The 71721-nt window shown below is 38.0% G+C and overlaps 6 protein-coding genes across 7 annotated transcripts; 2 read left to right on the forward strand and 4 right to left on the reverse strand.

Moving 5' to 3' along the window:
* Positions 1-2918: 2918 nt before the first annotated feature.
* Positions 2919-5148, reverse strand: LOC121327302 (transcription cofactor HES-6-like). Its single transcript, XM_041271247.1, has 4 exons — positions 5041-5148; positions 4779-4874; positions 4583-4661; positions 2919-3655 (listed from the first exon to the last, which is right to left on the reverse strand). The coding sequence occupies exons 1-4, from the start codon at positions 5104-5106 to the stop codon at positions 3234-3236; spliced, it is 663 nt and encodes a 220-aa protein (XP_041127181.1). The 5' UTR covers positions 5107-5148; the 3' UTR covers positions 2919-3233.
* Positions 5149-12312: 7164 nt separating this feature from the next.
* LOC121327164 (calcium-binding protein 39) lies at positions 12313-27194 on the forward strand. Its single transcript, XM_041271013.1, has 9 exons — positions 12313-12417; positions 16131-16291; positions 19181-19345; positions 20125-20243; positions 22043-22211; positions 22419-22478; positions 24372-24437; positions 24802-24945; positions 25342-27194. Exons 2-9 carry the CDS (start codon positions 16178-16180, stop codon positions 25528-25530), a joined length of 1026 nt encoding a protein of 341 aa, XP_041126947.1. The 5' UTR covers positions 12313-12417; positions 16131-16177; the 3' UTR covers positions 25531-27194.
* A 2071-nt stretch (positions 27195-29265) lies between these two features.
* LOC121327034 (integral membrane protein 2C-like) lies at positions 29266-35387 on the forward strand. The gene is made up of 6 exons (XM_041270808.1): positions 29266-29515; positions 30963-31100; positions 31535-31723; positions 32664-32774; positions 33337-33487; positions 34065-35387. Exons 1-6 carry the CDS (start codon positions 29414-29416, stop codon positions 34154-34156), a joined length of 783 nt encoding a protein of 260 aa, XP_041126742.1. The 5' UTR covers positions 29266-29413; the 3' UTR covers positions 34157-35387.
* A 1099-nt stretch (positions 35388-36486) lies between these two features.
* LOC121326490 (lysophosphatidic acid receptor 4-like) lies at positions 36487-38857 on the reverse strand. Its single transcript, XM_041269773.1, has one exon. The coding sequence runs from the start codon at positions 38653-38655 to the stop codon at positions 37735-37737; it is 921 nt and encodes a 306-aa protein (XP_041125707.1). The 5' UTR covers positions 38656-38857; the 3' UTR covers positions 36487-37734.
* A 140-nt stretch (positions 38858-38997) lies between these two features.
* LOC121326491 (lysophosphatidic acid receptor 6-like) lies at positions 38998-42088 on the reverse strand. Of its 2 annotated transcripts, none has more exons than XM_041269775.1 (3): positions 41890-42088; positions 41302-41430; positions 38998-40907 (listed from the first exon to the last, which is right to left on the reverse strand). In XM_041269775.1, the coding sequence occupies exons 2-3, from the start codon at positions 41335-41337 to the stop codon at positions 40074-40076; spliced, it is 870 nt and encodes a 289-aa protein (XP_041125709.1). In that variant the 5' UTR covers positions 41338-41430; positions 41890-42088; the 3' UTR covers positions 38998-40073. The 2 variants fall into 2 exon arrangements, with proteins under 2 accessions (XP_041125709.1, XP_041125708.1); XM_041269774.1 differs by having other exon boundaries at positions 41769-42088.
* A 7894-nt stretch (positions 42089-49982) lies between these two features.
* On the reverse strand, positions 49983-55698 carry LOC121326632 (G-protein coupled receptor 55-like). The gene is made up of 2 exons (XM_041269969.1): positions 54472-55698; positions 49983-51711 (listed from the first exon to the last, which is right to left on the reverse strand). The coding sequence occupies exons 1-2, from the start codon at positions 54564-54566 to the stop codon at positions 50778-50780; spliced, it is 1029 nt and encodes a 342-aa protein (XP_041125903.1). The 5' UTR covers positions 54567-55698; the 3' UTR covers positions 49983-50777.
* Between the last annotated feature and the right edge of the window lie 16023 nt (positions 55699-71721).

Here is a 71721-nt window from a genome sequence, read left to right on the forward strand (position 1 = left end):
AAGTGTTTTTACAAGCAGGTTTTATCAGAAACATCAAAGGCGGTTTTGTTCAGTACAGGAAAGGCAGCTGGTAAGAAGAACACCTATGAGTGAGAAATTCCTCATTCAAACTTTACGGGACCCTGAAAGATAATGCGTGTGAGTTCACAGCCAGGAGGATTTCCTTACCCAGATATTTCAAGTAGACTGCCCTCACCATCACATCACCATAGCGCAGGACGGAATGAAACGCTCTCTTGCATGGTGACCTCATATGGGGACATATAGAGACGCAAATGCATGAAGACTTCATGTGATGATGAAATATGTTATAAGCAATGGAACAAAATAAAAATAAAATCAAGGACAAATATATTTAGATATTTATTTTAAATATTTCATGCACGAAAGGGTTAATTCACCCTTTTTTCACAATAGGAAATATGCGGCTCTTACTCGCTCATAAGCTTTCTTTATACGGCCTGCGGAAATATTGAATCAACTCAGACAGATGGGAACAAACTGGCAACAACGGGCAGCTGCTGCAAAGCCCCAGGCCTGACTGAAATAAATGACATTTAGCGCAGCTTGAGGTTTTGCAGTACTGGAGTGCCATTATATACACCCAGACACAACACCATGGCGCAGCCACGCTGGGTTTGTGATTTTAACCAGTCTTCATCCTTGTTGCCCACTTGCTGACTTCAACAATAATGCGCATTTTAAAAAGTGCTTAGAAACATGTTTATTATTTAATTTTCTGAAATTGTTTTATCAATTGAAGATATACATGTTCGTGTTAAAAACAGTATAACAGTACGCCGGCAGAACACGCAATTTAGCATTCTGATCAACAATTAGGCTTAATGTCATCGGATCAGTAAGGTCCTACACAGGCTCAGCACAGTTGTCATGGAGACTTATAAGACAGGGCCATTTGCGTCCTCAGGTAGCTGGTACCATTGTTATGCCTGCCGTTTCTGTAAAATTGGCCGATTCGCTTTGCATTTCAAACAGACTCCTGGTTCTTTTGTTTCAGAAAGAAAGCGTGAAATCAGCAGTCTTTTCGTTTCATGTGGAACATAGTGCAACGAAAATACGCTTAGCAATTGTCTTAATTTGCCACGTATTATGCTGCCACTCTTGTTTGTAACTCGATCTCTTACCTGTTTGTTTGTTTGTTTGTTTGTTTTTAATGTACCTGCAGGTGGCCAGGCAGTTTGGGTTACCTAAAAAAATACTTAAACTTCCCGGCATTTTGCAGGAAGGTACAGAATGTGACGTGTACACGCATACCACGCGCACTCAAGTTTAGCCTAAAATCTTTTGCCTTTTTTTTTTTTGTATTTATTGGTTTGTCAGACAATAATTACATTTTAAAAGAACTGTACTGAAATTGATTTTTTTGCCTTTAGAATTTATGACTTAAGAATGAATGATTATTTGCACCTGATACGTGAATGTTTTTTTTTTCATGTCATTTGTACTAAACACAGACTGTACTCTGTAAGAGTTGAAGAACGTTTACCTCACCAATAAAAGTATAGGTCTTAGGAGAAATACATGCTGGTACTGTATTTGTAATCACCAAACTAGTGGGATAGTATTTCTCTATCCCGTTCACACATAATTATTAAAAAGCATTATAGACAAAGAGAAGATGACATGCATTTTATTGGACTAACTAAACAATAGTTAAAATACATTTTGCATTGTTGTTACCTCCTTTTAAACGTTCACCATGGTAAATAAGCACGATCCTTTTGCAGTTTTACATTTATTTACTTATAGACACTGTCCACGTTGGTGGCCCTGTGCTTTGAAATGCCTTGATTGTATAATGACGGTTTCTTGTGGTAGACCTATACGCATACTTATTCGATGACAGATGTAATTCTGTCGTGACAGCGTGGTGCAGATGTAATTCTGTCGTGACAGCTTGGTGATGCTTCTAGCACCGCCGTGTTACTGATTCTAAAGCCGTTAGATTACAGGCGGACATGGCTGGAGAGGTGCGATTGAACACAACTTCAAACGCGAGGGGATTTCCATAATGTGCCACAATAGCTCCGATGCGGGTTAATGACATGGTGTGATGTTTATTTTAGGATGTTTTGAATGACAATAAAAAATAAACTTTTCACCCCTTTCACTGTCACCAGATGTGTGTTTCTGAACCGAGTGGTGTACCCTGAGTCTAGCCAGCTAGACACACATTCGAAGGAATTCAGTATTCACATGGTTCAAATTCTATTGAAAGGTTGTAGCGCCAACAGTGCATCTATTTGTAATACAGATATTGTTTGAGTGATTATACTGTTTGATTAAGTGTTGAAGTTTGCTTGTTTTTAAACAATTTCACCATATATATATATATATATATATATATATATATATATATATATATATATATATATATATATATATATATATATATATAATTAATTCACAGACTAATAATGGACGAACATGGACAACCACAGGTGCAGCAAATCTTATGATAAATATTCTTATTAAATAGGGCTCACAATTTAAATAAACGTTTATATAGTTCTCAAAAACGGAAAGAGGCTTAGATAATCAGCAAAAACTCCCACCAGCTGCTCAGGGGGAGCGGAACTGGGCATGCAGTGAGTTCATTCTGAGCGGCTCTGAGCGGATCGCTCTTGAAATGAACAGTCTGTTCTGACACAGTCATGACATCACCCACAGACAAGTTTACTGCGCTGTATTGATTTTTCTTTCTACACAGCTGAAGGGCTTTTGTCCGAAAAACCCTAAAATAAATCACTGTTCATATTTAAACCTTTGTGTAGATCCCGGAAATAATATATAATTTGTACACTGCAGTTATAGCTCCTTAAACACACAGAGATCTACCTAAATGAAAACTATACACGAACATACAAGCATAAATATAATATTTTATTAATGTTGGGTTAATGTATTTAAATTGCAAACAAGAGAGAAAAGAAAGCATGTACAAGTTAACTATACATTAATCATTTTAACACCTAAGAAAAGCCAGAGAGAGTGTCTCTATTTAATAACTTAGTTATTTCAATAAATAAACAAATAATAGCCTTCTACAATGCAGGCTAAACGTGGTGGTTTACTTGAGCATAAAGTAACCAGGGTCTTAATGCGCCTACTGGAACAATACAGCCCCACAAGAGTCCCGGGAAGCATATCTATAAGATACATAAAGTAAGACGAGTCTAGAACGTGCAGAACAAGAAAAGTTCGCATTTCTGTTACCATGGCCTCCACATATCCAGCGAGCCTGGGGTGTTAAACAGGCGGCGCGCCTGCATGGGTCCCAATGGGTAGTCGGGAGCGAGCTCCGTGTTCTCTAACGCCACGTCTCTCGCAAAGCTGACGTCACAGCCACCAAAGTGTTGGTCTGGAACCGGAGTCGCCGCTCCGCAGGACACGGGGGAACCCTGGAGGTGGTGAGGGGGGCAGCAGGGAGTGACTGGGGTAGGAGGTCGCAGGGCTGACGTGCACGTCTCCTGTTTGGATCGTGGCAGAGATTTAAGGAGGTGGTTAAGCAGACGGGCCCCCAGTGTCTTGTCCATCCACTCGCACGTTAGAAGCAGGTTGTGGAGTTCGTGCACGCACTGGATATAGCCCGTGCTGTACCTCTGCTGCGCTTCCAGACCCACAGTCGAATCAGCTGTGAAAGCAGAATTGCAAATCGGTCAGTGCAGCAATTGAAGCTTGGCTTGACTCTGTTGTAGCTGAGGCCGCCTAGTGGTGAAAAGAGGTATTACACTCGTGATCCTCGAGTGTAGCAAGCCAAGTATTTTACAAGGGTAATGGGCCTTGGAACAGCCATGGTTCCCAGAACCGTTCTGTTTAACCCGTAATATCTATGCAGCGGTGTATTGGTCACTTTGAATTGTTTTGGACATCCATATCATTTCATTTTTGGATATCTATATCATTTTGCGATTAAAAAAAAAAACATTAAACACAGTTTGTGTTGTATCTTGTATATAACACAAGTTTTAAATAACAGAAAAACAACAAAGTAACTGAGAAAAAATAAACACCGCAGCAATCGGGCGCCCTCTAGTGTTAATAACGAAATCAAAAAACACTTTTCTGTTCTTTCGAGCAGGCAGAATAACACATATCCAATCTGATTGGTTTATTATGGAAAGGAGGCGGGGTTTTGTTCCAATGGCGTTTTCCAATTGATTGGTTTAAATTTGGAGGCGGGGTTATTTATTTTACTTTGTGTTGAAAGAAGCCGCTGATTTGGAGGGAGTTGTTTATTAACTTGCAAACTTTCGATATAGAAAGCTTTGTAAGAGCTGCTAAGCAACACTTTCCAACATGTAGTCCCAATTCTATTATTAAGGAAGGTATCGTTAAATGTTTTGCCTAATTTAGTCTAGGAATGGAATATTCATATTTTGAGTATTATCCACAGAGCTATGTTTGCAAGAGTTTCACAGAAGCGGTCATTCATAAAAACATTAAAACGATACCTTATATATATATATATATATATATATATATATATAATATAATCTCGATATATATCTATACTTATATTTTCGATATATAAAGCTATATAACACATCACTGTACTTACTCGTGATTTTATTGTTTTGAATATTCTGCAGGTGCTTCACGGTCATTTCAAGGATATCAGCCTTTTCCAACTTTGACTGCTGTTAGAAAAAGACAAGGACACAGGAGGGCGTTTTAAAACCAGGATCACAAACCGGAGAGAGAGAGAGAGAGAGAGAGAGAGAGAGAGAGAGAGGAGGGGGAGGGGGGTTACTTACATCAAGACGAAAGGCGCCAACTACAGCTTCTTTCAGCTGGTCCAAGCAAGTGTTGATTCTTTCGCGTCTTTTTCTTTCAATCAGCGGCTTTCTCAGCTAGAAACAGAAAATAAACGCAATTGCTTTGAAATAAATATGTTTTAATGGATTACTATTATTTGTTTGTGTGTTTGTTTGTTTGTTTGCTGTTTTCTCTTGTTAAAATGATTACATTTGATTCCCGGTCTCAAAGTAAAACTGTTTTCTGGTCGACAGCCCTTACCTTTCTCTGTTCTTTTGAACTAGAAACGCTCTCCACGTTGCTGTGTCCCATCGTGGTGGCGGTCATTTCCTTCAGTATGCTTTGCAGTTATCAAAGCCGAATGGCTTGTTTTTATCAGTTAGAGCAGCCTTGCTATTTATACTCATGCATTAGCATGTGAATAAGAGCCCTCTCTGGCTGAGTTATTTTCCCACACACGGGGTCGATCCCACAGGCTCTCGCCCATCCATCAGTGCTGACAGGTCACTGCTCTCTTTCAATAGCCAACTTGCCCGCCCAAAGAGGCGACAGATGTCCAGCCTAGAACCCTTTACCATGGTGAAACCCTCTACCCTCCACCATAAAAAAAAAAAAAATTCTGAAGTTCCCAGGGAGTAACACGAGTCTGTAATTACTTCGATTACACCTGGGATTTGATTCTAATGAACTGATGACATTGTACCTGCAATACACGAACTCTATACACCCGCAGGCACGGAATGGAATCCACGTTGCCATTGTTTAGCACCCTTCCTATTGGTTTTTAAGTCACTTCACCAGTTCTTTAGAGCTGCATTGTTGTCACGGACAGTATGACGTCTCCCGCCTTACAGGGGTGACAGTAAGCGCTTCCAGCCCGTGCTCTTTCCTCCTGTGAACCCACAGCTTTATACCCACTACAAATATAACATTAAAATGCTTCTTCCTGGTATGCAGTCACTTCCTGTGTGGTTGGTCATATGGCCAGATTGCTGTGTCGTCATTGGAGTGAATCTGCCCTACAGCACAGGAAGTAGGTACCAGGAAGCAGCTGCGTTTACTTCTATAGCGTTGTGTTTGAAATACCTGTATATCCTATAAGCATGGAGTGCAAGATTAATGGGTGGCGCTTTACAATAAGTGTCTCTAATTACTGTGTTTTTACATAGGAGTTACTTAGTAAGTATATGGGTACTGACACAATTACCATGTTGTTATGCACAGTTACAATTTAACGTGTACATCATTTTGACGATATGTGTAAGTACACAATCTTAGGGTTAAGGTTATATGAGCGTGTCTGTGTGCGCCAGGCGTTAATCTGACAAACGGGATCTCTTCGATGTTTAACCCATTCACGTGAATGAGGCCTCTTCAGAAACTAGCCATCCTTATCAGGTCCTTCCTCAAACTCAATACCGTAGCTCCAAATCCTCGAGTGTTATTCCCAGCACCCGACGATGAAAACACACATTTTACACATCCATCCGTAAATAATGGATGCATACACGATGCACACAGTTAAATATGCTAATGCAGTCTCAAGCATTTGTATAACCATCTGACTTTTGTAAAAGGACCACCTTAAACATCTGTTATGAACTATTAGAAAGAAAGAAAGAAAGAAAGAAAGAAAGAAAGAAAGAAAGAAAGAAAGAAAGAAAGAAAGAAAGAAAGAAAGGGAAACAAGTTGAAGAAAGTGCGGCAGATGTCGATGAATTCTCGTGGGCAGATGTCCTTCTCTCCAATAGTTTCTTTAGGAATTCACGGGCACAGCTCTGTTTGACTGAAGACACGCGACTGCCAGGCGAATGCTGGAACGTGGGAAACTGCACGAAACAATGGACTTTATTGAGACAGATCTAATAACCGTGAAGTGTAATAACCGCGCCGACAAATGAACAGCGACCCTGCTAGAAGCACCCCGCGTTTAACCCCCAAGTGGCCCTGGCTAAAGGGAAGGGAGGGGGCGGTATATCCAGGCAGGTGCAGGCGACCAAAGCTAATCTGTACAAGGAATATAACCCCGATACACAATGATATTTTCATGCTACACGGCTATTTCCAATGACCATGCCATTTCAATTGGCATTTAACCATACATGCTGAATTGTACACATGGCAGAGTATATGGAGTATGCAAAGCTATACTAATATGCTGTCTATATGATACCCCGTTATATGCCTTTACTTCAGTTCTTACAACAACAACGACGACATTATTATAATGCAATTTATAATATTATCGTTATTTGTATTATTCTTACAATTGATATGTTACTTTTATTAAAACAAATAATCGTACAGCGTGAAAGAAATAACCAATCCTTATGTAAACTTTTCTATTGCTGGTGGGGTAAATCGAGTATTCATTTGACTAAAACCGTTACGAAGAAAACATAACAACGCTATCCCATGAATGTTCTGTCTCCGGCGCCGGAGCGCGGGCTGTCTTTATTTACCCAAGCCCCTTTGTAATTTTTTTTCCCCCGCATTAGGGTAGATAATAGGGCCACTATTACTAAACAGCATATGGAGGGCAGAGCGCTGCTTTGCAAGTGAATGAGATCCACGGGACACGTGTCCATTGTTGGGGATGTACTGTGGAAGTGTAGGGTCCTAAGAACGACGTGCGGTATTCTGTGGTGACCGTTACATGCTTAACAAGCGTTAAAACACACCGTGCACTTTTTTTTTTTTTATGTGTCAGCAAAATAATTCAAAGTTGTTATGTTGTTTATTTAAAACAACACGTTGTATTCATCTGGTCGTAACACACACGTCATTTTCAAACCCCCGATTAACGGCGAATAGCGCACATGTTGTCAGTGACCATATTGTTAACCGAATAAACACTGAATTCTTCTTGCTTTCTTTTTTAAATTCATTGTTATTATTATTTTTTAACATACCACATAACAATAACAAAAAAAAAAATACTTAAAAAAAAGAAATATCCCAACAATGCAACTAAAAAAAATACAATATGCAAGTTCGTTAAGTTCATTGGTTATACATAGAAACACATACGGGACGGCTGGCCCCAAATTGGGAATTTATCCACAGAAGGCCGGATAAATTGCGGGTCTTTGTATAGGAAATCTGTCATGAGTGCTAAATATCTGTAAATCAGGATTTGCGAAAGAGAAAGGGCAACTCTTTTGGAGCCCCCTATGGTGATGTATTTGCTCCTGATTGAAAGGGTCGTATTTGCAGCATTGAAGGCTTTGGTGAATGTGGATCGCTGGGGATGTCAGCGATAGGGAGAACAACAACAACAACAACAACAACAACAATAATAATATAATAATAATAATAATAATAATAATAATAATAATAATAATAATAATAATAATAATAATGGATTTTATTTATATAGCGCCTTTCATTGCACGAATCACAAAGCGCTTAACAACAGAGGAAGAAAAAAATAGAAAAAAATACATGTAAAATGATAAGCACAATTACAAAAAATACCAATTGATATAAAAATATCTCTTGACTCCAGATTTAAAAGCCTCAATAGTCTTCCAGTCCTTCAAGTGTCCAGACAGATTGTTCCAAAGGCAGGGCGCCATTGAGCAAAAAACCCGTCAGCCCATGTTGTGCAGCTCTGTCTTCGGCATTATAGTTTTTTAGATTATAGTCATTAGCGGACCGCAGGTTCCGCTGCGGCAAATAAAGGTTCGCTTAGAAATGAAAATGCTTTCTTTGTTATCTGACTACTTTATGCAAAATGTCAAATCGTTTTACCCACATAGTCTTTCAGTTACCGAACAATGCACTGAAAGCGTGTTTCATTTTGGGGCTGTTATACTGTATAACGGTAGGGGTATGGAATGCGCATAAATACGTTTGGCTGCAAAAGGCTGGTTCATTGGAGATCTAGCATGTAGACACTATTATTTGAAGAGACTGAGTGTTGACTGTGAGTGGATACATGAGTGTATATTACTTAAAGTTTTTGCTATTTAAACAGGACTGGAACACTAAAGAAATCGATTTTAGGCACAATACTGGGTTTATCTCGTTAACATGTTACATTACATTTGCAGCATTACATCATTACCCATCCACAAGACAATTACATTAGACAGTCTGCAGTTTAGTCGGAAAACAGTAGGCTTTAATCTAGCTGAAACAATTGCATGCATCATTTGCATTGGCTTTCACCAGGGATTTAAACAAAGGAAAGCTGGAGGTGTTTTTTTTTTTTTTTTTTAATTTGTTTTTTTGTTTTTTTAATGTAATTGGGAGGTCATTCCAAGCTAAGGCTGTTCTATGCTTACCCAGCCTGGTTATTCAAATCTACCTTGTGCTTTAAATATATGATAATATTATGCATGCCTTCAGACAGTGTCAAAAAGCCAAGACGGTCTGATGTGAAGCTTGGGCATTCCAAACCAGAATGGTTAATGCAACCGCCCCTTGCTTCAAAACCAGCCCTTTAAATTAGTTATGAATCAAATGACATTTTCATTTCAAATGTCCAATCAATCCAGCTGCTCTTATTACCATTATCCAAATAGTGTGTTTAATTAATGTAATATGCACCCTGTCTAAAGGTACTTAAACAGTCATTGAGAGGCTGCTGTCCCGCTCCGAGTGTCCGAATCAGTTATATTTTCTAATCTTTTCCTCCAGTTTTTAATAGGAGTTCATTAAAGACTGGACTAAACCCTTTGTATTTTAACATAGACATGTGTCACACATGATAAATCAGAAAAGTGTCTGTATAGCTGCAAGAAATCAGGTGAACAGGTACTCTGTACAGGGATATGTGATTCATGAGATGGTGCTGGAATCTGGTAACAACAGCTCTACACAGTACCTTAGCACATGGTCTGCTGAATTGAATTGAGCACAATATACAGGGAATTACAATGAAAACCCTTAGGAAAATATATATATATATATATATATATCTTTATTAAATAGTTTATATCTTCTGACTTATTTTTGTAAAAACTGTTTAGGAATTTTAGCAGTGCAGAGATGCCAGATGTTAGATGAAATAATTATCGTTCCCAAGATGTTTTTTTTTCTTCTTGTGGATGAGTTGTATTGCAGTGGGAGTTCAAGGGACGAACTCCTGGAAGTTTCTAAACACAATCAGAAACCCTTTTATTAATGGCTGCACAAGGGGGCTGGGAAGAAAGAACAGTATGGTAATGTTGAGAAGCCATCTGGCTAATCAGGGAGTCTCACAAGCACTACACATAACTTCCAACTGGTCCTAAAAAGAGAAACGCAGCGTTGCACTGTCTTAATCTGTCAGATAACAAAATGTGTTGCTGCAGTGCTTTTTAATATATTCCAACAGTCACACTCATACACCCTTTTACAAATATTGAAAACACATTTATATAGAGGAATATTTCTATAAAACTGAGACCACGGCAGTCTTTTCATAGTGCAATTGTTTTTTTCTTTAAAGTTGGGACGAAGATTTTTAAATTCTTCCCACTTCTTTAGTACCATCTGGCCACGCGCCTCTGTGCATTAGAATTAGCGTGGGAATGGCCATGCAACAAAGAGCCTTTCACCATCCATTTCTTTCACTTCTACAGCCTGACAAGATTTAGGTTTCTAATTGGGATGAATATGATTGCCACGCTGGGCTGCTTTTCTCCTGAGCAGACAGCAAGCCTGGGCTAAGTTAATTACTGGCTGACGTGGTAAACACTGCTCTAGACTTTGAAGGTGAACTAGTTGTGTAGCGAAAAAACAACTTTAGACTCTATGGTTTTACTATTTCCTTCCATCTGCTGATGAATGCGCCCTTATAAAAGTTGACCACAATACATTTCCAGTCTTTTTGTAGTTTTCCCGAGCTTTTCAAATGGTTATACTATGCACAGCTTAGCATGGTTTGCGCTATTTTTTAGAAATGAGCTTTTTTATGCCCTACAACAAAAAGCAAGGCTGCTTGGTATTGAAAAGCACTCTCTGATCAGAGCAGTGGTTGCCCTGTGAGAACCTGCTCAATTGAGAGATTCGACACCTGCATGTTCTTCACTAGGGTCCAGGATCCCTGCAGGTCTGCAGTAAATTCTGGAAACTTCGATTTTCTAAAATAAAGCCTGGCGATTCTTCCAGGCAATGGGAATAGAACATCCGCTTTCACTGCAGGACAGTGTGTTCTTAGTGTTTGTGAATGGACTTTTCCATGGTTTTCCAGTCAGGGTCCCTTAAACCCCTTTTATTATTTAAAAAAAAAGACACAAAGTACACTATCCTTACAGAATGGAAACACCCAATACAAAGACTGTACCGCAGTGTATTTAAATGAGCTGCTTCCCAAAGCAAACCCTAAAAGGTTTGAGGTTATATGCAGATTGTGCTGTTCTTCCCTAAACTGTACCTAGCGATATCTGTAAACCAGTAGATGTCTTTTCTCCTCACGTGAGGCTTAAAGAACCCAGTTGCTGTTGATTCTTTCCCAGTATAACACTGATTGTGCTTGATCTGTCAAATCTGTAAAATATATATATAAATTAATCATCAATTTGTATGCCAACAATTGGCAGATTTATTTATTTTCAAATACGTGTGTAAATACGTGTTTAATTAATCAAACTAGGCCCCTAAAAACGATTTTCAAATAATGTTTTTTTGTTTTTGTTTTGTTTGCTTTGTTTGTTTTTTTTTTTCTATGCCAGTTCACTTCACGTCCCCTGTAGTGAGTAGAATAAGAGTGTCACGGGCTAGTTAAAGGAATCCACCTGCCTTTACAAGCGGATGAAGGTTCAATGAAAACGGCCTAATGCACTAGCTGCACTCATCTCAACTCACCACAGCACAGTTCAGCACAGCAGCGTGCCATTGGGTTCATTTTGACTCCCTTCCATGTAGCGACATCTAGCGGTAGTTACAATGTATAACACATTTTTGTAGGCTTTTTTCGGCATATACGTTTAGGTCGTGTTTTTCATGGTACGGAATGTATTAAAACGATTTGCATTTAATACAGGTTCTTATTTTTGAAGCTTATTATCACAGTTTATTCTGATTGCTGATTGACTGAATGATGTTCTGCTGATTGCCGATTGGCTAAGTGAAAACGAAACAACACACACAGCAATTGAGAAAATAGAGGAAATTACACCTGCTCCCCCTTGCGTAAGCAAACAAGAACTACAATATACAGTTCAGTACATCGATTGATCGTTTGAAAAAAGGCTAGTTGAGTGAATGATACTAGAATATTAATTAAAATCATGTAAGGCTATTTAAAAAATACATCTTTAGTGATTTACACAGTCTTGTGTGTCATGTAGGCATGCAATTCCAAATGCTAGAAGCCTGATGTCTGCATGCGAGCCAGCCTTTTACAGTCGTTTTAAATTCCAGGGGGTTAGGGTTAGGGTCAAAGATAACTCATAAATGCCAACTTGACTCTGATAAACACATATTCTGCACAAAAAATGGCCTGTGCTGTCGAATCCAGCTGTGTGCAATGTTGTTGCTATGACAGCGTGGGACTCTAAGTGGCAGTAGAGGGCAGACAAAGGTGCCTGCTTGAGCCACACAGCGGAAATCGACGCACTCCCGCATTGGCAATCCGGACACATTCAGAGCAAGGGAGGTAGAACAAAATACACACATACTACACGCACCCAGGACATTTCTACTCAGGTGGGTTTGCAACACGATTTTACCATTCTACAGTATCCAGTAAAAAATAACAGGGCCGGTAGAGTTTTTAAGGGCTAGTTTTTTTAGACTTCTTAGATATTTACTGTCTCACGAACACAAAGAGCGAAGTTTTGTTTGTTTTCTTCTGCAGCAGGTTCACAGTCCTGATATGGCTGCTTTCACCTCAGGAAAGATCAAATTGTACTGTGTGTGTGTGTGTGTGTGCGTGTGTGTGTATATATTATATGGGTATATATAATAATATATATATATATATATATGATATATAATATATATATATATATTGCCTCCAAAAGTTAACATACAGACCGAACATAATGCTTTAATAAAAACCGAATGCCATTTTATAACGCGGAACTAAAGTGCAAAGGGTCCTGAAATTTTGGTTCCGTTAAGAGGAGATTCAAATAACCCGATGCAGTGGGATTTTTTTCCCCCAGATATTTTAATTTAGGGCCCGGTTCCGCGAGGCCTACTGTTCATCAGTGTTGAACAAAAGGATAACATCTACAAATGCAGAGATTTCAGTGCTTTGTGCGCAGTATATTAAACGATATCTGCTGTCGTAAATTGAGATTGATTTATTTATTTAATAACCAGGTTATTTTCAGCAGTACTAGACACCCACGCTGACTCTACTGAATGTAATCACATTGATGGCTCCGCCTTTTATACGATGGACGAGTGCCCGGTATTTATGTTCTGTTTCAATATCAAAATAGCTGCTATTTAAGAAAAAAAAAAAAAACACGTCATTGCTTGTAATTGTGCACCAGTACACTACGCTATTCCTTTAATATAGATGTACTGAAATTCAATACACATGTAGTGATAAAATGGAATGGAGAAACATTGTAGTAACCAGTTTTATCTGTTTAAAAAGTTATATAGTATATATATATATATATATATATATATATATATATATATATATATGCATGCATGCTACATTTGTATCACAACTGTGTAGAGGCCATATGCAACTCGTACTAGTAACTGAGATGACGTAGAAACCAGTAGTTTATGGTTTTCTAATATTTTTACCTAGACGCCTATATTGCGCGTAAGTTATGTTATAAAAGTTTATGGGATGAAAATGTTCACCTGATAAATATGTTCCTATTGTCTGGGCCAATGTGTTTTTAAACTGAAGACTGTATGTTCGTACACAGTATGTGATAAATGCCTTATCAGTTGGAAATTATTTACTGTTAGAAGCATTGTTTTACCTTTATTGCTGTTTCAAAAGTTGCTGCTATTTTTTGGTAGCAGGCTCTTTGCAGTAAATATAATTGATTGGCTTGGTTATTAGTTTATATGTTCTCTAGAATGAAAAAAGTAAGTGCTTTTTTAATCCTTAAGATTTTTTTTAAACTGCTTTGATAGGTTTGTTTTATGCACAGGGCATGCATGCATCATTTCATTAGTAGCAAGTTTCTTTGATATGCTGAAGATGTGGTGTTAAGTGGAAGAGCTGGGTAGGCAAAAGTTGGCATGGCTGGCTAATATTATAGGGACAGTATGTGTTTCAAAGTCAAACTCCATCATTATGGACTGAGTGAACAAAGTAAAACTTTAAGCCAGCAAAAGGCTAATGTGTGACTAAGGTTGGTGAAGCGTGGCTTAACGAACTCCATGTGCTTCGTGTCCCAGAATAGAATAGTGGTGTTGACCATGGATAGAACAGAAACTGGTTACAAGGAAGTGGTGGATAAACTAAATGAGATAGTATTAAATAAAATAATAAGAGAACAGCAAATAACATCTCTACTGATAAGCCAACGTTACGTTACAAAGAGCAGGAGAAACAAGGATAGATCCTGGAAGAATTCAGCATGTTTGAAGACTCATGTATAAAGTTAGAGCTGACGCCCTGTACGGTTGATGGTCATTTTTGTTTTAAATATACCAGAAAATGCCCTTGGATCTTCCAGGTGCACTGCACATGCATTTATATGTACTAAGGTCTAGCGGTTATTTATTTGATTTTAAATAACTTGGGTCATATCTTCCTCATGCACAGAACACTGTATTGATATTTTGGTTTTGCGGTGTGTCCTTGTTACTTTCAAAAATGCCAACAACACTGCTTGCACCCTCTTAGTGCTGTAGGGCTCACACTGACAATGTGTGCCTGCAGAATACTGGCTACAGCTATAAATTGTGCCTATGCATGCTCTAATGTGCTTTGGCATCTTGCAGGTATGCCAGGATTTGTTTATTCATATCTACATTTATCTCAGACAATAAAAGAACGGGTTTTAGGTGAAAGGTATTAATGAAAAATGCTGTATGGCAAAAAGCTTTTAAAAAGAGTTGAATTGTTCTGCGTTTTTTGCGAATTAATGGGAACTCACAATGGAGGAGAAAGCTGTAGCAGGGACAAAGGGGTGTGTGAACGAGTTCAAAGGTTAGCAACAACGGTAGTCTATCTTCCTGCTAGTGTCAGTAATGAAATGCTTAAGGAATTGTCAACAGTAGAGAGCCTCAAACATGTGAATTGGCTGGGGAGAGAGGGTTATGAATGAAAGAAGATATGTGAGCAGAGTAACATGCTAATTAAAAGGCATGAATGGGTTTTTCAGACCAGTTTGAAAGGATTGGTTAGTGTGGTCTTTTTTTTTCTTTCTGAAAATGAAATGTTTCTTCTGCTGGACAGATGGCTGCAAACAGTTCAGTTTGCTATTTAAAGATAGATCGGCAAATTTAAAATAGAAGTTCAAAGTTTGACAGTTTTAAAAAGGTCTTTGATATAGAATGTGCTGTACAATTAAAGGAAGGCATACCAAGATCAGTGGCTTTCGACTTCAGCGTAAATTTCACAGAAGTTGGTGTTTTTAAAATTATTTGAAAGAAAGGTTGGAAGTTAGAAGCATCATGATGCTTTACTTTCTGGTATAACCAAATGCAGGCAATAGTGAGGTTGTGCCTTATTGAATAAGGCTCCAATATTAGCTGTTTCTGTAGAACGCCCTTTTATTCTAAATGGTGTGCCTGGAGTGAAATGTTTCCCATCTGCTACACCAGGCAGGATGTGTTCTCACACGTATTGAATGCAGGGGCACCGCAAACACCTGTCGAACATTTTGGAATTTGCACAGCAAGTCAGTGCTTGCCTTTAAACCCCTGCCTGCAGCTGTTCTGCACCTTTCAACAGAGCAGTGTGCATTTTGTATTTGTTAGCTGAGATCGGTAGATTTATCTGATAGTACATTTTTGTTATGAAACACACTTGCTGTACTACTGCTATGAAAAAGCAACACATTGCATTTTGACATTAAAAAGCATCTGTTATCATACTGTGCTTCTGTGACCATGCTAATGACTCCTCTTGGTAGACCTTTCTTTGTCGTGTCTTCTGGGTGTACTTCAATAGTACACACAAGCACAGAGAAGATAATAAATGTGAACAAAGACATACTCTCATCAAAGATGAGCACAAGCTGAAAACGGATTATGAGCATAGTAAAGCTTTATACAAAGCCAGGGCACAGATATGTACAGAGGGGAACATGTTGTACCCATTACAAAATCTGCTGTAGCTGTCCTCATTTCTTAGTTATGTTGTTCATGCCGGTGTGCGTGGGCTTTTGAGTTTAAGCACAAAAATGCATTCCAGTTACTGTAAACCAATCGACCTTTTCACTGCTTCTACTGGGTAATTGTAACCCTTGGTTTGTCATCTTTTTCAGGTGGACAGAGTGCTATTCAATAGAGAGGCCCAACTGAAGCACCAGCCATGCCATTCCCCTTTGGCAAGTCCCACAAGTCTCCTGCAGACATTGTGAAAAACCTGAAGGACAGCATGGCAGTACTAGAAAAACAAGACATCTCGGATAAAAAGGCAGAAAAGGTACCATTAACTTATGAGGTTATATATATATATATATATATATATATATATATATATATATATATATATATATATATATATAAAAACTTGTTTTCTGAGTGAACCAAGAAGTGTGTTTTGAATGGGTTTTTAGTGTTCATACACTACAGTGCACAAGGGAACTTGACTGACTGTACTGCATGTTTGGCCACACATGAGACATTGCAGTGTATAATAATGTACGTAACTGCACTCTGTGCCAGATCCACGTTCATCTTGCTTGTCACGCTCAGAGATGCTGGGTTAATCGGCTGTGCCTGTCTCAATGGCTATGTACTGTTCTTAAAAGGTGGCAATTCTGAAGTAAAGTCTACTATATGGTATAACTAGATGTGGCTTTTTTCCAGTGCACACAAAGGACCTGATTACTTCTTTCATTGTTATAGTAACCACTTTTTTTTTCGGTTCTTAGCTGTATTAATGCAGGATTACGTTCCAGGGAATCCACATGACTTCAGTGCAATTACTGGAACACTAATGCTTTGTGAACCAGCCCTCAGTGTTTATAAAGATGGGTCATGTGATTTTGTAAATGTATTTATTTGCACCACTCAGATCAAGTGTACAGTTATGTCTAGAAACGTGTACTTGGTTTAAATCTGGTGTTTCTCTGTTTATAGCAGAATTGTAACTGAAAACAGCATGTTTGTGTTTTGGTTGCACGTACTGTAGCTTTTTAAAAGTTTAACTTTAGAGCCTTTCTGCTTGACTTTAAGATCACTAGAACATTGTCCGTTCTTCTAGAAATTGGAATTGCCTTTGCATGACTTATTTTTAAATTTCGTTAAATCAGACAAAAAGATCGTTGTCAGTGATTGTGTGGATAGGGGAATATTTAGCTTTCAAATTCAGTTCTTTCAAAAACAAAATCCTCTGAAGTGCTTCTGTCCTGGTCAGAGGTCAAACTTTAGTTTCAGTCACACTGCTGTAAAATCCTGGATCAAGAGCCTTTTATTAAGAGTGACACTTTGGGAACATACAATAGGCAATGTACTGAACAGCAGGAGAATTGGCTTTTAGCTGCCGCATTGAAGTCTCCTCAATTAAAGCTGTTTTGTAGTAATTGCTTTGGCCTGACTATTTAACTTAAGTGAACATTTAAGTAAGTTATTTTGAGCCAGCAGTTTCGTGTAATGTGGCTATGACCTTATTCTTTCAGCTATACGTTTTTTAGCAGTGTAAGGCATGTAGAGGTTTTTCGTCGTGGGTGCATTGCAAGACATAGTTACAAGACTGGGACTCAAACTGTGGAACCTGAAAAGGTAAAGCATTTGTGTATTGTTGTAATGTTCGGTTACAGATACTGTAAGCTGAGTATGCAGACGTTGACCATTGCCTCATGAGAGTCATTTAAGGCTGATGGGTAATTGGCTAGCCTTTTGTCTTACAGTTTTGTTGTGGTTTGTTAATTACTTTCTTTATTTTTCAAACAGGCAGTTATATTACACACAACATACAATACCATGTAGTTTTTGCTCTGTGTGCAGTGGCAGCAGCTGAAAGGATGGCAGTAATCCTTGTTGTGCCATCGTTGCATTGTTGAAAGGATTGGAACTAACCTCTTTCTTGCCTTACTCTTTTACCGTGTTTTCCTTGCAGTGCATTGAAGGTTTGCATTGTTCTCAAGCCCCTCGTGCTTTGCAAAATGGTGCCCCCTCCCGCCTTGCCACAAGGCGCAATTCCTCTCCGCGCTGTGCGGAGGAATTGCAGCGCGAGGACAAAATGAACGTTGCTATGAGGTTGCCATGGGCCAAGAGACTCTCCTTAACTGGGAGAGAGAAGATGGATAAAACAGCACTTCTATCAGTTAATGTTTGTTTTGTTTCTCATCGCCCCCCACACAGGATGTGATTTACACTTACCTGGTGGTGGAAAGGACACCTGGGGGTGGAGTTGTTAACCTGAAAAGACTTTGCACTGAGCAATCAAACCAATCAATAGGGTTCACATTGGTAATAGTTTGATTTGATTAAAAGCAATCTCAAAGGAAGGGTTCTAATGCTGTGAAAGAAGAGGTCAATGCGGTGCATCTCAGTTGAAAAGTGCACTATCCTAAGGTTTCAGAGACTCCATTTAACCCTAATCTTAACTTAATGTCATATTTTGGTAAGGTAGTCCCAGATTAGTGTTAGCCAGGTTCCGTGAGTCTACCCCTATATACAGTACACCCTCGCTATAACGGCCTTCATAATAACGAACCTTCGTCTATAGCAGTTTGGGATTCCTGCGTGTTGGATTAAGATTTGGTGCACTTTGAAATGATTCATGTTAGATTCATATTGAGTTCAGCTTCAGTTCGGGATTGTTGCTTTTTGTCCTGCATTTTAATTCTTTAACAAATTGGATAAAGCAAAGGCAGAATACTGCATACATGAGACAAACAGGTACATGTAATTCTACTTGTATTCACAATCTTGTCTCATTCACTTACTCCAACAGTTTATTGTTCCTTTTGCTTTAACGAACCCCCGATTTTATAACGAACAAAAGGCTTGGACCACAGCATGTTTGTTATAACGAGGGTGTACTGTGTTCTCTGTCTGTTTGTTTCACAGACCCTGATTATCACTAGTCTATGGCAGTGGTACTCAGTCCTGGCCCTTGAGATCCAGTCCAGTCCAGGTTTCTCCTCCAAGCTGTTGGTCTAGGGTAACATTAGGTCATCGTAGGTTGCTTTGGATTGAAAATCTGTGCTGTATCAAGTCGATCAACAATGTATGACCTTTAAAGTGCACTTTTGGAAAAGAAGAAAAGTTGCAATCGTGGATGCAAGTTTAAATTGAACAGAATCTTAAGAAAATTCTGTTTCAGTTTAACTATTTTAGTTTTAATGTTTGTATCTTTCGTTAGGCAACAGAAGAAGTCTCAAAGAACTTGGTGGCCATGAAGGAGATCTTGTATGGCACGAATGAGAAGGAGCCTCAGACAGAAGCAGTGGCTCAGTTGGCCCAGGAGCTCTACAACAGCGGTCTCCTTAGCACACTAATAGCAGACTTGCAACTCATTGACTTTGAGGTGAGGTGAAACCCAGCAGATGAGTGGTTGGTCACAGCATGTTTAACTGTAATAACCTGCCCGTTCTGCACTTGGTTGATATTAATGTCATTGAAAGAGATTTTAGGTTGAGGTACGGTTTGAAGTAATCTGTTTTAAACTTCACTGGATAGACAGACACTTAAACTCTACCTTTATTGTAATTCATTATTAACCTCAGAAATAGTTTTTTTTTAGTTTTTTTTTTTACTTCTACTAAAGTAATGTCAGATGTACTTATGGGAAGTCCTCCATCTGTGTATTGAGGTTTCCTCTTGTTCGAAACACTCCAGATGCAATTTCAGTATTCTTAAAGATGTGTAAATGTTCTAAGGGTATTGTGCAAAATGTATTCCGAAAATATACAGATTACAGAGAAATTGCTGGCCGTCTTCCGTCTATTTCAGTGTTACATTTAATCTATTGTGGGCCATGTAGTAAAAAAAATAATGTAAATGCTATATGACCACAATGCACATATAGCCTATCTAGCATACCGTTTATCCAGTTATGATGAAACTTTCTAAAGATGTTGTGTAGCACAATTTTATTTAGTGTTTCAGAATCTGGGGATACATGGAGGCAAAGTTTCTTTTGCATTTTGACATGTGTGCATACACAGACTGTAGTTCATGGTGTTTATATGACAGCTGTTCCTGATGTGCCTGTGGCAATTGTTGGAATGGCTTAGGAATACTAAATGTCTAAGAACAATAGTGATAACAATATGCATTATAACTTTCTTTTCTTCTTTGCCACAGGGTAAAAAAGATGTTGCTCAGATTTTCAACAACATTCTCAGAAGACAGATTGGCACAAGGACCCCTACGGTAGAATACATCTGCACCCAACAGAACATACTTTTCATGTTGTTAAAAGGGTGTGTACAAATGTCTTTGAAACTTTTTTTTTTTTTCAGGAAGTTGTGTGTTTTTGGTTTTTTTGTTTTTTTTTTATTCTTGTGAGGCCCATGACAAGTATTTTTTTTTTATAACTGAAATTAGTAAAATAGTGTGCTACTGTATTTTACAGTTAAAGGGACATATTTAAATGTGTAGACCTTTTCAGTTTAGTTTATTCAAATAATTGTTAAATGTTTTGAAGACGTCATTTCATTCGCATAAAGGCATTTTCAGAACGTTGCTATTGATGTACTGTTTATTTTCTTGTTTTCTAAATTTTATTTCCACTTTGATTCAGTTGAAAACATAATGTCCTACCACAAGGTCTGAATGTTTTATCCTGTGTTACAGACCTTTAAAAACAACATCTTCACAGTCCAGCATTTCTTAACCCTAATTCTATCAATTTTACCTTGTTGTTGAAAAGCCTGTTCTGCAACAAGTAACCGTTTACTTCAATAAATGTAAAATGAACAGAAGCCTTTTATTTTTGTTTTAACGATCTGGTTTTATTTGTGTCATGGAGGGGGATGGCAGAAAAAAAAATTCCAAGGTATACCTCAAAAATAATTATGAATTGGGGGGGGGGGGGGGGGGGAATCTTGTCTTAATTTATAAAAGCAAGTTGTTTCAGAATTATAGAAGTCTCGAAAGAAATCTAGGTAATAGGAAACCCGCATGGTCGTGGAGGGATACGTAACAAGCTTGTCCAGTGTGTTCATCCCCACTGGCGGATATATATTATATCTTTTAAGTGGTTTACGTTATACACGGAGAACCACTTATCCAATTGTGAGGAAACTTGTTAAGACATTTCTTAGTCCAGGTCGGTGTCAAAATCTCCCGGAACATGAAAATGACAGGATTTCACAATCTTTGTCCAAAGAGACAGTGTTTTGTTGAACCTTGTCAGGACATTATTTGGCACAAGTTATCTAGTGTATTGTAATCTAGGGGTATGTGGAGGTAATAATGTGTAACGCCCCTTCATGTTTAAACCATACTCTTGGAGATGCCATCCTCCTTATGAAAGCAGCATGGGATGCTTTTGTTTTTGTTTAACAAAAACTTTATTTCTTCTTTTTTTTTTTTTTTTTTTTTAAATAAAGTTTGTGAAAACTATGATCTTTGATCTTTGCACACAGACTGAACAATGAAGTTGGGGATTTTTAACAGACAAAACTTACTAACTTTTTGGAACACAGCAATGTTGCATACAACTTTCTATTCTTTATAGATGCAATATTATGAATAATATTGCTTTGTATGGGATCTCAGTGTTTTTTGTTTTGGTCACAATAGATGTTAAGATCCATTTCTTCCAAGTGTAGTAATATATTAAAACATTAGCAGTCTTTATGGAATTCCAACTAGATAAAAAACATCACTGTAGCTATTTAATTAGTCATACAGCTATCCTGTCAATCTTAAAATGGTGTTGATTGACAAAATTTGGCTCCTCAGCAAAAGCACTTTTTTTTTTTTTTTTTAAATCCCATTGCCTAATTTCAGTATGACTGTTTTAGTATCATGCCAACCCGCCTTCTTCATGACCCATTTAACTTATCTAGAACTAGCTTGATGGCACATAGGTCAAGTAGATATGCATTAATATGCATCTTTTTATACATTTCATGTTTGTTGTCAGACAGTTCACATTGCAAATCTGGGTTTCCATAAATACCTGTATTTAAAGTACAATATAAAAAAACTTATTTCCTTTTCTTTACTCAAGCGATCTCATGGTTTTTATATTTATTGATCTTTATTTCCACAGATACGAATCTCCTGAAATTGCTTTGAATTGTGGTATAATGCTGAGGGAATGCATCAGACACGAACCACTGGCTAAAGTCATCCTGTGCTCTGAGCAGTTCTACGATTTCTTCAGATATGTGGAATTGTCAACATTCGATATTGCGTCTGATGCGTTTGCCACGTTTAAAGTAAGTTAGGGTATAAAAATACACACTCAGCTTTGTTTGGTGCAGACAGTGTGTGTGTGTTTTAAGCCTTTTCTACGTGGTTACATATTGCAGTGTTCAGTATTGCTGAAAACATGTACATCCCCCACCACCTTAAATAACTTGTGCTAAAAAAATTATGAACGGAGTAATTTAAATACTGATATGCAATTATACATTTTTTTAAAGGATTTACTTACAAGACACAAGCTACTAAGTGCAGAATTCTTGGAACAACATTATGACAGAGTAAGTAGTGGAAACCAATGGAGGATCTGACTGCTTGTGTACTTTTTTTTTTACATATATATAATATGTGTGTGTGTGTGTGTATATATATATATATATATATATATATATATATATATATATATATATATATATATATATATATATATATATATATATATATATAATAAATAAATAAAAACAGGCACCTCCAAAATTATTGGCACCCTTGATAACGATAAGCAAAAAAGGCTGTATAAAATAAACACAGGTAATGAGCTATATTGTAATTTTATATAACAACTATATTGTAACATGTGGAATATATTGTACTTTTTTAATGATTCAAGGGAATCAACCAAACTTACACATTTCTCAAATTATAAATTTATTTCCAAAAAAATTGTGTTTTATTATTGGCACCCTTGTTTTCAGTACTTTGTGCGCCCTCCCCTTGCAAGGATAACGGCACTGAGCCTTTTTCTATAATTTTTCATGAAGTTCGAGAACACATTGGAAGGGATCTTAGACCATTCCTCCATACAGAATCTTTCCATATCCTTCGGTCTGTGCTTATGAACTGCCGTCTTCAATTCAAACCACAGGTTTTCAATGGGATTCAAGTCCGGAGACTGGCGGTGGCCATTGCAAAATGTTGATTTTGTGGTCAATTAACCATTTCTTTGTGGATTTTGATGTGTGCTTGGGGTCACTGTTTTGCTGGAAGATCTACTTGCGGCCAAGTTTCAGCCTCCTGGCAGAGGCAACCAGGTTTTTGGCTAAAATGAGTTCATGATGCCGTTGATCTTAACAAGGGCCCCAGGACCAGTGGAAGCAAAACAGCCCCATAACATCAAAGATCCACCACCATATTTTACAGCAGGTATGAGGTTCTTTTCTGCATACGCATCCTTCTTTCGACGCCAAACCCACTGCTGGTGTGCGTGGCCAGAGCTCTATTTTCGTCTCATCTGACCACAGCACCTGGTTCCAATCAAAGTGTCAATGACGTTTAGCAAACTCCAGGCACTCACATTTGTTGGTTGCTCTCAATACAGGCTTTTTTCTGGCAACCTTTCCAGTAGCATATTGGCATGGAGGTGGCATCTAATTGTAGATTTGGTGACTCCAAGATGCAACCAAGTTCTGTAATTCTGCAACTGTGTCCCTTGGATTCTTCTTTTACCTCCTGAACCATCTTCCTCGCTGTGCGTGGGGGTGAGATGCACATGCGTCCTCTACCAGGCAGATTTAGCACTGTTCCACTGGTTTTGAACTTCTTAATTATTGCCCTAATAGTGGCAAGTGGTATATTTAGGTTTTTAGCAATTTTTTGTACCTATTGCCTGATTTATGAAGGTCAACAACCGTTTATCTCTTTTCATTTGTGAGTTCTTTGCCTTTCCCCATGGTGATGGATGACAATTGCATGTTAGCTCATTTTTACACCCCAGTGAAACAGGAAGCCATGGAAGGCCACAATAGAGTTCCCTAATACTAAGATGTACTTAAAAAAAAAAAAAAAAAAAAAGGAGAATGTTAATGCAGATTTAATTTTGTTTGATTTATATTTATAAGAATCTTTAGGGGTGCCAATAATTTTTTTGAGAAAAAAAAAAAAAATTTAAGTAATATTTTTCTGAGCAATTGCATTAGTATAAAAGAATATAGTTTTCCCATATTTTTGAGCATAAAATATAGCTCATTACCTGTGTTGTTTATTTTATATAGCCTTTTTTGCTCATCTTTATCAAGGGTGCCAATAATTTTGGAGGTGCCTGTATATTATAAAGCCAAAATATAAAAGTGACAGATTAGTTTTCTCATTGTTGAATGTGTACTATAGTATCTGTATGTGCAATGATGTTAAATGTATTCCTCCTTTTTGTCTTCTGTTTTTCTTTCTCATAACAGTTCTTTAGTGAATATGAGAAACTACTCCATTCAGAAAACTACGTGACAAAAAGGCAGTCTCTGAAGGTACTGTAATCCTGTTCTTTTTCTCAAGTCCTCTGTATGGTTGTGTGGCACTTGCCTAAGGACACACCATTAGGCAGTGGGTGGGCTGAGGTTTGAACTCTAGGATCCAGCCTGCTTCCTTCTATCCAGTAGACCACTCTGGTGTAAGATTACGTTCAAAGCACACGTCAGGCTGTGGCATCTCTGTGTGGAGCGTTAGTCTTTCTCTGCGGGTGAGAAAAGAATACATGTTAGCCAGCACAAAAAGCGTATTTAGGTTTGTAGCGAGGAAAGATTTGACCTGTGTGATGCTTTTTAATGAATTCAGTGAATGAATAAACAAACTGGTTTGGTTGTTAAAGTTCCCATTCTTCTTGTTTTTCAGTTGCTTGGTGAGCTCCTTTTAGATCGACACAATTTCACAATTATGACCAAGTACATCAGCAAGCCAGAGAATCTGAAATTAATGATGAACCTTCTAAGAGACAAGAGTCGCAATATCCAGTTTGAGGCCTTCCACGTCTTCAAGGTACCAATCAGCATCTTTCAGGGAATACAAATGGGAGCAATTAAAGTAGTCAGTTCATGTGTGTGCTTGTGTTATATATATGCAACTTGCAAACTTTTTGGATGGGTTACATTTCAAATTGAATACATTAAAATGTGTTTCCAGTAGTCATTTTCACCTGAGCAGAATTCTGCCACAAGTTTGTTGTTAGATGTTTCCAGCAGTTTTTATTATTTTTATTTATTTTTGGCACAAGAGGGCACCAGAGCCTCAAAGTCCTCTGTTTGACTCGTAATGACATTGTTTTAACCATGATGGCATAACCATTTATTCATCCAATTGGTTTTCATCTTACCAAAATTCATATGGCTTTTTATGTGGATCATTTAGTTTCACTTTCCCGTGTTGTTTTTACAGGTGTTTGTAGCCAATCCCAACAAGACCCAGCCCATCTTAGATATTTTGCTGAAGAATCAGACAAAACTTATTGAGTTTCTTAGCAAGTTCCAGAACGACAGGACCGAAGATGAACAATTCAATGATGAAAAGACCTACTTGGTGAAACAAATCAGGGATTTGAAGAGACCAGCACCACAGGAAGCATAAACCTTCATTTATTAACCGAAACTACAACTGTAAAATCAGCAACTACTGTTAGGTTTTGAACATTAAGCACCCTTCAATTCATGAGGAGTATTCCTGCTAGTCTGCTGTTCAATGAACATTTTTTTTTCTTATGTTTTTTTGGGTTCAAGATAAAACTACTGCTTTCTTGCACATTAGAACACAGTGTGGACTTATTACTGAAGTATTTTCTCATTCAAACAATGCAACTTGCAAACTTTTTTTTTTAAGTGTTTTCTAGTACCTTCATTAAAGCACACAAACAGATTATAGCGTGGGTTTGTAAAGGAAGGATTCCGGCAGTTGAATTTGAAAGGTTGCATGCCTTTAAAATCTGATGGTTTATCAGTATATTTGCCCCCTGCTTTCTTTTGCTGAGTGTGGAGTACAGCTGTGATCTGTGCTGACCTTAATGCACGTGCATTACAGTATTAAAATACATACAAATGTATGTATGCGTTAATCTAAAAATGTAAAAAGATTTTGCTTTATCGTAATTGGATGGGGAACATGCAACTACAGACTTAAGTTTTATAAAAGAAAAAAATGTTTGTTCTTAAAATGAGTTACAAAATGAACCTTCATGGATGTGAATGAAAATGAAAATGTGCATATGCCTATTGCTTTATAGAATTATTTGCAGGTGATGAGATTTGACAGTATGTAAGCTGAGCTAATTTTGTTTATTTTTATTGAACACGTTTTCAAAAAGTAGCAAGAGCAGTAATTTTTGCGTTTCGTTACAGATGTTTGCTGGTTACCTTTGTACATAACTAGCTCATTTCTGCTTAAGATATTAATTTGTACAGCAGAGGAATGTTATTGTATTAGTATGTAACTATTAACCTAATATTGAGGTTTTAGTTTTTAGTTTGTTTTTTTTTTCAAAATGACTGCGCATATATGACTGAATATTTCTGTATCTCACAATAATATAAAGTAGTGCAGCATTAAAGAAAGTTCCGTCACTCCAGACAGGTTAATATTAAGAACTAAAACCTCATCGATTGGATTCTAACGAGGCTAAAACCAAGCCCAACTGAAAATTAATTTATTATTCCTTTTTATGATTTTAATTGGCCTTCAGAAAAATGTCAATTCTCCAGTAGTAAACAATGACAGTGGCTGAGAATATTTCTATAGTATGTCCTAAACATTTGAGACGTTTTAAAGATTCCAGTACAATTGTTTGTTTCCTAATGGGTAGTAAGATGCATTCATTTCAGCACCAGCAATAATAAGGTATTTAAAATGTCTGTTTAGATATATATTACACAGTTTAAGCTACTTTACTGTGTCTAAATGCACCTAATGTTCATAATGAAAGTGGGTTTTTCAAAAAGTTTTTTTTTTTTACCAGTTTCAAAACCAGATTACATTTTTGCCAGTCTTACATATTTATGAAGTTGTTTCTTTGGCTTTATTTAATAGATTTTCTTCAATATGCTTTGTAAAGTGAAGGTGCCAAAAAGAAAGTTAAAAGCTACATACTAAGTACATTCTTTGTTGCCGTAAACATTGGAAAATTCAGTGCAACCTAAAACAAACTTATAGTTTTAACTTCTGAGTGCTGTTTAGAATAGAAATACAAACATATATATTAAAAAAATAAATAAAATAAAATCACAAAAATTTTCCTATTTTTGTGAACCCCACTGACATAATGTAACTGAAATAGAAATGAACAAAATGTGTTCATTAGAAATGCCCCATGCTTTCTACCTAGAGCCTTTCCTGAAATGTTAAAGTAAATCTTTACGGGGTACGAAAGATGGATCATCAAGGACTTTATATAATTTATATATAGTATATATATATATATATATATTATATAATATATATATATATATATATATATATATATACTTTATATATATAATATTATAAATTTATTTAAACATTTCGATGAACTTTTTTTGCAATTTGCATATAAAATCTGCAAATTAAAAGGGTAACTGGAGAATATTCACAAAACTCTTGTAGTGGAGTCTGGCAGCAAAGAAATGTAATTTATATTAAAGTCTGCTTTGCAGTTGTGTGATCCACCAAAAAAAAAGCATTTCATGTCTATTAAGAAAATTCCAATTATTGTCAAACAATCTGGCTTCCCAATCCTCCAAAAAAAAAAAAAAAAAACAACAAAATTTTGAATACATTGAACATTCATTTTTTTTATTTTTGTCTATTTTCTGTGTTTTATTTTTCATAATAAGGTGAACATAGCTTCATACTCTCCCTTGGGTCTACAGATGCTTTGGGTTAGTCTTGCTATGTTTGTAGAGGTTTCCAGCAGTGTCTTAAGGCTCAAGTATTATGGTCGTGATTTTGGATGATAAAAACAACCAGCCACGTTGAGATAGTGTCTTCACATTTGGGTTACAGCTGTATTCCATTTTACCCAATCAACTTCCATTATAGGTGTTGTCCAGTAAAAATAAACATTTCACTGCTGCAAATGTTTATACCAGTGACAAACCACACACATTTGGCACACAATTACAATATTCTTTTGATTAAGCTGGTTCTCGTGATTACATCAGTTTTGCAACCACATTGGTTGCAATCTTGGGCTGTTTCATATTATTATTTTAAAATATATTATTAAAAAGAGGAATGGATCATAGATACCAAAATTGTATTGATCATCCCAGAAGTAACCCTGCATGAAAACAGTGCTATACTGCATGTCCCTGGTTCTGCCATTTCACCGGACTATGCTGTTTACTCAAATTGAAACGTATCCTTCGAAGGTGAGGGTTCTCGGTCTATAGCGGAAATGTGCAATTGTGGCACAAATAACTCATACTCATTTTATATAATTAAGAAAAAAAAATGTGTTTACATTTACTTTCACCAGTGTTTTAGTTCAATGTTGCTTTTAATTATGAATGTCTATGCTGTTTTTCATTATTGTCGGTATACTGACTGTGATTAGCTTTGTAATATAGGTAGGCGTTAGCACTGCTATTTAAGGCTAACCACGCAGGTTAATGTTTTCAACAGATCCAGTTCGACACTAGCTTTAGCAATGTATGTGGTTTCTAACCTGGCAGGATGCTGCCAATCGAAAATACAATTTAAAAGTAATAACCAACCAGCATTTTCTCTGTCTACCCAGAATGTAATTGTAATTGATTAAGTGCCATTTAGAGCAGTCAGAGGAGCCTACCTCTTAGCTGGCAGAATTTCTGATACTAGAAAGCATTATAAAGCTTCCACTGATGTTCTTAAATTGAAATACATTTTGCATTGTACCTTTCATATGTAAAAAAATACAATTAGGGCAACATGTTATAAATAGTTCTGTTTTGTCCTACATACAGACTATATTCAGTGAAAGATGATCTTTTCATTGCTGTCAACACAGGTTGCTTTTCTGAAGCCTGAACACAGCTCTGGTACTTTTACACTTTCTCATACCCAGAACCAGGTGTAAGACACGTGATCCGCTGTGCATATGCGTGATGATTATGTGGTGTTGTCACAGTTTCTTATGCGTAACATATATAGTTTACATATCTTTTTATATGTAAAGATTTGATTTCTGACAATGCAGAATATTATATTGTTTTTTTTATTTATTTTATTAGTAGTTGTAGTAGTAGTGTCTTTATTAGCGGAAGGTGAATGTGCTCTATGTAAATAAGTCTCACCTGCTACACACCTCACTGACTTACTGATTTCTTTCTAAAATATTCTTGTCTCTTTAAGGGGGGGGGGAGAGACTTCCAGCAGATCAGAGCCAGGAAGCAAAATTCGAGAGAGAAGGAAAGGAGGGCAGAATATATCAGTGAAGGCTCGACCTGTATTTACCGCAGCAAAACCAAATCAAATTACCGGAACATCTAAACATTCAAATACAGAAATGGGAAAGATCACTTTCCAGCATGGTGGTGCTCAGAAATCTGAGAAGGATGAACAAGATGCGGATAAAACCGAGATAGTGGTACCACTTGAACAACAGCACGTAAGATACACTTTCCAATACGTACATTATTGGACACAAAATCATTAGTATTATCCCGGAATATGTGTTATTTTTTATAACAACCTCTCCAGTTCATCGCTTACCAGAAACAGTACAACAGACAGGAAAACAACGCTATAAGGTCGTCCGGAGAGGAGCGGCTTAGGTCGTGTGATTAAAACATCTGCTATTGTGGATTTCATTTTCTCGTTTACTGAACAATATGGTTTGGAGTATAAGCGTAACTAAAGGTTATGTTTTGTATGTTGTCTTTGCAAGTACGACGCGATTATGTAAAATTATTTTTTACATTAAATGAGAATTTCATGTGTCTTTTTACAGATACTAGTTGTAACATGGACTGCATTTTTTACAGTATATTTATGTAGAGATTGTATTTGTATTTGGTAAAAAAAAAAAAAAAAAAAAAAAAGTACTGTGTTTCACACTTTTTACATTGTATTGCACGGTGAAATTATGCTGTTTTGTATTGGAAATTAACACTTTAGGAGCTGAGGTGAGGATATAGGCTAAGTATGTTATGTTTTGTCAGAATCGAAGCAGCTAAACGTGTGTTAATTAAAGTTAATTAAAGGGAGAGGTCAGGGCATGGCAGCCCGTGTGCCTGAAATCGAAACTACATCATAGGCAATGTAAACAAACAGGAAAGACCGGCTTGTGACCGCTACCGTGCACACAAGTGGAAACCACGCACGCCTGAACAAAACAGTTTGTAAAGCAGGTGACGTCAATCGTGCTGAAACGGAGAGTACGGCGCAGTAAACACGGAGTGTGGAGTGTGGAGTGTGGCACGTTTGATGTCGTTAGCAGTGTTTGTCCGCGATGAGTCGTGGAATACCGAAGCCGAAACGTTCGCTCTGATTGGCTGAAAGATTCAGCGCAGTCTATGAATTGCATTTTGTAGAGGGTCTGATTCTTTGTTTAAAAACCTTAACTTGAGCTCCAATGCCCTTTTTAAGCGAGCTGCAAAGGTTGCTGTTGCAAAGTATTTAAAAATATTTTGCAATAATGCTTGGGGGGGGAGAATATCATAAACAGCAAGCAAAAATAATGCAGGCCAAGAAGAAGATTCACTATAGTAGATACAATACAGAACATTTGTGGGGTCTGTTAGCTGTAAAGATCAGTTCCCATCAGAACAAGAAGACCAAGAACTTGGCGTGCAGCAAGTGCATAGGCAATAAATCCAGGACAAGAAATAACCTGATCGTACCTGCGACTGAGTTGTTTTTTGCTTGCATCATACCGTTAAAATCATTGCGTTCCATTCGCCATTGCTTAGCCTCTCAGCTTTTGCTTCCAAAAAACATTTCCCTGCTTCCCCATTAGAGCAGATTTTCTCGTTCTTGATAAAAAAAAAAAAACCCTGTGGAATTCTCTGTGTTTGTGCTCCCCTGCTGTTCTGTGATTGAATGTTTTGTTGCAGGAGGAGCTCTCTGTCCCAGTGCGCACCAGGAAGGCTGCTGTCAGTGGACTCTGCTGCATGACTTTTGGCTCGATTGTGTTAATGTCAGGTCTGGTGTTGGCATCCATATATTTCTACAGATACTATTACGTCAATCAGGTAAGTGACATCCCTTAAGAATAGTCTGGGGGCACAAATTACAATTGCATGCCCCTAGTGGTCTGCCTTTGAATTTTAATCAAGCCTAATTGTAAACTTAATCTATCTACCTAATGTTAAAAATACTCCTGAAATGCCTGTAATTTCACCACTGTCTGAGTCAAAAGTCTCAATTATGCCAAATCGCTGTGAATGCATGCATTGTTGTGATGGCATTAGCCTTGCTAAATCATTAACATTTATCCACATCTAAATAAACTGAAGTTTTAGCAGTTTAATGAATTTGACTGAAATGTTAGCCGGACTTGCTCACCTCATAAGTGCACAGGTGGAACTCTCAGCCACTCTAGTAATATATGGCCCTATGGGTGAATATGAGCCTGCAATATCTTCACAGTTCTGCTTGTATCTTCTTGTCTTCTCATTCCAAACAGCTTCCCCGGGAGAACTTGTTCCAGTGCAGGGTTCTGTACGAAGACGCTGTTTACGCCCCCTTCAGGAGACAGCAGGAACTGGAGGAGAGCGTGGAGATCAATCTGGAGGACAATTACGAGCAGATTAATGTCCCAGTGCCTCATTTCGGAGGAAGTGATGCGGCAGACATTATCCACGACTTCCACAGGGTGAGCAGGTGTAATGGTAGCACACGTGCGCTTCAGGAGGAACTGCAAACAGTGTTCTGCTGCTTCGCTGTGCTGTAGTGCATGGGCGATATTTGAACCCTGTTTCAACACTATGGTTTGTCTATGATAGCTACATGATTCACAGCATTGCCAGTTAACAGAATTCTAACCTCTCATTATATGATTAAAGAGAAGGGCTTGTAACCAGGAGGTCCCTGGTTCACTCATTGACTCAGTGTGACCCTGAGCCCTCCTTGTGCTCCGTCTTTCAGATGAGACATTATTGTAAGTGACTCTGCAGCTGATGCATAGTTCACACACCCTAATTTGTGTTCATATATTCATTTGACTTCATGCTGACAGACCATGCTGTTTCCCTTAACCTTATGCCTGTGGGAATGCTTTGTGTTTGTTCCCATAAATTCCTGTTTCTAGTTTCATCTTTGCATTCCCTGTAGCTTCTTCTGCAGCCATACCAACATTTAGCAATTTGGTAATATAATGTATATGATACATACATTGCCACACATTCTTGATTGGCTAGATAAGCGGCTGTATTTGTGCCTGTTGCCTAACCCTTTGTCTGTGTGCAACAGTACTGCACCTTGATGTGATTGAAGCTGGTCAAGGATTTGCTGAACAATTATGTGTGATGTATTTGCAGTCACAGTTGCAATATTTGTTCTACTTGATATTGCAATCTGGCTGATGGCCTGAGCTCAAACAAACAAAACTGCTTTCTGGATCACAATTAGGAAGAATGCAAATGAAATACAAAACAATTTACCAAAAACAATTGCAGAGTAATACTAAACAGCAGCTCTGGCTGATGAGCCAGCAAAAATAAGTGCTGGTTGCTTTGGGAGAGTAAGCTGTGATGGTTGGGTGCTGGTATGCTGTCCCCCTTCATTTTGCAGTACACATTTTCTTTGTTTTTCAGGGTTTGACAGCTTACTATGACATTACATTGGACAAGTGCTACATCATAGAACTCAATACCTCCATAGTGATGCCACCACAGAACCTCCGGGACCTGCTGGTTAATGTCAGGGTAGGTTCTGAGTATGAACAGTGCTGGTGATACATGGGCAGAGCTGTGAGCTGTTCTCATAAGGAGGTAACCAGCACAGGAGACTGCATTACTAAAGAATATAGTCAACCAACACCATCCTGGTGTGAAAACAGTTTGGGTTAGGGTTACTTTCTCAAAGCTATTTACTATTTATTTTTCAGAAAAGGAAAAAAAAAGTATCCACGGTAATGAAAATAATCAAGTTGGAAATGTACTTTGTGAGTAGTCTGGTTTGAGAAGCTTGGCTTTGTGTACCTTTGCCTTGAGTAATGTTTTCTCTAGACAGATAAAAAGAATACTGCAGCTGAATCATGTAAAAGGTCTCTTTTTTTTTCCCCCCAACACTAAATAAACCAACTTGTTGTTAATATTTGTTATTAATAGCAGTATTTTAGTTGTTATGCGTGATTCATTGTACCCTATCTGATTTACTGTGTGGAAGTGCCACCCCAGCTCAACAGTGAAGGTGGGATGTCTTACAAAAGATAATTGCAAAGGTGAGCTTGGTACAGCATTGAAACCCACACCTCTGTCTCCACAGAGGGGAACCTACCTCCCTCAGACCTACATCATCCAGGAGGAGATGGTCGTGGTGGGACAGGTCTACAGTGTGCAACAGCTGGGGGTGTTCATTGACCGACTGTGTGGCGGGAAGGAGACCTACAGACTGAAGCACAGGAGCAGCAGACGACGTAAGAAATGCTCATTGATTAGCTTGTGCAGTGTGTTGAAGCAGAGCTCGGAACAGCTTCACTGATGCATCGCTGACTGGCAGCATAGTGGTCTCTGATTTGGTGCCAGACATGCACCACAGAGAGCGCTTCCTGCCTCTTTTTGTTTTTAGCAATCAATGTTTGTGTGTAATACCATATTCAATGTTTGTCTGTAGTGGTGTAACAGTACCCACTATACCTGTAACACATTACGACAGGCCCTCTTATCAGCTGTACTGTAATGCTGCCAGTATACAGCAATGGAGAAAGTTGCAGAAACTATCCAGCAAACTTTTTTTTTTTTTTAAATCCTTTAAAAACAGGAAAATCTTTTGCATGGGCCTTTTGTAGCAGGTGGGTTCCCTTATTTACTAAGCAAGAAAGATGAAACCACATGCTCCTTGTTGCCACAGTATAATAAAGTGATCAGGTTGTAGATTGTTTTTTTTGTAGATGTTTTTTTTTTTTCAATAAGCCCGGTTCCTGCAGACCTATTTAATGGTACATTTTAAGTTGCGCCAATTCTGCGCTTCAGTTTTTCCATTTCTTTCCACAGGCATCAACAAGCGTAAGGAGCATAACTGCCACAGCATCCGGCACCTTGAGAACACCTTTGTGGTGGAAACTCGCATCTGTGATCAGGCCTGAGGACCTTCGTAATGAGTATCTCCCTGCTTGGCGCCACCTCTGCACACTGTAGCCCTCTTTTCTTACATGTAAAGCTGAACGTTCATTTTAAGTGTCAAACTGACCGGTCCCTGTCATGACTTTGTCCTGTACAGCTCCAGTTTATCTTTGGTAGGTAATGAACATGGACACCTTTCCCTCTTAAACTTGCACAGTCCATTACAAGCTTGTATTTTATACAGTGTGCGAAAGTAAACCCCAGGAAATGTCACAGGACTTTTTAGGCTGCCCTTTGATTAACACAGCAAGTAGCAATGTGTCATTCAGCGACATCAGGTTAATATAATAACAAGCAAAGTGAAAAAAATTGTGTACAGATTACAAATGAGGGAAAAGCATTGTTTCCTATTGTTCAATTAACAGGTTCTTTCTGTTTTGATGCATAGCTGAGTGATAGAAATGATGCCCCCATTGCATAGCAGTTTGATCCATTCCTGGTTTTACTAGGAGTTTAATCAGACACACCTGTACATTGTGGCTAATCACATTTGTATTCCCTAGGATGGGTAAAACTGCTCTGCAATAGGAGTCATGTCTCCATTTCTATAGCGGATGACTAAATCCAAGTAAAAGAGAAGCATTCAGACAATCTGCTGCAAGGTGTTAAGTTGCAAACATGTACCTGTGATTAAAAAAATAAAAAATATATCTGTAAAACAGCTGCAGGAACAATCCAGCATCCTTACAGCCAAAGTGCAGTTTTTATTTGAAAATATAGAGTATATCAATATATATATATATATATATATATATATATATATATATATATATATATATATATATATATATAGAGTCCTAATCCATCTTTGAATCCCATTGATGCTATCACATTACTTCAGCAATGCTGTCAATTCTCCGATAGCCAAGGGGAGAATAGCTGTACACATTCACCAGTGTTGTTTAAATTTAAGCCTTGTATCTGCTTTTTAAGTCAACTAATCTTGTTCGCTGTAAATCATACTTTTTTTTTTTTTTTTTTTTTTTGGACTGCATGTATTTATCTTATCGAATCCTGCATTCTAAGTATGTTTTCTAAGATCATGAAAAGCCTTGGTTCTGTGTTGAACTAAAGTAACTGCTGTCATAAGGGAACAATAAACACTGTATGTCTATAATGTGGTCACCTCAGATTGATGTGTACATTTCGTTTGCTAGTAAGGCGTATCTATGAATAAAGGTGAAACCACTTGTGCTTTGTTGTCTTCCTGTAGCTGGGTACTGGAAATGTATTTCACACTTCAGGCTGCTGTGTACATTCATATCATTTAGGAAGAATAATGGGCATGAAGTGGAATAAAACAGTTATAAAGGGAAAAAAACAATGGGCATCGAGTGAGAACCCACTAGACTCTCTGTTAGACTCTCACTAATATCTTGTGCTTCCCAGTGAATATCTTGAGCCCATTCTTCAAAGACTTTTTTTTTTTTTTTAAAGATATTTTGCAGCTGAAGGGATGTGATGATATACCAAATCACCTAGAAAGACGTTTGCAATCAGACTGTGACACACTTAAGATAGCATCTTTATAAATGGCAACTCCCTTGTTACTGCAGAACGTTATCTAGCATTGCAAACCATTTTAATAAATACCTGGAGTTGCATCTAATTTGGGAACCAGAATCTGAATTGGAGTCTGGAGGGCTGTTACTTGTTTCAAAGAGTAGAAAGAAGAAGAGGAGACATATTTGACATTTTATATATATATATATATATATATATATATATATATATATATATATATATATATATATATATATATATATAATTACAGATTAATGCTATGTCAAGTAATTAAATTATATAAATTATGTATTTTTATTTTTAGAAAAGACAACAAGCTGCAGTGCAGAAAGAACAGTCAAATTATAGTGATACACAATGAAAACAACAACATCAGTAGCTCAATGGGCAAATAATGTTGTTTATATTTTAAATAGTGAGCAGACAGGTTTGTGTATTGATCCTTGGGAAAACAAAATACTGCGCTCAAGTAGTGATTTCCTAAAAAAATGTCTGGTGCTCAGTGTTTGATATTTGAGTTGAGTTAAATTTGCCAAAATGAGTTGATTAAGAATCTGTATAAATAGCCATTTGAAAGGACATGATTTTAATTAACGTAAGAACAGAGATTACAATTACACAACTTCAAGAAAACAATGCAGAGGTCTTGTCTTGGCCAGATTTTTCTCCTGACCTGAGTCCAATAGAACATCTGTGGGACCAAATCGCCTGTGCCATCCACAGGAGACAACCGCGACCAGCCAGCCTTCACCAGCTGGCTACAGCTGCACAGGAAGAGGGGTGGAACATCCCACAGCAGTCTATCCAGAGGCTGATCAGGTCTATGCGTCAACACTGCCAGGATTGGGTTAGTGCTCATGGAGGTCATACCCAATAATAATTTTGTAATGTTTTCATTTTGACAGTGTGTCATGTTTCATACTGAAAACTTATCATGATTCCTTGATCTGCATTTTGGTTCACATTTTCTGTGATTTTGTTTGGTGTATGTGTTTAAAATATTTGATTAAAATCCATTAGACCTAAGTGTTGCGTTTCTTTAGGGCATCAGTATAGGTTTTCCATATGCAGAAGTTTGACACTGGTGGTACAAAATACAAACTACTAAACTGTTAAAAGAGCAACCAAAATAAACCACTTTGTTCTCAGTTATGGGGGAAGTGAAACAGGCAATATTGCAGATACCAAGCATGCACAATATGGTAAAATACCAGAAGAGTAGGAGCCTGTACATACAAGCAGAGCAAAGCAGTGCAGAGCAAAATATGTAGTCCAGCTGCTTTTTTTGATAAGTTTCTAAAGTGTTTTGCAGCATGCATTCTATACTAGTTCTGCTTTGTTAGCTATGGCCCCCCCACTATAATATATTTAAAAACCATACAGTGGAAAAAAAAAACTAAAAACTCAGTGCAGCCGCTATTTGAAACCTCAAAAAAAATACACCTGCTTTACCTTTAAAAACGGAAGATACAGTGCTGCGTTTTAAATACATGAGATTGCGGGTAAAACAACACATTTTCTATTAAAACAAGGCAGAGGAACACTGTACACAGCTAGACAGGTTAATAAGAGGCTCGGATAAATGCTGCCAGGATAACTGAAGTTTGGATAATCAAGGTTTTAATCTACCTAATGTGATATTTCTGAATGAGAAAGAGACGCTCATTTGGGTTAAAATATAAGAAACAGCTGTTTTGTCATCACTAAAAATAATAATGAACTGAATGAATGAAATAATGAACAAAATAAAACAAAATTATCTTAGAAACACGATCAATCCCTTTTCCCCTGTAGTAATATGTAACTTTAGCTCCCGTGTAATAACATTAAATACAATTAACATCACTTTTAGAAGTAATCCAACTGCGTAGCAGTCTCGCAGCATTGCACGAGACTGACCTGGCTATTCCAGGAACAATGTCAAGCAGTGGAACTGTGCATTAACTCACACTGTATATAAAATGCATCATTATTTATTTATTTTTTAATAAGCTTGCAAATAATATGCTTACTGGTCCTATAATACTGTTTTCATTGATGTCAGCATCGTGTCCTCCTGCTTTTTCTTCCAGAAAGCATCAGCAGTAAAATAGTAAATGATAGGGTCCAGACAGCTGTTCATGCTGGCTATGCACATTGTAATTGTTTGAGCATCAAAGAAATTGTACTGGAGGTACTTCAGCTTATGTAAAGCATACAGTATGAATGCAACATGAAAGGGCACAAAGCACACGGCGTACATGAGCAGATTCATAATGAACATCCAGACGATCTTGTGCTTTTTAAACACTGTGGAGTGGACCCTGCGGCTGTGCAGAGTCTTTATAACCAACACAGTGGAGAATGCGATGATCACAAGTGGAACGATTATTCCAAACCCTGTTATGAGACAAAGTATAACAAATCCAAATTTCCAGTTTGTCTCAGAATAAGACTCAAAACAACGGGTGATGTTGCAGGCGTCTTTATTTGTCCCATGGTTCAACGCGATGGGGATGCCTAATGCCAGAATTAACAGCCAGACCATCCCACAGGCCAGTCTGGCAAAGCCTGGGGTTCGAAGAGCACGAGACCGCAACGGATACACGACAGCGAGGAACCGGTCCAGGCTGATCAAGCCGATGAAGAGGGAGCTGGAGTAAATGTTTACTGAAAACAATGTCCCTGGTATCATGCACATAGCGTCTCCAAATGGCCAGCGAGCCGTTGCGAAGTAGTAGATCCTCAGAGGTAGAGAAATGATGAAGAGAAGGTCAGACAGTGCTAAGTTGGCCATATAAATGGCTGGTACAGAATGGAGCCCCAATCTTCTCAAGAAAATCCACAAAGCAATCCCATTTAATGGCAAACCTAGCATAAGAACAACGCTATACACCGAAGTGAACAGGGGGTATCTGAAATAAGAAGAGTCAAATTTTGGACAAGTCATGTTTTCCATTGCAATGGCTGTGCTTGGTTATCTTCTATTCTAAATGTCACTTCTTGGGCAACGCTTGAGCTACAGTTTCATGAGCTTGACAGGAAGAGGGTGTGTGCTTCCTCTTAAAGTGTTTCTGATCTAAGTAAATTAGACTGTGATGAATGCATCTATAAGGAACATTTACAATTCCTTGTAGATACAAACCTGTAAGTGTGTAAGAAACAATAGCATTGTTAGCAGAACACAAAGTGGAATCTTTTTTACCCTTTTATTTATCGTTAGCACTGTCACCAGCGTAAACTTGATTACAAATCCATTTTTTGTGGTTAAAAAAAAAAAAAAAAAGCTTTTATGAAGGTTACAGCCACTTCAAACTCCAGAATTTTCTAGCAGCTTATAGAAAGCCTGAGAAGAAAAGGCTGTTCTGTCACTGGTCAGAATGAGCATCAGCATTGATGATGCAAAAAAGCAACCGAGGACACAACCTCGCTGTCCTAATAGCTTGTTACTGCCTTGGTTAAATATGAAGTATTTAAGCTGTAACCAGAAATTAGCACTTCAGCTGTTGCAGCCCTTTCGCTTGCAGAATCTGATTTCTAAACGCAGAATCGCAAGAGATACAGAGGTGTTCCAAAGAACCTAAATGACGTGACAAACTCTGTATTTCCTTCCGATTTAAATAAACTTATCAGATTGCTGGCTGATCTTTGATCAAATAGTTATTTGCTAAATGGCATAAGCTACAAGGAGAATAGCCTTATACCAGCACCTCAATCTACTTGGACTGGCAGCATTGGGGCAGCACCACAGCACCATTCCCATTTAGAGCATACTTAGAATCTTCTCGCTTTTCTTTTCTTCTCAGAAACATTTTGCTTATAAATTATCAAACTGACAAATGGAAAGGCTGCACTTACTGGGCTTGGCATTTAAAATAATGCCAGATCACCACCACCCCCCATTGTGGTTACACTTCCTTTTCCTGTTCCAATAAGTCATCTGATCATTCAACACTAAAACATCTGCAAAATGTACATGACTTATTCTATAGTTTAGTCATTTCTCTAGCACTTAATCTCTCTATACAAGATATCTTACGAATCACCAGAGAGAGCCTTACTCCTATGGTTTAATAGGAAGTGCAGGTGTCTGCCCGAGCTCACTAGACGTCTGGCTGGTAGGGTTGGCTGTAGCTTGATGAGGTGAAACAATTCTCTCTATCCCATGGGATGTGAAGCTCCCTCAGGAATCCTCAGCAAAGGATGCAACATTGTTTTCTCCTGATTGAATGACTTACCATGCACATCATGCTGCTGTGCTTTTATCAGGTGTGCCACGCAGGGACTTCAGGATATGATTATCTGGACAGTTTGGAGCCTTCAGTTGCCTCTGTCACCTCTGTAGTGGATTTCCAGTTCTCTTTAAGAATCAAGTAATCAACAAATTCCATCCAACATGCAGTTTATGTTGGCCACACACAGGCTGACTTGAACAAAGATGCGCAGAGGTTCTCTATAATCGGCAGGAATGGTGCCATGCCTCACTAAAAAGTACAAAAGCACTGCAATGTGATAGGGTACAAAACAGATCAAAAATGTAAAAAGGTTTGCAAGGACGATTTTAACAGATTTATTGTTGCTTTGTTTTTGCAATTCCAAACTGTCTCTTCTTCTTCTCTTTATGGCTCGTACTATTTCAATGGAACAGAAGGTCATAATTAAGGCACTAGCAACAAACAGGGTCTCCATTGTGGCAACCACGTGTACCTTTTCCCAGGTGCCATAGGAAAAGCTATGGAAACAGTTCACATGAGTACCATCATGCAACTTATAACTTTCAGCACTTGATCCGAAAATGATCGTCCACACTGCAGCACAGACAAGTGTAGCTTTCAGTGGAGACCTGAGAGATTTCGTCAAAAAGGGGTGCCTTACAGCAATGTACCGATCTACAGAAATGCACATTATGATCAAAATGCTCCCGTACATGTTCACAAAATACAGGCTCTCCAAGAACGAGCAGAAGGGTCTTCCAAGGCCCCAAGTGTTAATGTAGGCACTCATTTTAAACGTCAGAGAGAAAAGCAAAAGACAGTCACTGAAAATAAGGCTTCCCATATATGTTGTAATTTCTGTCCATTTCCTTATCTTGAAAAGAAGAATCCACAGAGCTGACAGATTGAATAGCAGGCCCAAGCTGAATGTTGGAATGCGGACGATGACCTGGAACAGGTGAACCCCATGGCTCACGCTACTACTCATTCTGATGATCTGTAAACAGAAATCATAGTGCAAATCTTCTGCAATACACATTTTGCTGCACGGTGTGTTAATTCTAGTTCTGTATTTGCCTGGTAATTTTGCAGTGCACAGGGCACTTTTTATATTTTTACGTATAAGAGATTTTATAAGGAAAACGACCCCTGTTTGGTCAGGAATTACTTTCTTTATCATTATGAATCACTATGAAGAACACTGATCTTTGAGTATCATTTTCTTTGTTAATAATCTACTGTAACTCAAAACCCCCTCCAATAAAAAAAAATACACTGAGTACTACAGTATCTTGAAGCAAGTGCCAAAGCAAAGGCAAGTTTTCACAGAGGAATAACCCAAATGGTACAAAGAGAGCTGAGTAGTTTTACTACAGGCTTAGGGTTCTTACTTCTTGTCTGTAATTTTGCTGTTGTAAGTACGGCATCCGCTAAATCAGCATTCATGCCTCTTGGGTTTCTCCCAGCATGGTTCGTGTATTTATTCAGAGTGAATCCAAAGCCAGAAAAGGTCGCAATTTCTTTGAAGAGGAGAAATATAGTGTTAATTTGAAACTACTTACTTTATACACAGTAGGACTTTGCATCTTTAACACATCATGTTAGTCCAAGTGTGTGGTCCCAGACCCGAACACATTGCAGTACTGTCACAATAATAATAATAATAATAATAATAATAATAACAATAATAATAACAACAACAACAACAACAACATATACGGTATGTTTTTCGAAGAGCCTTAATAACATAATATAATAAGCTAATACATGTGAATGTTAAATGGCCGTGCTGGAGGAATTACGACAACTTTGGTCTATCAATTGAACTTAGTATACCAGAAACATGTGAAACCCTTACCTGAGTGCGGGGTCCGTGTGAGAATCACGACAGCCGTTCAACCAGACAACCAGACAAACTACACGAGTTATATATCAGACAAAACAAATATGATCTGGATAAAAATACAGCATCTGCTTACTTTATTAGGTAGTGAATACGAAGCACGGCTTATGTGTATCTGGAGCAGTGTCAGAAAACCCATAAATTAGAATCTCGGTAGCACATGTCGCTTTCCCCGCAAGGTGCACAGACAACGGAAACTGAAATTCTTAGCGTCAGTTGTGCAGGTGTTTTGACCGCAGTTCTGGAGCACGTGTAAGCAATAGCTACCCAACAGCTTCCACAGGCACACATGTTTCTATGAAGTTCTTATGTAGAAAATGAAATCATAATACTGTTGGATCATTGACATTACTTCACAATTTCTGTATACAACCATTTGCTTTTAACCATACATTTAGCACTGAAATTATTCTCATTATTATTAAAAAGCACAGTGTAACATTTTTCAAAGATTGTTTTTGTGTGTTTTATCGCCAGTGTGTATTGCTTACCACCACATGTAGATTGTGGTTGCTAGTATTCCACTTGTTTGAAACGTCTTTCCTCTTAGAATTCAGCTAACAAGTGTATTTAAACTGTAGCCCGTTTTCTATATTGAAAAATCCACAGGTTTCCATAGCAACAATCAAGGCATTGTGCAGTTTCCACAAGAAGTTATATATTTCCATAGTTCTATTAATAAATTCCATCTATAAATTCTTTAGAGATTTGTGGTTTGACATGGAAATTATACATACTGTGCTAACGAAGGGTTAACGAGGGTTCAAATCTATTCTCTCAGTCCTTTTTGCTACACTTTACCACCTGGTCAAATAACTACCTATACAGCTGCAGGGGAAACCAAGGGTTGTGTAGCAAACGTATTTAGCTGATACAGCGTCCACAACAATAGAATCTGTGTTTTATAGTATTATTTTCAGTTAGGCGGATAACAAGCGGTAAGCAGCGCCTGCTCCCGCATTGCCGAAACAACTTATAGATAACTTCTGCTAAGAAAGCAAGGAAGTCCTCATTCAAATCTGGTACGTTATACTTTTTTTTTTTTTTTACACGACTGCCCTTGACTGTGGCCCACACTTTTAGTGCGCAGCTGTCAATCACGTGCCTCTTTCCAATGCTTTCTAGAGCTGCTGAGATCAGAGGGCACATCACCTGATCAACATGTGTTGCACCTCTAATTCACAACGACTGCAAATCCAGTCAGCAGAGAGGTCCAGACCAGGCAGTGTATGTTGCACAATTAACTCTCTAGTTTATGTTTCGAAACATCAACATTGTCAATCTGTATACCGGACTGTAAACATATAATCATCCAATTGTCAATTATAGGGAAAACTAACTGTATGATTACAGTGGTTTCAAACAGCCAGCTGCCCAATGTTCTGGTATTCTTAGCATGTTTGTCAAGAGAAAATGTGTTTGCAAACAAACAGTGGAGGTACTTACAGGCTTCTGATCTCATTGCAAGTACAATCACTTATTTCCATTTAAATCTATTAATGTGGTTGTGATGTCATTTACCACCTAGTTAATGATGCAACAATCTACTATTCCTTTCTATTTAAAACTTCAAGAGTCATAGCATTGAATCTATTCATCCATTCATTTCCCTTTGTTCGATACTGTACATTATCTAATTGTATTTCTTCTAAAACTATACATTTTGACAGAGAGAGAGAGAGAGAGAGAGAGAGAGAGAGAGAGGGGGTGCTATTTGCTGCAGGAAAAAAGACATGCTACCGGATTCTGCATGCTGTGCGTTGTGTAAAATAGTGGTCATATCTCACACTCTGTCTCTTCCTTATCATGTAACCTAGTGGTCGCATTTAAAAAAGAAACTGTTGCACACCATATGCAAATATGGGGTTGGGGCGAGCAGAAGGGGCGTTGCTCTACCCAGAAATGCAACTCTGTTTTTCAGTACTGAAGCTGTGTATTTAAAATAAAGCTGAATTAATACAGTCCCTGGGCTCTCCAATCCAACTTGTCTGGTTCCAGTTTTGCCAAATTAGTTGGCTGTTTTTTTGTTTTGTTTTTTTTTATTTCATAAAAAATTTAACTGGAGCACATTTCTTTTTTACAGCTGTGAAAATGAGCCAGTTAGCTTACCTTCCCCTGAGCTGAGAATTCTTTTTTTTTTCTTTTTTTTTTTTGTAATTTAGCCGACCACTAGAGGGCAGCAGAAGTCAGCGGTGTTCTGTGTAAAAGACAGGTCATTGTCCTCTTGGTCTTATTTGTTTCCAACTGCTCACCACACATGTGCAGCAGCATTCTATATTTAGTGCTATTTAACTTGTCCACCACAGGCCAGCAATAGTGAGCAAATTGTACTCTTTAGCCCCTTTCACACTGGCATGATCTATCCGGTTCAGAACCTACCCGGGCAGGACCGGGTGTCATGTGGGTCGGCTACACGATTCCACACTGCTTTTGATAAAGCAGGTTGACCTGTAAGGAAACATAAGAACATAAGAACATAAGAAAGTTTACAAACGAGAGGAGGCCATTCGGCCCATCTTGCTCGTTTGGTTGTTAGTAGCTTATTGATCCCAAAATCTCATCAAGCAGCTTCTTGAAGGATCCCAGGGTGTCAGCTTCAACAACATTACTGGGGAGTTGATTCCAGACCCTCACAATTCTCTGTGTAAAAAAGTGTCTCCTATTTTCTGTTCTGAATGCCCCTTTTTCTAAACTCCATTTGTGACCCCTGGTCCTTGTTTCTTTTTTCAGGCTGAAAAAGTCCCTTGCGTCGACACTGTCAATACCTTTTAGAATTTTGAATGCTTGAATTAGGTCGCCACGTAGTCTTCTTTGTTCAAGACTGAACAGATTCAATTCTTTTAGCCTGTCTGCATATGACATGCCTTTTAAGCCCGGAATAATTCTGGTCGCTCTTCTTTGCACTCTTTCCAGAGCAGCAATATCTTTTTTATAGCGAGGTGACCAGAACTGAACACAATATTCAAGATGAGGTCTTACTAGTGCATTGTACAGTTTTAACATTACTTCCCTTGATTTAAATTCAACACTTTTCACAATGTATCCGAGCATCTTGTTAGCCTTTTTTATAGCTTCCCCACATTGTCTAGATGAAGACATTTCTGAGTCAACAAAAACTCCTAGGTCTTTTTCATAGATTCCTTCTCCAATTTCAATATCTCCCATATGATATTTATAATGTACATTTTTATTTCCTGCGTGCAGTACCTTACACTTTTCTCTATTAAATGTCATTTGCCATGTGTCTGCCCAGTTCTGAATCTTGTCTAGATCATTTTGAATGACCTTTGCTGCTGCAACAGTGTTTGCCACTCCTCCTACTTTTGTGTCGTCTGCAAATTTAACAAGTTTGCTTACTATACCAGAATCTAAATCATTAATGTAGATTAGGAATAGCAGAGGACCTAATACTGATCCCTGTGGTACACCGCTGGTTACCACACTCCATTCTGAGGTTTTTCCTCTAATCAGTACTTTCTGTTTTCTACATGTTAACCACTCCCTAATCCATGTACATGTGTTTCCTTGAATCCCAACTGCGTTCAGTTTGAGAATTAATCTTTTGTGCGGGACTTTGTCAAAAGCTTTCTGGAAATCTAAATAAACCATGTCATATGCTTTGCAATTATCCATTATCGATGTTGCATCCTCAAAAAAATCAAGCAAGTTAGTTAGGCACGATCTCCCTTTCCTAAAACCATGTTGACTGTCTCCCAGTACCCTGTTACCATATAGGTAATTTTCCATTTTGGATCTTATTATAGTTTCCATAAGTTTGCATATAATAGAAGTCAGGCTTACTGGTCTGTAGTTACCTGGTTCAGTTTTGTTTCCCTTTTTGTGGATCGGTATTACGTTTGCAATTTTCCAGTCTGTCGGTACCACCCCTGTGTCAAGAGACTGCTGCATGATCTTGGTTAGCGGTTTGTAAATTACTTCTTTCATTTCTTTGAGTACTACTGGGAGGATCTCATCCGGCCCAGGGGATTTGTTTATTTTAAGAGCTCCTAGTCCCTTTAACACTTCTGCCTCAGTTATGCTAAAGTTATTTAAAACTGGATAGGAACTGGATGACATGTGGGGCATGTTGTCAGTATCTTCCTTTGTAAAAACTTGTGAAAAGTAATCATTTAATTATATTTGCTATTTTTTTTTCTTCATCTACGATTTTGCCATTTGTATCTCTTAAACATTTAATCTCCTCTTTGAATGTTCTCTTGCTGTTGTAATATTGGAAAAACATTTTGGAATTGGTTTTAGCTCCCTTAGCAATGTTCATTTCTATTTCTCTCTTGGCCTTTCTAACTTCCTTTTTGACTTGCGTTTGCAGTTCTGTGTACTCTTTCTGCGTACTTTCTTTTTGGTCCTTTTTTAATGCTCTGTAAAGTGCCTTTTTTCGCTGAATATTTTTTTTAATTGATCTATTAAACCATTTTGGCAATTTAGTTTTACATTTAGATTTGTCTACTTTAGGGATGTAATTGTTTTGCGCCTCTAGTACTACATTTTTGAAGAACAACCATCCTTCTTCTGTGGGTGTTTTCTCTATTTTACTCCAATCTACTTCTGTTAGTCTCTGTTTCATACCTTCATAGTTTGCTTTTCTAAAATTGTAAACCTTAGCTTTAGTCATTACTTTTGGGGATTTAAAAAACACTTCAAATGAGACCATGTTGTGGTCTGAGTTTGCCAGTGGTTCTCTGACCTCTGTTTTAGTTATTCTATCTTCGTTATTTGAAAAGACTAAATCAAGGCATGCCTCCCCTCTAGTGGGTGCCTTCACAAATTGTGTTAGGAAGCAGTCATTTGTCATTTCCACCATTTCTATTTCATCCTTCGCGCTACCCACCGGGTTTTCCCATTTTATTTGGGGGAAGTTGAAATCCCCCATTAGTATGGCTTCTCCTTTGCTACACACATTTCTAATGTCATTGTATAACAGATTATTGTGCTCACCGTCTGAATCTGGCGGTCTATAGCATGCTCCTATTATTATGCCTTTTGAATTTTTGTCTGTTATTCTGACCCATATTGATTCGGTTTTATTTTCTTTGTCCAGGTTTAACACCTGGGCTTCAAGACTGTTTCTTATGTATAGCGCTACCCCTCCTCCTCTTCTGTCCTGCCTGTCTTTCCTATACAGTGTATACCCACAAATATTATATTCGTCCCCATCACTCTCAGATAACCACGTTTCTGTAACACCTATCACATCATAGTTACCTGTTAGTGCAGTAGCTTCAAGTTCTAGAATTTTGTTTCTGATACTTCTAGCATTTAGATAAATACATTTAATGGTTGTCTTACCTGAGTTGTTGTTCTTGTTTTGATGCGGTCTCCCTTCTGTTTTTTTGTTGATTTCTCCCCCCTTCCTTTCTAGTTTAAATGCTTCCGAACCTGCTCGAGGATCTTTTCTCCGAGTAGACTAGTTCCCTTGTTATTTAAATGCAGTCCATCCCGTCTATACAGATAGTCCTCGTTGTAGAATGTGGTCCAATGATCAAGATAGGTGAAGCCTTCCCGTGTGCACCACGTCTTCAGCCATGCGTTTTGATTAATTATTTCCAGCTGTCCATATGGTCCTTTGCAAGGTGCCGGGTAGTATACCAGAAAATACCACAGTTTTGGTTTTCTCTTTTAATTTCCTTCCTAGCTCTCTGAATTTGTTTTGCAGGGATTTTGGTCTGTCTCTTCCAATGTTGTTTGTACCGATGTGGACGACTACTACCGGGTCGTCTCCTGTTCGTTCTAGGAGCCTGTCCACGTTTTCAGTGATGTGCTTGACCGAGGCTCCCGGAAGGCAGCACACTGTTGTAGTAAGGGGGTCCAAACTGCGAATTGAACTTGCTGTGTTTCTCAATATGGAGTCCCCAACAATCATGACCTCCCTTCTTTTTGCTGTCTGGTCACCACTGTCAATAGGGTCCTGGATGTTGTTCCTTTCATTCTCTTGTTGTTGGTTCTGCTCATCAAAATTCTGAAGTGACTCAAATCTGTTGGTTGTTTTGATTTCTGGTGGTTGTGTTTGACGAAGTTTCTTTTTTTCCCTGCTTCTGCCTACCTGAACCCAGCTGTTCCGACCTTCTATCTCCCTGGTGGCTTTCAGTCTGTTAGGGGTGATGCAGACTTCCATGAATTGTGGGTGTGCCAGTTCCTCAAGATCCTGTTGCTGTCTCACTTCTTCCAGCTCCATTTCTAGCATGCTTACTAGTTTATGCAAATCCTGGATCGCGCGGCACTTTACGCACACTTGGTTTAGCTCCGCTGGGTTTTCTCGGATTTCCCACATCAAGCAGGTGTCACAGATTACTGGCTTGAAGACCATGTTGAGGTTTTTTTTTTTGAAGTTTAGTTTCTTCTGCAGCTGTCAACCTGCTTTCCAACTGCTTCGAAACTGCTCTGTACTTTTCCACGCTGTACTTCTCCCACTCGCTGTCGCTGGGAAGACTGCCTCGTTTAACTGCGTTGTTCTGCTGTGCTGTCGGCTCCTCCCCTCGCCCGTGTCTCAAAACGGCGCTGAATTTGAATCAGCTGCTCCGAGTTTCAGCTTGTTTGTTATCAGAAAAACACACGCGGCTGTTTGACTTTGAGCTGCTGCTGTGTTTCCCCAATGTCCTCTGTTTTCTGATTAACAATGCGCGTATCAATGCCCCGGAAGCAGATTGTAACAGACGCTTCCATCCAAGCTTCTGTGGATTGAACCGTCGGCCCAAATGTTGATTAGAGAAAATGTTTCTGCATCCCTGCTGCAATCTGGCTCATGCGGTGCGTCTCAATCAACAAAAATATGTCTAAACAGAATAAACAGAAACGTTCCTTGCTTAAGTGAAACTTTCACGCTCGCTTGGCTGTTTGTTTTTGCATCGGCTCAGGAACGGCCATCAGGCATTTTGTCCGACCCAGGTACGTGGGATTAGCCATGGTTTGCCAATATAACATTACTGTAGGTTTATTTTAGACAATTACACAGTTAACAGTTATGCAAGAACAGTGCATTCCAATTAATTGCATAGGCCTAATGATGATTGCATATTCCTATTAACTTAAAAAAAAGTCAAGCACATTTCTTCCAAAATTGCCCATCCAGTAGATTGCTGTGAATTGCATATCCTATGTGCCTCACAGTTTTATGCATTTACCCAGAACAAGGAACATACGTTTTCAAAAGAAATGTACAGAACATTGCAATGGTATGCAGTGTTCAGGGATACAGTGAAATGTGTTACACTGTATATGCTACTGATAAATGCATAAAGCTGTGATGTGCTTCTGGTATGTAGAGTTGGATTTCAGAGCTATTTGCATGAATTATCTCAATAAATTCAGTATATGTTGAACATTTCACCAGCCTAATTGTTTGTGTTTAGAATTAGAAAGCCCTCATACTAAATATTTTTCCTATACGTATTGGGGCAATTCTAAAAGGTTTCTTTGGAGGGGATCTGGCAACACTGACATGAAGAGCAGTTCAAATGTAGAGGAAGGTGAGAATGGAAGTGTTGAGCTATATGTGTAGGTATGGCTCTCTACTTAACTGGAACGTTTATCTATACTTGACTCTGCATCAGGCTTAAAAACTATAAGGACCGTTTCAAAGAACTGTATTGTTTCTTCAAAATTTTGATGTGTTATTTCAAATTTGCCGTTCACAAAATATCTGTTTTATTTAATGGTCCGTCAAACTTTATGGGGGATAAATAGATCTCAGACACTGTGGTGATTTTTGGTGATCATTTACATTCCCATCTCTAGACCCTTGTATATCTTTGGCCTATCTTGCCTACACAGTATGCAAACATGCTTAGACACAGCATTTCACATATTATGCTACTATCATGTATTCTGCACTTTCCACTGGTACTATTTCATGTATTATGCTATTATCATGTATTCTGCACTTTCCACTGTATTTAATGTACTATTTCATGTATTATGCTATTATCAGGTATTATGTACTTCTCATTATTTAATGTATTATGCATTTTTTTCCTGTATTATGCAGTTCTCTATTTAAAGTATCATGGATTTTCTTGTTGGTACTGCATCTTGTAAAGCGCTTTGTGATGGTGTTCCACTATGAAAGGCACTATATAAAATAAAGATTGATTGATTGTCTTTTAGCTTCAGAAAACATAAAGGAGCAGGCTGCCAACTGGTGACACATCACATCAGTTTTTCAATATATTTTGGTTTTACGGTTGAGGTGTCACACTCCACATTTATTGTAGATTGCAGGAGAACTCAAAATACTTCCCTTTCAATCTCAATATAAACAATAAAGCAATGCATGGTGTACGGCTAATAAAAGTAATTCCTGGGTGCTAAATTCATACTTTAATTAAAAACTAAATGCCACTTGTAAAGTACATGTGATTTCTAAAATACATACATCTGCAAACACTATATTTTATTTATAAGCAGTAATAAATAATGAATTTTTAAATGAATACATGTCCCTTTGCATATCCACTTTATATAAAATATAATTTTTTAAAGCATGTTAACATTACCACAATTTTGACAAAATAAGATAGTCCAATGTTATACAAGAGATGTAACAGAGCTGTTCAGGAGTGGCTGTTATACAAAGTGCATCTTATAATTCAAAAACTGGCATTTGTAATTTTAACATTGCTACAGACAAGAAAACTGAAATGATGCTTGTAATTTACAGTGTACTCTTACAGTGAGATGAACAAAACTGTCAAAATAATCAGGATCATGTTGAAATATATTTACAGCTGGACACATCAATTATAGTCATGCATTTCTTCTTGCCAGTTACAGGCAACATGCAAAAGATCGATTGCAAAATGTGATTTTTTTTTTTTTTGCTTAAGTTGAAAGACAGTAGCGTGATCATTTTCCAACCACAACAGTCACAGAAGAGGCAAACACCAAGTTATCTTGATCAGCTGCTTGCAATTACAGTACTTTCCACAAAAAAAAAATAATGCAACTGTATCATACTTCAGTAGTTGAGGAAGTATTTCTGAAACTCAGGGTCCTCCTGAAGGAATCGGTTGAGCGAGTCTCTTTTGTAACAAAGTAATAACAAAACGCATCTAGACAGCAGGTGACATTGGACAGACACATTGACACCTGGACAAACAGACTTATGTTTTGTTTTGCTCTGCAGTCAGTAATGACATCTCCTCTAACCAGATACTGAAGGAAAATCCCCACGTGGCTCGGTGTGAAGGAAACCAAAAACACCAGCAGGTTGGCGTAGATGATCCGCACACAGGCTCTGTGGATCATACTGTCCCTGTTGTTGTTCTTTTTCTGGAGGATCTTGATAATCTTCACGGAACAGACCACCAGGACCACCATGGGGATGATGAACCCGAACAGCTCCACCGCGATGATCATGGGGGGGTTCCACATGGTCTTTGAGAAATTGTGAAAACACCTGATGTTGTCATAGCTGTCGTCGTGGAAGTCATACACGGGTATGCTTCCCAACCACACTAAAACCCAGATTACTGCGCACGCCCCGAATGCCTTTTCCGGAGACCTTAAGGTTGTTGCATGGAAAGGGTGCTTGATGGCAATGTACCGATCGACGCAAATGCACACGATGGTGAAAATGCTGCCATACATGCCGACGAAGTAGAGGGTTTCCAGAAATGTGCAAAAGGTCTTCTGCATAGTCCCTGTAAAGTCTATTGTGGCGTGGATTCTGAAAGGCAGTATTAAAAGCAGGAGCAGGTCCATTAGTGCCAGGTTAGCCATGTAAATAGTGGATTCCGTCCATTTCTTTAAAACCCTGCAGAAAACAATTAGAGCCAGTGCGTTCAGGATGATTCCCACAATGAAGATGGGGATGTAGACAGCTAAATGTAGCGAGCGTACAAATGCGTTGATGCTCTCAAAGGAACAGTTCTCCATAACTGAGCTGAAACACAAAGCACACAATCAGGGTGTAGCAGTAAGAATGCAGAACTCTGCCCAGGCTCAGGCACAAGCTGTGTAGAATCACATTGTTAGAATAGTGCAACCTTCAGGTACTCATAAAGGTTCCAAACATGAACATTACGGAACTCCTAATGGTTCTAATGGTCACTGTTTCACTGTTCCATGTTGAACCCATTCAACAGTGAAACCTTGTGTAGTCAGTATAGTTCTTTAGAACCAAAACACAAAAAAGGGTTAAATACAAATCAAATGCTCTGGGCTGAAAACCTTAATTTTACTAGGAAATCACATTGAGATTAAAACCTCTTTTGCAAGTGAGACCTAGCCAAGAAAGGTAGCAGCAAAACATATTACAATACAAAAGTGCAAATATAAAAATTAAATACATTTAAAACGCAGATAAGTCATACTCAATATAATAAACAATCAGTTAGTGACAGGTGTAATCAACTACTTAAAACAAGCTCAACTCTCAGTTAGTTAATCATGCAGCTTACTGTGTTATTGTATTAAAGTTATTTGGGACTGCAACTCAAGTTTATACTGTAATTCAAGACCGTGGAGCAAAATAAGCAAATGATCTTTTAGCAGCCTCAGGATGCACTTTTAGAACCGTAAAATACAAAAATGAGTGTGATCTACAAGCTGTAGTTACTACAAGCGACTGTAAAGTATTCATTTATATATGGAGATAGCTTATATTGAATAGATAGTATAAAAATATATACCAGTGCTTCAAATAGGTCCAGCCAACCAAACCATATAAAACACAATGATGAGGACTGTAACTTGAATTAGTAATATATCTCAAGGCTGCATGATATGTGGGGTCCAATTTGCTTAATGTTAATGGTGATGCAAACCTGTAGACTGTCACCATAATCAATGTGTGGTAGAAATATACAAGCAATTAGCAATTCAGGCTTCAACACGTTTCATAGCTAGTGTATCTTGAATCAAGTGCATCTTTAAAACCATTAGCTGTAAAGGCCTTGAACAAATAATGAGATCAATGATGTTAGTTGAGAGCTTAAGGTGGAATGAAAACCAGAAGACCCTGCGGCCCTTGAGGACTGGAGTTTGACACGCCTGCTCTAGAGTTTAAAAGAAGCTTTAAATTAAATAAAGCTCATTGAATGGAGTCAATTCTTTTAATTGCCAACAAAATAGAGGGACTACATGAATATAAAATGGTATCATCTCCATAGAGATGGTACTTACAGTATTTAATTAAAAAAATACACACAACTTACGTAAACAGTTGTAGCAAAACATGGGAACATGTAACACAATAAAATAAAAAGGTCCTTATATACCCTTTAAAACAGAAGAAAATCAAACCGCTTCAATCTCCTACACTTTTTTTTATTTTCTTTGCCTATCATTTTACTTCTTACAAGGAGAGTAGCGCTCGAAGTAAGAACTTGATTCTTTTGCTTTAAACAATATTTTAAATAACCTTCCTCTTTATTATTGAGGTTCCATTTTCCATGCTGCATTGAATAGTCTTGCAAATCTATAACAGAGCTAGTGAGTTTGTTAAATATGAGTTGAGTGATATTTCCTCATCTCCGTTACTCTCCCATTCACAGTGCACTGCAGTGGAACCACAAGAGAGGGTAGGTAATGAACTTGTTATTTTGAAGTGTATTCGGTGTTTTATTATGCAGATTTACAGAGATCCCACGTATTCATAGACTTGGCTTTGAGCTCAAATATTGTGTGTGATGGAACTGGAAAGGTAAAGCATGCGTTGGTGTAAGGCACTTGCTGCAAGGTTTACAGAACTAGTTTTTCAACCCGGGGGGTTAACACAATTATGTCTCAACCTTGATGTTCTAGGTGATGCAAAACTTTTGTCCAGAGCTGTAGATCCTAGTAAAGCACACAAGAAAAACAAATAGCAGAAACTGTATGACACAACAAGCAGCTGGTTTTCCTTAGCACAGCCTGTTTTATTTTTAAGTGTAGCTGCATTTCCCTAAATTGTGCAGAACACAATACATGTTGACTACAGAGAACATGAAAACCACTAGTTCATCTTTAGGGAGGCCCAGGACTTTGTTTAATTTAATAAAATAAAGAGAGAGAGAGAGAGAGAGAGAGGGAGAGAGAGAGAGAGAGAGAGAGAGAGAGGGAGGGGGGGGGGGGGGGGGGGGGGGGGGAAGCGGTACAGTAAAGCTATTGCTTAAGAGCTTTTGGATTTCAGAAATATATAGTATTTTGAACTGTTTCATTGGTTTTAGTAATAAAATAACACATGCAACACTTTCTTCTTTCTGTTAAGTAGGTAGAAAACACTTGCCTCAGTTATCCTGAGCATTTTAAATCTGTTTACTGTGCAGTAAGAATTATAATTAATTTGGAAATTAGAACTGTCAGTGCATTTTTTCTCTGGACCAATTTAATTATCCTCTCCAGTTCTGTTGCAGTATATTAATCTGATGCAAGTATACCTATTATTATTATTATTATTATTATTATTATTATTATTATTATTGTTGTTGTTGTTGTTGTTAATAGTATTACAGTCTCTTTTTTTATAAAATATTCTGTCTTGTTAAGATGTAACACTTTATGCTATTATTAATATTCATTAGGGCTAAGAAAAAAGGATTACACTAAAAACATACAAAAAACTCCTTTAGACTGACTTAAAATATAAGCAGTAGTGACCTGTGCACAACTAATCCAGTTGTTGCTACATAGTTGCAGAATTAAGATTTATTTTTATTTTTACCTGAGATTCCCCACAGAGGCAGATAATGATATTTGCATGGAATGCTGCTGAAGGCTTATGGCTGTGCTTGAGCTCTCATCTGACGGCAGCAACATGTCCAATAACCATTTCCTCAGAAGAAAAGAAACATTTCAATTAGAGGTTAGATGGGTACGTGCAACACAAGTTTTCCATCAGAGCCACTAATATGTGCGTCGAATCGGCTTCAGGTTTTATATCTGGTTGTGATTGATTGATCTGTCACAGATTGTCACAAAGTCTCTGCAAGTCCAATAACCACTTCCTTTTTTTTTTTTTTTTTTTTTTAAAGAAATCTTAAATTTTACTTCAATTCGGACTTAACAGGTCTAATGAAATAGCTGTAAAGATTAAAATTTTTCACATACAAAAAATACTTTGAAACTGGAGGATAGTTTTTATAAACTGATTTGAATGATCAGTTCTTTTGTTTGATCTGGTTGTCGGACTGGTTGCTTAAGGCGTTTCTTTCACTATAAACAAACAAACCAAAAAAACAGGTACTTTGTTATTTGAGGTTCCAGTGTTTTTTTAAGCGCTCATCACAGATACAGTAAATGAAAGAACACACTTCAAATCTGAGAAATAGTTACATGCCTACTCTTGAGTAATCAAGAATGCCGTCGAATCTATCTGACTAAAAAGTGTCTTTATGTAGAGTTTAAGGGTTTGATATAACTGTAATTATCTTTACCTCCTTGTTGTTATCTTTTGCAAGGATAGCAGCAGTGATCGCTGGTAAAAGTTTCCCCGAGCCTTACTAAAAGTTTAAACATCTTAAAATGAAGCATAATATTTTTGTTATGTTTCATTTCACACATTTTTTGTCACACTCCCCTAAACATGCATGCGTGACAGATTATTCTCTTGTGGTTAAAGCATATATTCTTAGTGGGTGTGCACATGAAAGGCTAACTAAGAAAATGAATATCTTTACTAGAAAAAGCCTGCCGTGTTCAATCAGGCGCGCTCATTTGTATTCTCAGTGATGTAAAAAAGAAAAACTTCAAAAATAATTGGAAAATGTACTTCTAATTACAGAATGCATGTAACAGACTGACTGTGTTTTGCATTTATATTGTAGCCGGGGTGGTTGGGTTAAAATATAACCTCTTCAACATTTCAATACAATAGTCCCAAAAGAATAGTGAAATAACAATAGTAACTATTGTTCATTTAGAAAAGAATGGACTTTATCGTGAGTACAGCTCTGGCTAAAAGTTTTGCATCACCCTATAGAATTAACAAATTTTGCTTCGTAAAGTCAAATGAAACCTGTTGAATAATGTTAGGCTAACATATTCAATTTGTATCTTTGTAGTTTTCCATATACGACAAAAAATGTGAAATCTAACATGAAATACTGCACTACTATTATGGCTTCTGGTAGACTTCTGCAATATAATTCTGTAGTTTCTTTGATCACATGATGTTAGATAAAATATCTAAATTATGTTCATACAGTTAAAATTCTAGGTGATGAAAAACATTTGGCCAGAGCTATAAACTCCAGTAAAGCACACAAGAAAAACAAATAGCAGAGATTGTATGCCCCAACAAGCAGCTGTTTTTTTTCTAAGTGTAACCTGTTTTATTTGAAAGTAATTTAAACTTACATTTAGGTGTAGCTGCGTTTCCCTAAACTGTACAGAACAAAATGCATGTTGACTACAGGGAAGAGTCAAACCATTAGAGTTTAGAGAGGTCCAGGGCTTTGCTTAATGTAATAAAACATTTTAAAAGAGAGAGAGGTATGGTAAAGCTATACTTGGTATTTTTAACAGTTCTTGGTTTTATGTTCATAAGTTTATTTTTTTAATTGCGTCTCAATTCTAAAATTGTAGGTGGTGCTAAACCTTTGGCCACAGCTGTACAGTAATTATACATGTTCAGTGTATCTTTACTCTAGTTTGGTTTTATACAGATTGCTAGTAGTAGACTTGTCATAGCATGCACACGGTTTTTGCACTAGTCTATAGATATCTTTTGCCACTCTTCTCAACAGATACATTTTGCCATGCTTCTCAACAGGTCAGTTCGAACTGGCTTCATTTGACCAGCCTCTGTATCTCAATCCTGCAATGCCTGGTTGAATTCAGGACTGGACACAGTATGGGCTGTGGATTAGCACCAGGCACCTTGCATCCTAAAACAAATATCCAGGGAGCTTCAGTTACTGAAAAATGTCAATTGATCCAAATACTGCTAATGTTTAAATTATTAATACAGGGCTCTCTAGTGAAAATCAAACACTTGACAGTGTGTACATGTCTCTTGGGTGCATTTGTGTCTCTAATTCTATGGGTATTTAGGTCAATACAATGGAACATATATTTACAGATAGCGTGCTGATACTAATGCACAGGTTTATCAAGATCTTTACACAATCGTGAAAGGAAAGACTAAACTGTTTGTGTTAAACCACTCTTAAATGTATATTCTGAGTAGGTTGTTATTTACTGAAGACATTTTTCCCCAGGGTGCAATTCTCACTGTTATTTGGTAAATGAACACACCAGGAATGATACAAAATAGGAAGAAACAGCTCAGCCAGGCTTGATTCTCACATGCTATGTAAAATTGCTGTTTCTATGTCCCTCTGTTTAATTTGTACTCTGGATCTCTATTGTACCACAAGCCTGGTTCTGTGAAAGAAGAGACCCACAAACCAGGACCCGCAGCCACCTGCATGTTTCCAAAAGAGTCAGGCCTACAGAGAAATGACTCGGCAGGGTCTGGAGCTTAACCACAGCTTGGAAAAGCTCCTCACATAGCGTGCCACAAATATACCATCCTGCCAATACAAGATTACCCTTGAGCACTGTTATGACTCAAGGCATAGTTAGTGTACAACTTTGAATTGGTCAGCAATACTTATGAAGTGTTCCAGTAATTGAACCAGAAATGCATCGACTGAAACACAGCAGAGCTGAGATGTATTGGTATGCTCTATCCATGCAAACGGCTTGTTAGTATTGATTTGAAAACACAGTCTTTCACAGTCTTTTCACAGTCTTTCAACTCAGGGTTGGTGCTTTGTGCATTTGTACTGGGGGATTTAGCTTTAGTGTTTGATTAAGTACAGTACACTCAATCACACTCTGTTACCGGATTATTTGATTATTTATTTATTCCCCTTTATTTTTAACAATTTCTGTAAATCATACTACTTGAAACAACCCTGCAAAACAATGCTGATAGCTTTTCAGCAATTTCTGGTTTGGTCTTTGTGGTATATTAGTAGTTCAAGACTAACCCTGAACAGACTCAGTTGATTCGCTCTGTTCAGACTATATCCCTTATGTAATGAAAATCTAATGTGTGGCAAAGATTAAGGGCAAATGATTGATCTTGAAAACCTTAAAACACCTGATTTCACTGTATAGTCATTCCACTTACAATAAGTGAGGTGTCACTTATATGATGCAATCTGTGTCACGAGTTCTAATCAGATTCAAAGTGAAACATAAAAAAAAAAAAATGTTGTATTTTTTTTTTTTTTTTACATTATAGTGTCATTAAAAAAGATACATAAAAAGTAGGTAACTTTAGTGCATGCATTTTTTTTCCTTTCTGGAAAAAATAAATACAGTTTTGTCGACAATGTGGAATAAAGAGCTTTGGGAATCTAACACTTAAAAGATTAAAATAGATAAGAGGTTGTGTTTTATTTATCACAATAAAGTCTTATAATGACAGTTTCTGTTCCCCTTTGGATTTAAACCACCAGATGGATACATTATCAGATAAGTGCATAGGAATGCTGAATCACTGACTAATGAAACAGTTATAAACGTCTCAAAAGATATTGATACTGAAATACTGGCCCATTAGCTCATAACAGCAGAATTATTTCTTTTAGGAAAATAAAAATAATGTTGATGCTCGTGAGACTGCTAACTAATAAATACCATGTTCCAGTAATATTAGCTAAGTGACATTTTGACATGCAACTCTGTCTACAGCTAAATGCACATTCGGTTTCTCGATTGGTCCAAACATAAGACATGGTAAATGTTACAGTTCCTGTCCAGGAATATGCCAAACAAAAATAATAATGTAGCCTTAAGATAATAAAGAAACAAAATGAAGCTGTGCATGCAAGCTCTGGCATTTAGGACAGCAAGTTGTTCTCATGTGTAGAGTTCTCCCAGGGCACTGCGCACATTGTTTATCGTGACTTACCTTTTCTTATCACATTTGTGTACACTAGTGTTCTTACCCATGTAGCGTCAATAATGCATGGCAATACACTGAAAAACTTGACTTGTAAAAGCTGCAGAACTTGCTAAAATGAAATGCAAGAAATATGACATTGATAGAGATGTTAGCCTTGATTGTTTTTGTGGTCGCTCAAAAAATCCTAAAGGATATCTGGTAACACTTTAAATTAATGTGCTTATTAATGTTTTATAAATATATAATATATGTTTAATAACTATGTTATACCGTATTAATAAAGTATTATGGATGGTTTATAACCATGCAGTAGCCATAGACAGAATTATGATTAAAGATCCCAAAGTACAATATGTGGCTAAAAACAAAAATATGTTTGGCTTATGAAGTGCAAGATACAAAAACCTAATACCAATATTGGATTGTTATATAAACCCTATAATAAAGCTAATTGTTACTCAATAAATTTTGTTGTTAACTCAATTCATATCTTTGATAAATATTTTATAATGATTCCGTCGTGGGGAGCAACCTTAATATAGCTGTTACTAGATATCTTGCTTTATTAGCCTCAGAATATGCAAGCAAAATTATTTCTGACCGAATCGTTTAATAAGAGACCTTGTTTGGTTACACTTTCAGGTGTTTCTTACTGGGTATTTACCATGGGTAGGTACTGAGCAAATACAGGTAAATTAATGACACATAAATAGCATCAATGACTCTATTATGTCATGTACATTAAATCAGCGAGAATATGTTTACAAAATACGGATCATTTAGGGTTAAACAATGTATTTAATGTGTAAATATGTTTGCATAATATATGTAAGTACACAAATTTTATCAGAAAAAAAGGTTAGGGTTAGTGTTCAGAATAGTGTTAGGGATGAGGATGTAGTTAGGATTATATTTCATTTTTGGTTAACACAAAGTATACAAAATACAAACTTTAAGAAAAACTAAATTAACTAAATACAACCGTTTCCTGCATTCCAGCCATATTCTCTCATCGCCCTGTCTCTAAGTGACGAATCTCTGATTTTGTGCCTCAACTTGTTTGCTGTACAGAGCACACTTGTGTCCTTGTTGCATTGAAAAATAAAGTGTTCTCCTTGCTAACATGTCATTTTCATATTTTTAAAAGCTCTCCTGATAGCACTACCTTTGTTCTGTACAGAAAAGTGGAAGGACTAGAATAGTGCTTCTACTACAACCATTTGTAAATCACAGGAAATAATGGTTTCAGCAATCCATACTGCAGCTGCAATTTACCACACAAGTTCATCCAAGTTGTTTCTCTTGCTAACATATGTCTTTTCATATTTTTTTTAAAAAAAGCGTCGCCCTCCTGATATGTACCTTTGTTCTGTACAGACGGTGGAAGGACAATGGTGCTCCGTCAATGCTAACACTTCTCTTGTTTACACTTTTGTATCTAATACTACAACCATTTGACTACCACACACGAACAAACGCACACACCTTTGTTTTGCAAAATCCATACTGCAGCTGCAAACACACAACCACACACACACACACACACACACACACACACACACACACACACACACACACACACACCCTCAGTGCTGTCAGCTCTATTGTAGAGAGCAGTTTCTCCTCCTGGATGTGTTGCCTCAGTCTCGTGGCGCTCTCTCTATCTCTCATACACACACACAGACACGCACATACACACAGACACGCACACAGATACACACAGACACAGCTGTAACCTGCTAACACACACACACAGACGCACACACAGATACACACAATTCCATGTACCTTTTAAAAGCACTTGGTCCGTTCTGAAATTCCCACGTTAGAAGTGATAGATTCGTTCGTCAGCCAAAAAAAACACATCAAGGAAAAGCATCCTTGATGTAAGCCTTGTGAACTGGAGAAGAGGCAGTATGCTTGTGTTCGGGGAACGTGGAATTATTGAGCCCACATTGGGTTGTATCCCTGGCAATGTTACTCAATGCCTTGTGTTTATACTATAAACTCATAATGCCATTACACCAGCACTAGTATTTTTGTTATAAGGTGGAAAACAAACATAACTATGGCTTGTGACTATAGCACTATAAAGGGGAGCACTGTACATGTAATACATGCCTGTTTACTACTAAGTGGAAGCACAGACACCAACTGCAATTCTAAAATGATTGGTTTCTAACTAAGGCTGCTTCCAAGCCCACATAGATGTAATGTAGGACTTTATTTATTACAGATCGTGGGTGTATCTTTGTTTTAAAAACAAATGCCATAAATGCTATTAAGACTATTATCGATGATTCACTTGTGTCTGTGGTTTGACGCGGTTAATATTTTACCAATGCCATAAGATATTGATTCCGACGAAAGTTCGGGCCTGGCATGTTATAGTATTGTATGCCTATATAAATAATGTGTGGCTCACCCATTTACAAAAAAAGTTTTTGTTTACTGTTTTACAATAAATTCTGACTTTTGTTGAAAAGTTTTTTTTTATTATTATTATTATTTTATTTAAATATTGTGGGCTTCGGCATTTTACAAAAAAAATGTTACAATGTAGCTGTTATATTCATGAACATTTTTGTTTTTTGTCCACTAATTTTAAAAATGTATAATTTTTTTTTTGCAACTTTGACTTTTAGAGCACTGATGGTTTTGTTCCCATGAAAACCCCAAGCGTTGCTTCAAAGTGTGTGATTCATACCAAAAGCAAATGCAGCCTGCAGCTTCGGGCTGAAGATAAAGATTGCGTGTCTCAAATGTATTTTTCCAAATGACATTAGCAAAGCAAAATTAGAACCGTCTCAACGGGGACTTCGTTTTGATTCTTGGCAGTACAAGTGCTGCCTGAAGATTAGAAAAACCACAACACATTTGCATATTCAAAGACATCTGGATATGCCTGCTGTAGGATTAGGGTTAGGGTTAGCATATTCTAGGGTTAGGGTTAGCATATTCAATGGCATCTGGATGGACCTGCTGTAGGGTTAGGGTTAGCATATTCTAGGGTTAGGGTTAGGGTTAGGGTTAGGGTTAGCATATTCAGTGTCATCTGGATATGCCTGCTGTAGCCTTGGCTGCCGAATACAGACCGTGTGCACAAGTGTGACATTTCACAGAAGGATGAAAGGTAGAAATCTATATTACAATATGTGCAAGAAACAAATCGACATGGGCTAGGCATGAGAAGCCATTTAGTTCTTCCTGTTCTGTTTTTTTTTGTTTGTTTGTTTGGTGATAAACTGTGCATTTGTTTCAAAGCCTGGCCCAGTAAATGCGTACCAAAAGACTACAATTGAAAAGGCATCGTGGAAACCTTGTACAGTATGCAGACCATTGATTTCCAATCATGAATGTCTCATTTATATAGAGTTAGTAACCATTAGAATAGACACAGTGGAGAAAAGCAATCTGTAAGGCCAAGCAGACAGCTCTTAAAACATTATGCTGTACTGGATGTGCTGAAGGTAAAGTGTTGCACAAGCATGTAATGGTAGCTACAGTGTGGTGTTTATTATTATTATTATTATTAGTATTATTTATTATTATTATTATTTATTAATAATAATTAATAAAATAATAATTAGTCATTATAATTATTAGTAATATATCATATCAGTCTTACTAACAAATCCATATCGACTGAAAATTAGTTTGTTATATGATCAAGCTTTTTTTTTCACTTTATATTAAATTCAATACCTGCCATTTGTTTAAGACTCTAACAGCATACAGTGCTAGACGATCACTTGCCCATTCAACAAACCAGACTGATTTCGAAGCAGACATACAAAATTCAGACTGATTGTAAACATCGAAATGTATTATTTTCCAAGAAAGAAGGAGTGCACTGTAGATCTGTAACGAGAACAATCGAAGAACATTGAAACAACAGCAAGACAGTTTTTGATGTTTCAAAAAGATACACTGATACTTTTCTGTGTGTATTTCAAAAATAATTAAAAAAAAAACAGGTCCGTTGATGTTTTTCTGCGTGTATTTCAAAAAGAATAAAACAAAAAAACAAACGGCCGTTACTGTTTTTCTGCGTGTATTTCAAAAGGAAACCGCAGAGCAGTGGTGTGCCTATGCTGGTCGGGTTATTGGAACTGAATATGCTGACTGAACGCGACAAGTTGCTAGTTGACTCAGTGCCATTACGTGGTAAGCAGACGAGTTCGTCACCAAATGCAGGAAATGTAGCACATATGGTATATTAAAAACAAACAAACAAAACAAAAAAACACAAAAGTGTGTGTGTGTGTGTGTGTGTGTGTGTGTTTTTTTTTTTTTTTTTTTTTTATTATTATTATTTGACATTTACCAATAAAAAAAAAAAAAAAATTGGACTGAGATCCTTTGGGTTACACACAACAAAACTGCACAAGGCAAGTGCTGTCCCAAACTTGGCATGGTAACTATAGAAACGGATTGTGTTGGCAGCGTGACAGACAGCAGGGGTTGTATAGTGATATTCAGCTGTGCAGTGATTATGTGAAAAGGGACTTTAAGGACTACAGCAGCTTGTAATGAGCTAGTATGTGTTTAAATAAGAAGCTTTGTACTACTGGGAGCCTTGGCTGGGGTTTTACAGTGATTCATTTCATAAAGAACCACGCAGTGTGAAATTATGAATGGCTGTTTCTTGCATGGTTGTTCCACAGTGCTTGTTTGAAGTACTAATTTAAAAATACTACTATTACTACCACTACTATTACAACCAATAATAATAATAATAATAATAATAATAATAATAATATACAGTGTAACACATTTTTTTTTTTTTTTTTGGTTTCCTGGGTAGTAAGTGTTATTTCCTAATTGCTTATGCCTCAAAAGTATAGAAAATGGCTATTATTCCCCACAAACTTTGCTTTTGTGACCAGGACAGTGATATTTTGAAATTTATCTATTTTCCAGAACATTCCAGATAGATTCAGTGCTGAGTAAACTTGGAGTAACTTCTAGAACTTTCCAGTAATATAAATAGTAGTATAAATACAGGGGCCTTAAGCCCACCAGTTCAGTTTAGTTCCAGCTGCCTAAGTGGATACATATCTGCATTTTTCTGAGATGGCATCAAGAGGCTGCAAGCATCCGGCAGACGCATTTTGCTATGTCTGCGGCCAATTTATCAAGACAAGAGCGAAAAAGTACTCCGTGGAAGCATCTGCTAAGATGTGTGAGGCCTACAAGGCATATTTCGGCATGCCTGTCGGGGATCAAGACAAACCCTGGGCACCTCATTTCACCTGCGAGCACTGCAAAAAAACTCTGGAAGGTAAGATGGACAATTGTTGCTCGGAATTTTATGTTATAAAATTTGTTAATTTTTTAAAATTGTAAAAGTTTTTAATTTTAAAATGTTTTACAATTTTCAATGTTATTGAAAAAATATATCATATATGAAAAATGTTGCGAGAATCTCTTACACATTAGTCATGGGTGAAATAAATGTATTTTTGTAGGATGGTACAGAGGGGAAAAGAGAGCCATGAAGTTCGCTATCCCAAGAATTTGGCGGGAACCCACTGACCACTCAAGCAACTGCTACTTCTGCATGGTGGACCCTTCCAAACGTCGGACTGGCAAGAATGCACCTGCTATCACGTATCCGGACCTTCCTTCATCCATCGCCCCGGTGCCACACTGCCATGAGCTCCCCGTACCCACTCCTCCGGAGAGAGAGCAGCCGTCTTTAGAAGAGAGCAGCAAGTCAGAGAGCGAGGAAGACGTTGTAGATCCAGATGACAATTTCACAGGTGGAGCTGAGGAGAGAAACCCATACTACCTCAACCAAAAATACCTCAACGACTTGATTAGAGATCTTGGTCTCACCAAGTCCAATGCCGAGCTTTTGACATCTAGGCTCAAGCAATGGAACTTGTTGGATGAAAGTGTGCAAGTCGCAGATCAGAGGAAGCGTCACCAACCTTTTTCCAACTTCTTCACCCGTCAAGATGGGCTCTGCTTCTGCACACCAGTCTGTTCGAGGCAATCGGAATCGCCTGTAACCAGAATGAGTGGTGCCTCTTCATTGACAGCTCATCCAGGAGCCTCAAAGCCGTGCTGCTCCATAATGGTAACAAGTACCTGTCTCTTCCCCTGGCTCACTCGGTGCACCTCAAAGAGGATTACAACAGCATCAAGACCTTGCTGGACGCCTTGAAGTATGATGAGTACGGCTGGGAGGTCATAGGAGACTTGAAAATGGTGGCATTCCTGATGGGTCTCCAAGGCGGTTTTACCAAGTTTCCCTGCTATCTTTGCCTTTGGGACAGCGGAGACACCAAGGCACACTACCACAGGTGGGACTGGCCACAGCGGACCGAGTTCTCTGTGGGGAGGAACAACGTCAAGTGGGAGCCACTGGTGGACCCCTGGAAGGTGCTGATGCCACCACTGCACATCAAATTGGGCCTTATGAAACAATTTGTCAGAGCTCTAGATAAGGAGTCAGCAGCCTTCAAGTAACTTCAAGACTTCTTCCCTAAGCTGTCTGAGGCAAACGTCAAAGCCGGTGTCTTCATCGGACCACAAATAAAGAAGATTCTGGAGTGCAATGAATTCCCCAAGAAGCTCACTAGTAAGGAGAAAGCAACTTGGAACAGCTTTGTTGCAGTGGTTCGGGGCTTCCTGGGCAATCACAAGGCCGAAAACTATGTGGAGCTGGTTGAGACTCTGGTGAACAACTATGGCACAATGGGCTGTAGGATGTCCCTCAAGTCCATATCCTTGATGCTCATCTTGATAAATTCAAGGAGAACATGGGAGCGTACTCAGAGGAGCAAGGCGAGCGCTTCCACCAGGATATACTGGACTTTGAACGCCGCTACCAAGGAGAGTATAACAAGAACATGATGGGAGACTACATTTGGGGGCTGATTCATGAAAATGATATACAGTATAACCGTAAATCTCGGAAAACTACTCATTTCTAAATCTTTTGTAGTCATTTTTTTATTACTTTAGTATAAATACATGTTAATTTGGATTCATATGTTGTTTTTTTCTGACTTTATGTGAACGAAAAGACACACATTCGCCCATTTTCTCATTGGAAATAGGTAAATTTCAAAATATCACTGTCCTGGTCACAAAAGAAAAGTTTGTGGGGAATAATATCCATTTTCTATACTTTTGAGGCATAAGCAATTAGGAAATAACACTTACTACCCAGGAACAAAAATTGTGTTACATAGTGTAATATAACTTGAAAAACTAAATACAGTATTGTTGTAGAAAAAACTGTTAAAAGAAAAAAAAATTAAATTGTTTTTGGAACTATGCAAGATTTTATTTTTTTCCACATGAAATTATTCAAACGAGAGAAAAGTTGCAAGACTCCCTAATAAGTTTACATTTCTTCAAGATCAGATCTGCAAGAGTAGTATACTAGTACACTGGAGCCTGTGCGAGAGCAGTTTGAAACAGGTCTTGCTTGTCACGATCAAAACCTGTTGAAGTTGAGATAATCAAAGAAGAATCTCTTATCTCTGCTTCTCCAGCACATGACACACTTTCTAATTTCACGGTAATGCTGCTTTGAAGTTTTACAATTGACCATGATTCAATCTTTGGCTTTTTCCAGACAACATTTTCTAAGCTATCAGGGTCTTTAGTTGGTAACTTTTATTGTATATGATGCTGTAGATTCCCATATACAAATTTACCACTGTAAATTTGCACAGTACTTTTGTAGTTTTTCCATCATTATAATATGCATTTACCATAGTTTTCCTTGCTTTATAATATACTTTAGGTACGCAGAGTCACTGTTCTGTCACGAATAGATACAAAAGCTCGAAATGCTTTTTACTGTGCTGTCAAAAATACGAATATGATATGCCTTTACAGATGCCAAACTTTATAATACATATACTTTATCATGCTTTCAACTGTGTTTTATTAAACATTTTCTTATGCTTTTACTATGGGAAACTTTATAAGGTTAGGCTGGTATGTCTATCCTAGAATAACATCATCTGGTGCAAAATGTTTCATCACACATTTCAACAAATAAGATGGACTACTCCGGTACTCTTACAGTCATTGTCATGAATCACGGACCACGGTAACCCCCAGTCTTCGCTCCCACAGTCCCACGTACAGCACATGAGCACACAGCCAGGGTGACGTGATTGTCCTGAATCAGTCTCCCCCAATCTTCGTTACCATAGTCCCACATACAGCACATGAGCAGACAGCCAGAGTGATGTCAGTGACTGTGTCTGTCTGAGACAGCACTATACCAGCTTGTGCAACTACTGAAACTCCATTCTGTTACAAAATCCCTTTTTTTGTCGTGAAGAGATTTTATTAGGGTGTACTCAGCTCTTTCATGCTGTTACAGTTTTCTTTTACTCAGTCCTCAGACTTGGCCAGTGCTTTAGCTGATAACCATGATTTGGTGTATTTATATAAACTACATCCTGTTTTGTACAGCCTAGACGAGATAAGAAAAGGTGACAGACAATTACTGTTAAATGTGGCAGGCATCGGCTTTTAAAAAAACTACCTGTACCATTAAATTTTATTCACAGCACTGAATAAATCAAACCATTATGTAATAGCTAAACATGTGTGACATGATATGTGTACAACATAATGAACAAACACACGTTTAAAGGTATTTAAGAAAATGAATCTTAACCACAGTAGTAATTTGTGACCTCTTTGTGTTGAGTGACTATCAGTAATGCAAGTAGAAAATGTTATTTTTAGGAAGAACCGTGTTCCAAAACGGAACGTTTCTGAGCGAGAAGGAAAGAAGCATGAAATGAAGCTGCTCACAGCCTCTCTGCGTGCTCTGAGGGTTTAACCACATCCTTCTTTCACTGCTAGCTCATTGTGCGCTCACTTCTACTTTGGTGTTCTTTGTTTTTAGTTGGGTTTTTATTTTTATTTTTTATTACCAAAAAAACAGTGTTTTAAATGCTGAAGCATCAAGTTTATCATGGTATACTGTTAATGTTCAAGTATTACAGCACCAGTTGTAAAGGTTGTATTTATTCTGTCTATATTTATTCTTTGGTGGAACTTGCTGATGGAAAGTACCAAAAAGGATCTTAATTAACAAACAAATCCAACAAAACCAGCAACAACAAAAACACATTTCCTCTTAAAGGTACAAGTACAGGTGTATATATATATATAAATCAACCAATGCTACCTTAATCCATGTGCCTCAATCCTTGATTATATACCACTATACATATTTACAGTACATGCATTGTATTGTAGATTTTTAAAACATTGTTTGTATTTTAATATGAATATTTATAATCATTATAATAATTAGCTACAAAGTTTTGGTTTCAGCCTTCCTCAGATAGCATGATAGAAATAGCTAGGTAGACTATGGTGTATTACACGCACACACACAGAGGAATTAAAGCTTTATAAAATAGGCTCCCTGTTCTAATCCAGAGAGCACATGATGCTGGCGCGCTGGGCACTAGCGCAGTGTACGATACAGGAGTTGCCTAGCTACTGACTTGATTCAGGTGGTGATCAACAAGATCTACAGCCTCATTTCTCTGTGGTGTAGGGGCCACAGCTTTACCTCATCACTGATCTGAGGGTTGTTGTTGTTTATCAGTCTATTCTTTTTTTATTAATGTTGTTCATGAATTACTAAACTTTATTGTAACCCATAAGGATCTAGTTGTCTTGTATTTGTTTCTTGATTTCTCTACTGTTACAGTACTGTAGTCTTATTTTTTAAAAGCGATAGCTGTGAAAGACTACTGAACTGCAGGAGGGTTGCAATGCTATTGAAAGGCTCCGGATTGGATGTCTTGGAGTCCCTACACCTGTCATCTTAAAGCAGCCTGGAAAGGAACAAATCACAGCAATTCATTTCATCCCATCCCAGACACGCAATTAAAAACATCAACGCTAAGGGGACTCAAACAATAACCAATGAATGGCTTCTCTCTAGTCATCTGTGCTCAAGGTAGTGTTTATGGCCAAAATAATGTGACTACATTACATCAGTATAAATATGAGGTGTCATGCTAATCATACTGTACTTGAGTGCTGATGAATTCCCCATAAAGTAAGCTGAAACTTGCCCCTCTGAGCCGTTTGCATGCTATCACAAAACCACAGCGTGTCTCAAACTCTAAATACACCTGCAAATATGATCATTTGATTGACAGGAACATCTTTTAGTGCAACGATCACCAGAGTCCTAGCAAGACATTGGACTCTGGATCCAGGTACATTTAACCCTATTTCTCTTTACAGTCAGTGCTGTGCTTTGAGTATGCCCTCCACCGCCTCCCTCCCCACTACCTCTATTTTCAGCTGTGAGAGGGTCTTGTAGAAAGGCAAGTCAGAGTGTAAAATCCCAAGTCAATATGGCAGTCATTATACCCTCCTCCCTCTTGACATTGGCAGCGGGCATGCATTCATACTGCAATTATAGCTTTGGGGCTGACCTGGCATCACCCTGCAGTAGGTGTAAATCACACAGCAGTCATGCAATTTAAATACATTCTTAGTTTGGGTTTCCTCCAGCCGAAGGCTCGTAGTCTGTGTTGCTCCACTTTGCTAAGTAGGACACATTTCCTGACACAGGAAGTCTACCTTGTGAAATACTGATGAATAAAAGAGATCAGGCTTTCTGGTTTCAGTTTAGCCAGATGTTGCTGCTCTTGGGGGCCAAAGCGAAACTTTCCTGAGGCCCACATAACCATATACCGGATCCTGGCTTTCCAATGGTAAGTTTCAGGCTAGGAGACACATGATGTTCAGATACGCAGACACGTCCGAGTCACTGCATTTCCCCCTGGCCGATTACTCAGTCGGCCTGCCTCATGTGCCTCAAGTGTGGTAAAGCTTGCAGTCCGAGTCTCTCTCTGTAGATTCCAGCAGTTCCTCTTGTTGACCATTTTTTCCTCACCAGGCATGTGCTGAAAACCACTTCTCTGCCCAACACTTTTATATTACCAGGCAGGCAACATCTGCTGGGGTGACAAAAAAAATGAACAAACTAAAAAAAACTTGCACATCTTACATCGTAAACTTACATATTGTCTATCATATTAAAATCATGTGTAGTTCTTAAGAAAATATATATATGTTGTGATGAATTCTGTAGTTCTTAAAGTTCACTGCCCCTTTTATTCAAGACCCAGGACACAAATTGCTTTTTTAAGCACTTACGCACACTTTTAATAAACACCTCGCTCTTTCTTGAGCACTGTCTACTATACACAGGAACCTAACTAACACAGGACAGCTAAGCTGTTTACCTGTAACACAGTCTGACAAAACAGAACACACAGAAAAAGGCTTTCTCACACTACCTTTTTGTTTCGGTTGGACTCACCATCAACCGGGCTCCTCACACACCAGCAGCCCTGAACAGACTGGCTGCTTTCTTTAAATACCCTGCACCTGGCTCTAATTTACAATGACAGCCAGGTGCAGGGGATAATTAACAATTAAACAATTACCAATCAACAGAACTATCTTTAAACAAAACATACGTTTCCACCTGTTTTAGACAGGGAGGAATCTGTCCCACTCCCTGCTACTTCACTATGTGTGTGTGTGTGTTCGTGTTCGTGTTCGTGTTCGTGTTCGTGTTCGTGTTCGTGTTCTTGCTCTTGCTGCTCATTTCACTCAAACCTAAGCACTGGCTGTTTCCAATTTACAAAACTCTGAAGGACAGATTTCTGCCTAACCGCTCTCTGCCTAACTTACGACCACTAGGGGTCACTGTGGCGTAGTGAAGCGAACAAATCCAAGCTGGTAAAGGTTGTAGTGTCCTTTTACCAGGCGAAACGCTGAGTAAATTCATATTATTAGTAGTACTTGCATAGGATCAGGGCCAACTGTAGCCATTCCCAGAAACTCAGTCGGTGATGCAATGTGACGCCTGCTTTACAAAAAGGGCCAGGAGGCCACTTGTGCATTAATTACGATTTAAACAGCTGTCAATGAGCGCTTTGTATTGCCCTAGTGACTCACTCAAGAGGCTTTCCAAAATGGCCGGTGTCTGCAAATGGGTGAGTCTCACAGTGTCTAAAGATGTATTCCGCTGCAGCGGTAGCGGTGTCCCGAGTCTGCTCTGTCTGCAGCACTACCTCACGCATGAGAAACTTAACCAGGAGGTGAAAGGAGTAAGACTTGCGGTTAGCGCAACATTCTGTGAAACGACGGAATCGCACTATTTTGATGTTGTTTACCCAAAACAATTTCAAGCAATACGATTTTAATACGTTATGATGCTCTCCCAATAGAATCGCCACCGCAATTAAACACATTTAATGAACCCTCTCATGCAATCCACACCCACTTGTTGATTTGAAATCGATTCATTTGTGGTTTAGTGGTGAGTTTAAAAAAAAACCTGACCTGTCTTAAAGTGTTTCAGAAATATTGGGCCCGTTGGCATCACTCCCTAATCCATGTGCACTGTGATATTCGTTGTTCAGTGATTAGCTGACTAAAGGTGACAGTCTTAGCCCACATGGTCTCACTGATGTAAATGATTTTGTCCGGGTGTTTTCTTATGTATGAAATGCAAATGTGCACAAACCAGAGGGGGCTGAAACATCTGCTGGCTGTGGCTATATTACTCTGTGATTGTGTTGTGGTACACATTGTAACGGATTTGCACGTTTGAATGGGGTCAAAAGTTTATCGTTAACAGTGTGCATGCAGGGCGTGAGTTTTAAAATAGTCTGCTGTAACCACATAGCGCATGCTTAATGAGTTATTTTCAGGTTCGAAAATTTCCAGCCAAGCCACAAAGGTGCTGTATGTGTAATGTCACCTCGTTATGTCGCCCCTCGCTATAATTTTGTGAGATATATCGCGGTGCTGGAGTTGGCTTCCCATTTTTACTGTCTGACTGCGTATGCCTTAGCTGCAACATACATAGGCACTTCTAATTACTGTGCGTTTTATTTCGTGTCATAACATGTTTTAACCATGTCATAAAATCTATAACAAAACCTCATTTGCGGACCCATACTCCCAAATATCATCAATGCATGCATACAAGCAAGGCAGCACTATCATCAACATATCGAC

The sequence above is a fragment of the Polyodon spathula genome, chromosome 14 (assembly GCF_017654505.1).
Source record: "Polyodon spathula isolate WHYD16114869_AA chromosome 14, ASM1765450v1, whole genome shotgun sequence".
NCBI classification, from domain to species: domain Eukaryota; kingdom Metazoa; phylum Chordata; class Actinopteri; order Acipenseriformes; family Polyodontidae; genus Polyodon; species Polyodon spathula.

Bases quoted from the DNA above. Each gene is read 5' to 3' on its own strand.
- LOC121327302 (XM_041271247.1), bottom strand. From the start codon at position 5,106: ATGACCGCCACCACGATGGGACACAGCAACGTGGAGAGCGTTTCTAGT. The intron at 4,875-5,040 runs GTAAGGGCTGTC...TTCTGTTTCTAG, and splicing joins GTTCAAAAGAACAGAGAAAG to CTGAGAAAGCCGCTGATTGA. The intron at 3,656-4,582 runs GTAAGTACAGTG...CTGCTTTCACAG, and splicing joins TCAAAACAATAAAATCACGA to CTGATTCGACTGTGGGTCTG.
- LOC121327164 (XM_041271013.1), top strand. From the start codon at position 16,178: ATGCCATTCCCCTTTGGCAAGTCCCACAAGTCTCCTGCAGACATTGTG. The intron at 22,479-24,371 runs GTAAGTAGTGGA...TTCTCATAACAG, and splicing joins TGGAACAACATTATGACAGA to TTCTTTAGTGAATATGAGAA. The intron at 24,946-25,341 runs GTACCAATCAGC...TTGTTTTTACAG, and splicing joins AGGCCTTCCACGTCTTCAAG to GTGTTTGTAGCCAATCCCAA.
- LOC121327034 (XM_041270808.1), top strand. From the start codon at position 29,414: ATGGGAAAGATCACTTTCCAGCATGGTGGTGCTCAGAAATCTGAGAAG. The intron at 29,516-30,962 runs GTAAGATACACT...GTTTTGTTGCAG, and splicing joins TACCACTTGAACAACAGCAC to GAGGAGCTCTCTGTCCCAGT. The intron at 32,775-33,336 runs GTAGGTTCTGAG...CTGTCTCCACAG, and splicing joins ACCTGCTGGTTAATGTCAGG to AGGGGAACCTACCTCCCTCA.
- LOC121326490 (XM_041269773.1), bottom strand. From the start codon at position 38,655: ATGGAAAACATGACTTGTCCAAAATTTGACTCTTCTTATTTCAGATAC.
- LOC121326491 (XM_041269775.1), bottom strand. From the start codon at position 41,337: ATGCCGTACTTACAACAGCAAAATTACAGACAAGAA. The intron at 40,908-41,301 runs GTAAGAACCCTA...TTCTGTTTACAG, and splicing joins AGCAAAATTACAGACAAGAA to ATCATCAGAATGAGTAGTAG.
- LOC121326632 (XM_041269969.1), bottom strand. From the start codon at position 54,566: ATGTTGCTGCCGTCAGATGAGAGCTCAAGCACAGCCATAAGCCTTCAG. The intron at 51,712-54,471 runs GTAAAAATAAAA...TTTGTGTTTCAG, and splicing joins GCCTCTGTGGGGAATCTCAG to CTCAGTTATGGAGAACTGTT.